The sequence below is a fragment of the Hippopotamus amphibius genome, chromosome 7 (genome assembly GCF_030028045.1).
Source record: "Hippopotamus amphibius kiboko isolate mHipAmp2 chromosome 7, mHipAmp2.hap2, whole genome shotgun sequence".
Taxonomy (NCBI): domain Eukaryota; kingdom Metazoa; phylum Chordata; class Mammalia; order Artiodactyla; family Hippopotamidae; genus Hippopotamus; species Hippopotamus amphibius.
This window is the reverse complement of record NC_080192.1, coordinates 108,971,232-109,038,937: the sequence shown is the minus strand read 5'-3', so window position 1 is coordinate 109,038,937 and position 67,706 is coordinate 108,971,232. Positions and strand designations below refer to the sequence as shown.

The 67,706-nt window shown below is 42.5% G+C and overlaps 1 protein-coding gene across 1 annotated transcript; it reads right to left on the bottom strand.

Annotated features, from left to right (window-relative positions):
• Positions 1-7,741: 7,741 nt before the first annotated feature.
• On the bottom strand, positions 7,742-64,975 carry LOC130856852 (lutropin-choriogonadotropic hormone receptor-like). The gene is made up of 11 exons (XM_057741792.1): positions 64,746-64,975; positions 46,209-46,280; positions 43,842-43,916; positions 40,772-40,846; positions 37,851-37,925; positions 37,685-37,762; positions 26,024-26,092; positions 20,945-21,019; positions 17,052-17,237; positions 13,690-13,770; positions 7,742-8,656 (listed from the first exon to the last, which is right to left on the bottom strand). The coding sequence occupies exons 1-11, from the start codon at positions 64,913-64,915 to the stop codon at positions 8,614-8,616; spliced, it is 999 nt and encodes a 332-aa protein (XP_057597775.1). The 5' UTR covers positions 64,916-64,975; the 3' UTR covers positions 7,742-8,613.
• Between the last annotated feature and the right edge of the window lie 2,731 nt (positions 64,976-67,706).

Below are 67,706 nucleotides of genomic sequence, written 5' to 3'. Positions count from 1 at the left end.
TCCTGTTCACAGTGAAGTCAGTATCAATTATTAGATTGGGGCTGTTGTTCCTCCCACCTTTCACTAAACCATGTTACAAAAGGTCCTGGAGAGTTTTGTAAGTAGCAGGATATTCAAGGAGGCTTCTCTGGATTTGCAACCTACATTTATCACTAGCAGTATACTGATTGTGCAAGCCCAGATGGTTCCTTGGAGGCAGATGCCTCAGTTGAGCCTATACTGTACTTGAACATGAAAATCTTTGCTGAGGTCAGGATTCCTGGAGCCAAGGGTCAGGCTCTCTGGGTTTATCATGTGGCCAGGCCATTCTTCTTTGTACCTGCTATTTCCCTAGAGAATTATAGGAAGTGGGTTAGTTTCCCATTCTTGAAACTTCATAATTTTGTCTTCTTCCCTCTTTGTCTAATTTTTTTTTTCTATTTTTCTTACAGTGGAAGACCCCTTTGCAGAGCCCTTACCCCTCAAAGATACTGTCTCTTCCCTTTTCCTAACAGGGAATTCCCTCATTGAGTTTGGGCTTTCTAAAACAAAAGTCAAAAAGGGATGTTCTCTTCAGGAACCTTCTACTTTGGTGAGACGATCTCATTTGAAAACAGAAGACCCAGATAACTCTTAATCAGGGAGAGAAAACAAAATGTAAAACACAAGTAGCTCTCATTTTCCTACACTAATGAAAACAAAGCAAATTAATATCTCAATAAACTATTCTGTAATATTCTCTTTCTTAGTAGATTCAAGTTCCTCAAAGGAATCTTTCCCTCATCATTCTGCTTCTTTTAATGGGTGGAGTATACATGGTCTCTAAGTCTAGGATTGCTGGTTTTGGCCCTGAATGGTGTTCTCAAGGACAGTAATTCTGTCAAGAAAAGCAGTACTGGGATTGAGTGGGTTATGGTCTGCGAAAGCTTCTTAAGGATTAGTTACCAGGATCTGGCTGGTCACAGGGTGAATTCCGCATTTCTTTTTTAGAGGCAACCCCACTTGGAGAGTTTAATTTATTCTAGTACCTGTTCTGTTCTACCCAAGGGACTCAGCTACTGTTAGATCTTTTCAAAATCTGGGTAAATCTCATCTGGGCCATGGACAACATGAGTGGGGCACTGTCTTTGGCCTAAAGTTGGCAGCTGCATGAAGATTCAGTTAGTACTAATGAGTGGGCTGGTCCCCTGTTCAGATTCTCCAGCTATGCCTTCTTCATCCTCAGAGTGATTGTCCTTCTCACCACTACCGCTGCTATTTCAAATCTTTCTCTGGCTCTTGAGAACTTCCAGGAGCTATGGGTTCTCTTCATGGATGTTGTCTACCATGAAATGTTCATCTTTTCTACATGGAAAGCAAAAAGAGAACATTCATTCTTTGTGTCATTGCTGAAATGTATCCCCTCCAATGTTGAGAAGAACACTTTCTAGTCTGCTTCCTGCTTTGTTTTTCCCAGGCTCACCCAGTCACCCTGTATTAAGTGCTGAATTTATCGACAAGGTGCATTCACTTGGAAATTGGGGTTTAATGTGTTGGTTTAAGTTTTTGGGGGAGACAATAATAGTTGTTTATAAAATTCCTTTCCTCTTTTCCACTGTGAGTTTTAAATTCTTACTTTGCTTCAGTGATTTTTTTAAAAAAAATTATATTACAAATACTACTATATTGCCCTCTTTATGTGGTACATTTTATCAGAGAAAAAAAGTCACTGTCCCATTTGTGTCTCTAAATGTAAAAACATCCATTTAAAATATGTTTATCACAAAATAAAAGCTCAGTAATAATCTTTGCATGATAATATAAATGATGATGGTTTGGGTGGTGACTGCATGGAGAATTAAGAGATTCCCCAAACTATTTTGGACCTCGTTCCCTTTTATTAGTTTCATATAGTGCTAGAAAAGAATCCTAGTTCTTGAAAAGTTGTGTAAACTAATGGTTTAAAATTTTTTTTGGCCAAGTGCCACACTAAGAAATATACTTTAACAACCAGTATATGTTTGCATGTACATAGATACACATAGCACAAATAAAAGTATCAGAAAATCCTGCTTGCTTTTAGCACATGATGGCCTCCTATCTTTGATTCTATTCTGTTGCATTAGAAAGAAGTTTTTGCTGGCATTGGCCCATTTAGTTGATTTCACTACCTACTGATGGGTCATGACTTGTAGTTAAAAAAGTATTTTTAACCCATGTGCTAAAGATAAAGTAAGACAATTTTTTTTTTTTTTTTTTTTTTTTTGCTGTGCACGGGCTTTCTTTAGTTGCAATGAGTGGGGGCTACTCTTCGTTGTGGTGCGCGGGCTCCTCATTGCCATGGCTTCTCTTGTTGGGCAGCACGGGCTCTAGGTGCATGGGCTTCAGTAGTTGCAGCACATGGGCTCAGCAGTTGTGGCTCACAGGCTCTAAAGCGCAGGCTCAGTAGCTGTGGTGCATGGGCTTAGGTGCTCTGCGACATGTGGGATTCTCCTGGAGCAGGGATCGAACCCGTGTCCCCTGTATTGGCAGGTGGATTCCCAACCACTGCACCACCCAGGAAGCCCAGTAAGACAAATTTTAATCCATTTTGAAAGAGTGAATTATCTTTAAGCTCTGTAAATTAGTGGAGTTTATGACACTTGGCTTTAATATAATATTACTTTTACTTTCAGGAACCTCTTTATCAAGTCTAAACTTAACATTTCATGTTGCATTTTTTTAAACAAAATATAAAGTAAGTTATATGTTCTTATCCATACAATACCTTGGCAAATGTTATCCTACACCCTTTTATAGGTAGCGAATGTGTCTCTATTAAAGAGGTTAGTTTGTTGTGTTACCTGAAATTTATGTAAGTATCATGTATAGTAATTCCTAACTCAAACTTTTTCTCATGCATGCATCCTACAGTGCCTTTTTTTAAACATACTTTCCACCTCTCCCTGTAGGCTAAGAAGATCTTGAGTTTGCACAGTTAGTCTCTTAGGTACTCACCAACTGACCTGGCCTGGATTACCTTCTTTACCTATTTTATTCAGTGTGCTCTAATATGTGTAAAAAATCATCTGTACAGCTCAGATTTCATAGGGCAATGAGACTCCAGTTCTGGCTGAGGCACTCAGTTGAAGTCATTTAAGTTGTGTAGCAAAACTAGTAACTTTAGAATGAATAGCAACAATTAATTGGGTGGTGAGCAGGGGAATTTAGTGGGGGAATTTCTTTTGACTCTGTGAGTAGGTTAATGCTGTTTCTCATGTAAATATACTGTGAGCTAGGTGGAAATTTTATAATTTGCAACTGGAAAGCTAAATTGTAAATAGGAAGCTCATGGTAATAACTCTTAGGAAGTAACTTGATATTAATAAAAATATTGCACATTTTGAAGAAAAGATTCTTTCCAATTGTGAACACATTTATTGAAATATTAGTGACAGATTCTTAATTTACGCGTGGACTTAATACACTTTTTTAAGCTCTTTATTGGAATATATTTTTGAGGAAACTAAAACCAGGCCCTTTATAGCAAATGTTATAACATTTGGACTAAAGGCCTTTTAAAAATATCTTATAAGTTGGGCTTCCTAGGTGGCGCAGTAGTTGGGAATCCGCCTGCCAATGCAGAGGACATGAGTTCAATCCCTGCTCCAGGAAGATCCCACATGCCGCGGAGCAACTAAGCCCGTGTGCCCAAAAAAAAAAATATTTTGTAAGTTTAGATGAGTTATTCCAAATTGATTAACTCTTTTTAGTCATTTTGCAGCCTACCCGTGATAACATCAAACATGGTAAACAAAAAAAAAACAAACCACAAGATAGAAATATAAATTTCTTGAGCATTTGATGTTTTTAAGATTTATATGACATTATATAGATTAGGAACACATACGCTTTCTTTTTTTTTTTATTATTATTTTTTGGGGGGTACACCAAGTTCAATCATCTGTTTTTACACATACGCTTTCTATGAGACCATCACATAAGGAAAATGCTTCTTTTTTTAAAAAAAAAAAATTTATTTATTTACTTATTCTTGGCTGCATTGGGTCTTCGTTGCTATGCATGGACTTCCTCTAGTTGTGGCGAGCAAGGGCTACTTTTCATTGTGGTGTGCAGGTTTCTCATTGTGATGGCTTCTCTTGTTGCGGAGCATGGGCTCTAGGCACGTGGGCTTCAGTTGTTGCAGCACACGGACTCAGTAGTTGTGGCTCACGGGCTCTAGAGTGCAGGCTCAGTAGTTGTGGCACACAGGCTTAGTTGTTCCACAGCATGTGGGATCTTCCTGGCCCAGGAATCAAACCCGTGTCGCCTGCGTTGGCAGGTGGATTTTTAACCAATGCACCACCAGGGAAGCCTGGAAAATGCTTCTTAACAAGGATTGTTTTATATTTGTTATAAAAGTGAATCAGCTAAAAATATTAATCACCTCGTGCAAGACTAGGATAGGTATGGGGGAGAAACAAAGAAGTAGGAGATGAGTATATCACTAAAGGAATTTATAATGTAGGTGAAATAAGATATACATGTAAAGATAAAATAATACCAGCAGTGTAGAACAAAAAACAAGTGATACAGATGACAGGTGCTAAAGAAGTCTAAAGAAATAAACCATTGTGGGTTACGTATTTATTATTTATGGCCTGTTTTATTTGAAGTAAGGGTAGTGTCTTGACTAAAGTGGATTAGGAGGGAGTGGATTAAGAAGAGTTTGATAAGATAAACCTGTAGATGGGGTCTTAAAGGATGTAGGAGGAGGACATGTAAGGAAGAAGGTGCTCCAGATGGTAAGAGTGGCACAGGCACCAGCATGGAGATGCATAGGGCATAGCTAGGGAAAACAGTTGAAACAGTTTGTTTCATGTAGAAAAATAGGAGATGAAAGTGAGCAAAGTTGAGGATGGATTCTGGAGCTCTTTGAATATTAGGCTAGGAACTAAAACTTAAATTGATAGGTATTGATGAGCTGCTCAGAGTTTTTGGCAGGTATGTAATAAGATGAGATAAGATTTTAGGAAGATAAATCGGTGGTGGGTGTGAGAGTGTGGGCATGGGAAAGGTTGGCTATGAATAAAAGTGAGGGAGGTATAATAATACCCAGAGATAAGGGAAAATGGCCTGAGATGTGGGTGTGGCGGTAGGAATGCAAAATAGCCTACACGGAAGCAATCAAAAGGAATAACTAGTGGATGTGAGAATAGGGAAGACAGTACACTATGACTGTATGTTAAAACTTAGTGTAGAAGATAAAGATCGACATTTGTGGAAAAGGCTGTAAGAGTTGTTTTCAGAGTATGGGTACAAGTACCTTAGGCTCAAACAATAATTAAGAGTACATAATTTAAGGTTTCTCCACAAGGATATATTTTATTTTTTCTTTTGTTTTACTTTCTGCTGTTTTGCTTGCTTAGTTGTTTTGGTTCTGTGATTTATTATGAATCAAGAAGTTTATTGTGTGTGTATGTAGCAGCACGACTAATAAGCATTCCCTCATATCATTGAGACACATTCTGGAACACTTGCTTACAAGAGAGAGGACTGCATCTGAGTAAAGAGGAGTAACTAATTATGGAGTAGAAAAGTCAGAAATATGAAAAACACATTATAGAGAAGAGATTTTATAAAAATTTATACATTTTATAGTCTATTTTGTATTACTTAGCAAAATGACATAAAGATTGAAAGCAGACTAAATGTGTAGTGAGTCTAGTTATGACCATGCATTTATTTAATAAATGCCGAAAGAGAGCTAATAACTGGAAATAGCCTAGATATCCATTGATAAGAAAATGGAAAACAGTGTTGTATTCATACAATGGGATACTATTCAGCGATGAAAAGGAATGAACTACTGACTCAAGCAGCAGCAGTGATGAATAGCAAAAACATTGTGTTGAGTCAAAGAGCCTTACACAAAAGAGTATAAATTGTATGATTCTGTTTACATGAAGTTCTAGAGCAGACAGAAACTAATCCATAGATTAGTTTCTGAAAGAAAATCATAACCATTATTACCCCTGTAGGATAGGGGTGAGGGGTTAATTAGGAAGGGGCAAGAGGAAACTTTCTGAGGGTGAGTGTTCTATATCTTCATGGAGGTTTGGGGTTACATGGGTGTGTATGTTTCTCAAAATGCATTAAGTGATATGCTTAGGATTTGTCCATTTCACCATATACAAATTTTACCTTAAAAATGTAAACAAATATTAAACTCTGGTTAATGATAAGCATGCTGAAGGGTTTAAGGGTTGATAAGTACTGATGTCTGCAACTTAAAGTGCATCAGAAATGATGGATGAATACTGGATACATAGTTATATAGGTATGCTGTGAAACCAATATAGTAAAATGTTGAATCTAAGTATATGGGTGTACACTATACAGTTATTTCAACTTTTCATGTGTTAGAAAATGTTCCCAATAAAATGTTTGGGGAAACTGAAAGCACTTTGAACACATATTAAACCTCTGGAGGACTATGGTTTACCAATATGCGAGGCAGAAAAACACAGTGGTTAAGAGGCGAGGGTCCTGAATCAGAACTTTTGAGTTTGAATGCTATTAGTTGAATCTTTTATTTTGTGAACTTGGGCAAATTGTAATAGGTTTTATGAAGATTAGAGTTTTATGAAGATTAGATGGGTTAAATTATATAAAATACTTATCAAGATCAAGATGTTTGGCATACAATAAACTTTCAATAAGTTATTTTAGAGTCAAAGGAACTTACAAAAAACACTGCAACTAAAACCATAATTTCATTGTCCTATAAGAGTCAATTATGATAAACAGAAATACCTTCTAGCAAATATTGGATGTATTTTTCCAAACCCTCAAAGATATAAATGATGAAATTAAATATTTTTAAATATTTAAATAGTTTCTTTTACTTACATAAAAGATAGGACCCTAGAAAGAGAAGAAAACATTTTTTTTCCTTATAGATTTCATAACTTCAGTGTAATTCAGCACAGTTGTTGCATAGTGTCGTTGAGTTCCTGAGCTAGGAAACAGGGAAACAAAGTTGAGACAGGGTTCCTACCCACAAGGAGTTTACAATCTACTATTTAATGCTTCATTGCTTTTTTAGAGACTAAACACCAAACCAACAGGCTGAAATATGCCTTTAGATGCTTACTTTACATTGAATTTTAAATAGTAGAACCCAGATGGGATAAACGTCTTTAGCACAGCACTATCCAATAGAACTTTTTGTGGTGATGAAACTATTCTGTATATGTGCTGTCCAGTGTGGTAACCACTGGTCATGTGTGGCTACTGAGTACTTGAAATGTGGCTACTGCAACTGAGAAACTACATTTTTAATTTGGTTTAATTTTAACTTAGCTACATGTGTCTGGGTGGGTACCAGATTGGACAGTGCATCCCTAGGGTGTATTTCTCAAACTATCTGAGGAAGAAGACAAATTATTTTAAATTTCAAATCTGTTATGGGCTAATAATTTTGTAAAATGAAATAAAAACTACTGCAAGGATGAAATGAGAAAAAAAAGACATGGAAAATACCACCTCACTTTTGAAATATGAGATTCAACAGACATGTAACTGCTGTGTCAAATTTGCTGTAAAAGCTTCAAAACACAACTTCTGTATTGTTATCATGTGCCAGTGACAAATAGTTTTTAGGCTGGCAATGGTTGTGGACCAAACTTTGAGCTAAGTAGAGGTCTTTTTTTGCCTGCTGTGTCTAAAACATAGTTTCCTGAAACTGACTCTTTGTAAAATTACTGGTACAGATAATTTTTTTCTACATATTTAAGTATAATTCAGTAATGTGGTTATTGATATAACAGTTAATACTCCTTACAGCAAGTCTTGTCCAGGACAGCTGAATATTGGCGTTGTAATGTGGTCACCTTCAAGGTAGACCGGGGAGACTTATTTGATCCAGTGAAGCCATTTTTGCAGTTGGAGGTATAAGCTGAAAAGTTCTTTCTTCTGTAAAGTTCAGCTCAATATTTACAGCAGCCAAATTTGCTCAGCAACAGAAAGAAATCCCTTCGGAATGCCTTTGTGAAAATTGCATACAGGAATGGATTGGCACAAGAGTTGACAGGATAAAAAAGAACCAGTAAAACCTTAGAGTTGGTTACTGTAATAAGGGGCACTTTGAAGGCAGCTGAGATGGCAAAGAAAGAGATTGGTGCCATGCAGGTGAAATCGGTGAAGATGAGGACTGCCATCTTCTTAGCAATCTTTGTGTCTTTGTTGGTAGCCATCAGCTCTGGATTTTGAACTGCAAAATAAATTTTAATGTAGCAAGCACAGATGATGATGAAGGCCACCACATTGAGAATCAGGATGGTTAATATGTAGACCTGTGAGAGAGTGGTTTCCACATCCATGGGGAGGCAAATGCTGACCTTCATGTAATTGCTGACACCCACAAGAGGCAACATAGCAATTAGAGTAGAAAAGAGCCATCCTCCAAGCATAATCGGAATGGCATGTCTTAATCGCAGCTTTTGGTCCAGCTGAATAGCATAGGTGATGGTGTGCCATCTTTCTAGTGTGATGACTGTGAGGGTGTAAACAGAAAGTTCACTTGCAAATACAGTGAAAAAGCCAGCAGCACTACACCCACTCCCTGTCTGCCAGTCTATGGCATGGTTATAATACTGGCCTTTGGTTTGGGCATCAACTGAGGCAATGAATAGGAGGTAGAGCCCCATGCAAAAGTCTGCAAAGGAGAGGTTGCACATGAGGAAGCGGGGCACTGTCAGTTTATAACGACTGGTCAGGAGAACAAAGAGGACAGTCACATTGCCTGTGATGGCTAGAATATTAATCAGCCAAATCAGGACTCTAAGGAAGTCATAGCCCATTATATCTTCACAGGGATTAAAAGCATCTGGTTCAGGAGCACATTGGAGTATCTTGGGTAAGCAGAAACCATAGTCATAATCCCAGCCACTCAGTTCACTCTCAGCAAAGATGGCAGAATAACTGTAAGAAGAATAGTTTGGCTCAGTGTCAACTTAAGAGATTTTCTATGATTCTGGGTTTTGAAAAAAATTCAGAAATCATCCGTAGTACTTTTTTAAGGAAAACAAACTAGAGGAAACAAAGTCACAATAGCCTTAGTCTTACATTTATTTATTATCTGAGAACTCTGAATTGATGTAGAATTTCCTTAAGGGAATGAAAAGCCATTTAGACTTTTTTTTAAATATGTAGATTCACAATGATGCAAAGGCTTAATGAAACCGTTTTCTTTGGAAAGCAAATTTAGAGACATAATCTATGCTTGCTCAATCTAAAAGAACCCTTTCTTGACATTTTCTTAGTTATTTATCTCCTTTGGTTGCCAAGCAAACTGCTGTCGAGCTGTTTGTCTGTAGTAGAACACAAATGGGATTGGAAAGATCCCATGGTTGAAGATCATCAGCTACGGAAGGACATGCTTGCACTTAAGTCCCTGGCTAATCAAATAGCCCAGCTGAGAAATAGAAACCAAGGACAGGTGACTCAACAGAAATTTAGGAGCAGAGGAAGAACAGAGCCATGAACAACAGGATGAAATAGTGACAATGGGTATTTCTTAGGGTATGAGGCAAATTCAGAGAGTGGACTGAAGAGGGGCTCTGTCCCTGGTGAAGGAATAGTCCCACCTCTGCCACTCCCTTTCTCCCAACCCTACTGCTACTGCCTGAGTTCAGATTTTCATTCTCTCTTATGGACAATTACATTAGTTTTCTTCCTGGCATCCTTCCTCCAGTTTTAGCCCTCTCTTAGTCCATCTGTATATTCCTTCTAGAATGGCCGTTCTTAAGCACAAATTCAGACATTTCCTAGTTTCTTATTGGCTATATGATAAACTCCAGACGCCTTGTGATGACCTCTTAGTCTCTCCTCCATCTGCGTTCTGTCTCATCTCTGAGAAGCAGTAGTGCTGTACAGTTCAGAACATGGGCTCTGGAGCAAGACTGCCTGGGTTCCAGCTTTTACTGGCTGTGTAAACGTGGGAGAGTTATTTAACATCTCTGCACCTCAGATTCTTCATTTGCCAAATAGGGATAATAATCATTCCTCCCTCTTTAGGGTTGTGCTAAGGATTAAAAGCATTAGCACATGTAGAATGTTTAGGATAGTGCCTGACACCTATTAAGTGCTCAGTGAATGTTAGAGATTCTCATAATTATCTCTTGCAAATCCCCTGTGCAGTCAACCTTTTGGTCATATGAAATGACATGTGGCACTCAGAATAAGTTCTACTGTTTCATCCCTATGTGTTTGTGCTATTTCTTCTTCCCTTTCTTCCTCATTTCTCTGGAGAATTCCTCCTCATCTTTTTTTTTTCCCCTCCTCATCTTTAAAGAGAAGCATCTCTATGAAGCCTTTCTTGATTCTGCACATCTAAGGAGTTTATCACCCCTTCTCTCAGCCATGGCCGCACTTAAGTGCTATTGTAATTCTCAAACTATATTGCCATTATGTGATGATGCATGTCTTCTTTCAGAGTCTATGAGGCTATTCTTAAAAGCTTTGCAGTCAGGGGACTAGGTCTTATTTATGTCTAAAATCTCAGTGCCTCAGTTTTAGCTCAGAGTATCCATTCGATAAATGTTTGTGACATGAATACACCAGGGTGATGCTGGATTGGAAGGGAATTGAAAGGATACAGGGACAATGAATGATACAGGATGATACATGTAGGCTTAATGCATTTTCTCTTCGCCCACAGTCAGCTAATACAATTTTGCGAGGTGGAGAAATGGGCATACTTTTTCTGTCAGGGCCATTACAAATATGTATTTCATCTTAGAGTTCCTCACACATTAAAAGAACATTCTTCTCTAGTCTCAAAACTTAGCTTCTCATTTTCTGTAGAAGGAAGTGTGTACCTAATACAGTGAGTGGATAAAATGATATATTTGAGCATTACAATTACCTACTGGAAAGAACACAGATTTTTAAAAAAAAGAAGAAATCTATAAGCTGGGTCTCCAAAAATGTGCTGGAATATCATAGAAACCAAACTGGAACTGGAGAAGTCCTGCTGCCACACACAGGAGACTGCATAGGAACCTCACTTGTTTTATTAAATATAAGTAGCACATTTGTTTGTCCTCATCTCATGCACTTCAGTATAATTACCTAATTTTAAAATATTTAAAGAGATATGGTGGTTATAAGAACGATGAAAGAAAGTAGGTTTTTTCTTACGATTGGCAAGGTCCTTAAAGACCAGCTCATTGAACCCTTCACTTTATTGGTAAGGAGACCAAGATTAAAGGAGGTAAGTGACTTACCTAGGCACTAGTGGCAATGCCAGGTCTTCATATTTATAGGCCAGGGGCCTCTCTCCTACTTCACTCTCTCTCAGTCAATGTTTTTCAAGGTGTGGTCCTTAGACCACTTCCATCAGAATCACCAGAGTGTTTGTTACAATACAGATTCCTGGCTTTACTTTAGATCCTGAATCAAACTCTCTAGGGACAGAGCCCAGGAGTCTGCATTTTGAGCAAGTTCCCTAGATGATTCATACAAAATATAGCCTTTATTAAATCAGATGAAAACTTTCCAATTATTGCTGCCTTAGTTTCTCTTATTACTTTCCCCTTATCAAAACTAGTTCAGTTGCTATTAGAAGCACTAATTCAAAGCCACTAAAAATTCTGCCATGATTTCTGAATAAACTTATATCACTAAGAAGTCAAACATGTTCCCTTTCCCACTCCCCTGGTCCCTTGCTTGCTCTTTTTTTTTTGCCCTCCTGGGCATATGTCTAGCAATTTTTCTCCTTGGTGATTTGCCTTCAGACCAAATACCTACCTGCTGCTACTTACATTTGTGTCCTGGGATGGCTTCTGAGGGCAGCAACGTGCCTATTGACAAAACCCAGCATGGAGCTGTCTTTAGTACTGAAAGCTGTGCAGGGCGTGTGAACACGCGTGGGTGGGCTTAGCAATATTGAGTCAGAGGAAGGAGAAGCTGTAGCACCACTGCTCCAGTAAGAATCAACAGACAGGAGGAAAGACAGGGATTTTAGGAGGACAGTGGGGCCAACCATAGCAGTAAGGACACCATAATAACTTGGGGAGAGCAGATAAGACTTAGTGGCTGGCTCTAGAATTTCTAAACTCTAGGGACTCAGGAACAGCAGTCTGGTGGGAAGGGAAGGAAGGAGATTTATCACAAAAAATGTTTTCACAGGGAGCACACTCTTGTTACTTATATTATGTGTTAATTGCAGGTAGTTTTGGGGATCCTGATGATTAGAGGGCTGCTTTTTTTTTTTTTTTTTTTTTGGCACACGGGCTTAGTTGCTCCGCGGCATGTGGGATCTTCCTGGAGCTGGGATCGAACCCATGACCTCTGCATTGGCAGGTGGATTCTTAACCACTGCGCCACCTAGGAAGCCCTAGAGGGCTGTTTTAAAACAGTGTTAGCATAGCAAACTCAAGATTGGATGCGCATTGTGAAAGGTGTGGAGTGGTAGGGGCTGATGATTACTGAGGCTGAGCCAAGGTCTCCCCTCCACCCAAAACACCCCTTGATGGTACCATTGACCGTACTGAGAAGTGGTTTCCTGTTGATGAGAAAAAAACCTACATGGTTGCAAAAGAGTTACGTGAAAGGTGATGATAGGGTATTGAGAGAGAAGAGTGGGAAGGGTGAGGAAAAGGAACGCTGGAGGATAGATGGTGTCAGACCTAAATGAAAGAAAGAAGAAGAATATGGACTATAATACAAGGTACCCTAGATGCTGTCACAATTTTTAAAAACTCCCTTCACTCTCATGGTTCTGAAAGTCAAATGATATTTCTGCTGTCCCTTACAGTTGAGGAAAAAAGTCTCAAAAAAGATAAGTATTGTCCAGGGATACCTAGTGTTAAATTAGTTCCAAGAATTCATGTCCAACTCTGAGGAGTTCCAAAGCCCAGGATCCTTCTGTCATACCACCCTGCTGCCTCTATATATCTTGCACATTGATAGGAAAAAAAGAGAAAAGAAAAAAAAAGATGTAGAAGAGGGAATGGAGATTGGCAAGGGATCTTAGAAGGGCATCTGGTTTTGTGGCCTGAAGGACATGGGGGAGGGGATGGGAATGGAAGAGAAATAATAAAACTTCTAGATGTGGGATAGGGACCCTGGGATTATCTTTTGAGGCATGCTCTTTTACATTTGAAGGTATGTGAAATGCCAAGGCAGCTGAAAAATGTTAAAAAAAAATCAGCCAGTAGAATAGAAATGGAACTCCCATCCAATGTGTGTCAATGATAGCATTAAGTCTGAATAATTTTAAGCTCCAGAGCATAATAGAAAAAGTGGCCTAAGTCTCTTTAAAGGGAAAAGGCTACTTCTAGAAGCCGTGTCTGCAGTCAGTTAATCTTTGCAATCAGTTGATCAGTTAATGCTGAACACGTGACCAGTGAAAATCCTTACAAATGAGTCTATCGTTAAACAAGCCCTTAGTGACATCAAAATCCTGCAAATAAAATTTTAATTTCCAAAGAGAATATAACTGTAGAATGAATGTGTAGGTATGTTTTTTTAAAAGTATTTTTTTAACCAGTTGAAAGAGACAATTGATCAACTGAATAGCACTTGCAAAAAAAAAAAATCCCATTTTAAAACTATTAAAAAATGCTTTGCAAACATGCCCCCAACCAAGATTTTTATCAAAGGAAAATCGTTGGCACTGATAATAATAAGGTGCATGCAGGATGAAACATGACTCCCTGAGTTTCTTTGCATGCAAATACTTACAGTGTTTCATTATTTGGTCTCCTTGCTGTGCTTTCACATTGTTTGGAAAAGTTTTTAAAAATGGAAAATGAAAAATTCTGCCTGAAAAAGGTAAAAAAAAAAGTGACAGTTCAGCTTTTGGTCTTTAAACTAAACCTGATCGTGTCTATTTATGCTTTGTTCATCCAAATTCTTTACCTATTACACCAGCTTCATGTTCTGCACCGTTGTCCTAACTGAAATGCTTCCTGGGGAGAGAGTAAAGGCTTCTGAATTGTCATTAGAGTGCTTCCAGCTTAGATAAAAATGCTTCTGAATGCTAAGTGTTTTGTGTGGGCTCTAGACCTAAATTTGTCGCATTGAATCATGGATTTTTCAGTGCTCATTAAAAGCTCCCTTTGTGGTGTATTAAGGTTTGCTCCTCACCACAGCAGCCTTGATGAACAAATAACCATTCAGAGTTCATGGCTTTGAATTATAACTGGGAATCTCTTTTGTATAGATTTGAAGATTCTGAACCTGACATTATGATGTCAGTTTTCTGCTTTTTTGGCTTATGTGCAGAAATATAATGTGGTTGCTTGCTCTTCCTCCATGTTTCCCTCTAAGAAATTGAGCCTGTGGAAAGGGGGAAATACCAAGACATTAAAAGAAGGCTGCAATTATATTCCTAAGATGAAACCAAAGGAAGGCACAAAAGGAAAACTGGATGAAGAAATAGAGGAAAGGAGAGCAGGCTGTGAGAACCTCAGCCTTTCCTGAGGAGGAAGGAGAAATTGTATTATACACAGAATGGCTATAAAACACAGAATGGATATTTCTGTGTATTATTCTTCTCCAGTATTAACAAGACAATTCCTTGTAGGAATGACTTTGTATACAAGCAGGAAGGTGGAGAATATATAAGAACTATTTGACCTACTGGACTCACGTTCAAAAATTAATCAGCGTGTATTTTGCATGAGAGAGAGAGAGAAGGGGTGAGGGAGAGAGATTGTATGTGTGTTTGATGCTGGCTCTGTATCTGATACTTGGAGATACTGTGTGAGAACCAATCTACAGTTAACAGGAAATGTGGTTGTTCTTGGCCTTCAGATAATAGCACTGGGTTCTGTCTACTCTATCTTTTTTGAAATTTTAATCCTAGATACCAAGGAGAGTTTGGGGGCCATCTGCCTGGGCAGCTGTGTGCGTTATCCAGGCTCAGCAGCTGCAGGGCAGAGGGGTGACCCAGAGTTTGCACAAACAGCCCACTGGCCCAGCTTCAGGCCCTCCATCCTCACTAGCATCCAAGGTTTCTAGCTTCAGAGAGAGAGAGGGAATCCGTTGAAACTTGTCATTCCAATCAAGAGAACCTCTGTGTGACCGCACTCCCATCTCACTTTGGTGATACGGACCCACAATTGTGTAACTTCTTTCTTTTTTTTTCACCCGGAGGTTGTAGTGTTTTTCATCTACTGGAATCAAAAGCCCTGAACTAAAGTTTTCACATGCCAGTAATTTCAGAAGGGATGTGACCTCTTTGCCACAAGAGTGGAGGTGTCCAAAATCACCTTTATCGTAAACCAGCATCTGTATCATCTGTTCTAGTTGTTCTCTCGCCAGCTTTGCTCCCTTCCCCACATCCTTCACCTTGCTGCCAGAGTGATACTTCACACAAGCAAATCTGAGAAATTCCGTTTTGAATTCTTCAGGAGGTAGTTCCCCATCCTCTAAACAGCCTGGCCTGGTACGCAGAGCCCATCATAGCCCACCTCTCCCTGGTCTCCTCTCCTCACTCACCCCCTCCAAGTAACCACAAGTCTTCTTGTTTTAGTTTTTCTGAATGACTTTTGCCCCACTGTATCTTGCCTTTGTGCCTTCACACAAGCTATTCCATCTTCTTGGCGTGCTTTTCCCCACACCTGTCTAGCTAACTCCTATCTGTTGTTCAAGGCTCAGCAGAACTCACTTCCTCAGGAAGCCTTCCATAAGCCTTACTGCCATTTAGAAATTGTCCCTTTTCTCCCAGAGTACTCTGTTCTGTTCTTAGCTCTCTCATAACATGTGCTGTATTGTACCTAAATATTGGCTCTCTTGTGTGTTGTCCCCAAACAGCTGCCTGTGACTCTGATGGTTGGGATGAGTTCTTACTCATCTTTGTATCTTCAGACTTTTGCACAGCGTTTGGAACACACTGAGTTCCAAACTCAGTTAATGATCTTTGAAGCTCATTTAACGGTGCATAGCTCTCTGAGTACAGCGAGTGGTCTGTCTTCTTGGTTACCTCAAAAGCTTCAGGTAGAACTGCACCTACTTATGCAAGGCACAAAGTAGGTGTACGATGATAACACGTGCTGGTTGATTAATTATAAATTGGTTGATTCCAAACAAAGACAAAGGCATCCTAGTGTCACTCTCTTAGTGCGCATCTAATTAATTAATTAAGAATATCTTCTTAGGCTGTATAATATTCTTTTAGGGCAGTGTTTTTCCAGCTGTGAGTTGTAACCCATCAGTGGGTCATGAAAACAATAGAATGAATCAAGATTAGCATTAAGAGCAAACAAATATGAAATAAAGTAGATGAGAGTATCTCAGTGTATCACATGTGAAAAAACAGTTAAGTAGTGCTTTATTTCAGTTACATGTGTCATGTTTACTGGGTTGCAGTGTAATAAAAGTCTTTCTTGCATTTCAGTGAAAAAAAAAATCTGGAAAACAGTGCTTTAAGGAAAGAATGAAATTCTCCGCACCTTGCCATTACATTCTGGATTGAAATGAATTAGTTGAATCTGTAAGATGCCCCCCACTGGTCAAAGAGCAGCCAGGAGCTTGTGCCTTTTCTGTTCCCACACTAAGCTAACCCTTAGGGAGCTAGGAATCTGTTCTGTGATAGAAGATAGTCTTATGTTGGGAGAGAAATAGCTTGAAAAAAAAAAAAAAACAATGAAAACCTTTTGTAGTGTTTTGTATCCTTTTTCTTTTTTTTTAACTAAGGATTAAGACATTAGGTAAAATTTACCCTATTGAGCCTACTTCTCCCAATTCTTTAGAAATGATGCTCTCTGATAAGGATGAGAGCTAGCTGATCTTTGAGATATTAGTTTTGTACTCCATTTTGCAACTGCAATTATAGCCTGACTTAAGGCTATAATTGAATTAGCTCAGAATAAGCTACAAAGGTCTTTTAGCTGCAGGGTGAATCGACTGTTTGGAGTCAGTTTTTAGGAGGACATAGGATAGTTCATTTTCTTCTTGTGTATCTGAAAGTGACCCCATGACTACAGAGTTGGTCTAGAAGGCAGAGAGAGAAGGGGCTGGGAGCTCTCGACCAGTTGACTATTTTCAAATATGAGTTTCTGCCGCAGCTTGGCAAGCTTTACCTTTTGTTTTTTACTTACTCTTTTGTTGGCAAGTTTCTAAAAGCACAGCAGTGGCTGGGGTAAGTCAGTGTGGCATCCAGGAGGTTGGTAAATTTCTCTCTCGATGGCAGTTTTCTCAGAGAATAGGATGATGTGGCAATTAGTGTCTGAATGGACTCCAGCCCATAGCTAGGCAGGGCCTGCAGTTTAGTGGAAGAAATATCCCTGAAAAATAAGAGGAAGAAAGGCTTATTTACTGATTTGTTTAATATGTTTGATTCATAAAATGAAACTTCCTCTCAACAATAGTATCATTCAGGTTCTGAGGAATCTTTTCTCCATCTTGCTTTCTCCCTAATTCTCTGTTTCAGTTATTCTCATTAAGATCTGAATTCAAAAAAGCTGTGTTGTGTTTCTTTCTGATATGTACCCCATCATTCTTTTCAAGGCTGAGTATAGCTCCCTGTACCTGTCATATACTCATTAGCACTCTCTCTCTCCCCCCTCTCCTGCTTCCTTTCTCTCTCTCTCTCCCACCCTCTACCTCTCTCCACGTAGCAGAAGTGAAATAACGACTCGCTTTATGAGAGAGCAGGCACGTACAGTGACATCAGCTTTTGTGCTCTACCCCAGGGCGAAATATTTAGGGCTTTAGATGCCTTAGTCTTTGATTGATCCAGCTCTGCAGGGTAGGTTTGCATGAAGCACAAGCTGGTGACGCTATGAAGAGCCACCGTGTGGCATGAGCCATCGTCTACCTTCTCTAAAGGCACACGGGATTCATCCGTCCAAAGCAAGCAAACACGTGGCCGTGCAAGCAGAACTGTGTGGAAAACTCAGGTGTTTCACACAGGATCCGGAATGCCTCAGCTTTGCTAGATTTGAGGAAATGTCCAAGAAAACGCCAAATTAAATGTGAGGAGGAAGAGTCCGTAGGAATTGAGCAATTCTGCCCATCTTCTCCATGGCTGCTGCTGGGACACCATGGACATTTTCCAGCAGCACAGCCCCCTTCAGCAAACTAACTCAGTACTTAGTGCCCAGCACACAGGTGATTGATGGACAGGTGAACTTGACAACATGGCATGATGACTAGTGTAGGCCCTTGGTGGAATAATCAAGGTGGCAGAATTTGCCTCGGAGGCTGTAGACTCTTATTGCTTTTGTGTCCTTATTGATGTAGGTAACCAGTGTTCTCATTCTGCTTTACAGAGTTATTATCGTAGATGTATTAGGGATTAAGCACATGATTCTTTGCAGGCCTGGTGATTTTTTTGTTTTTATTTTTTTGGAGGGGTAATATATTTTAAATTAAGTTTCTAGAAATGTCAAGGTCTCATTACAAAGGAGTGAATCTCTGATAGATTTTCAGTCTCAGAGACTCGTGGGGGAAATATTTTTTGGGTGTGGATGGAAGGACCACTTATAGATATCACTTAAACCATAAGGGTGTATTGAGAGTAGTTATTTGGGAAGTAAGAGACCTAGGTCTGGTCCCACTGTTCTGGAAAAGTCAGTATAGATGCCTGCAGGGCTCCTAGTCATTTCTAAGCAGGCAGACTAGGCAGCTTTTCAAGCAAAAATTGTCATGCAGGGTGTCTTATGGCTGCACTAACTCATTCTTGTGCCTGACCAAAGGCAACTCTCCTTAGCTGCTCAGTGCCCACGCAGGTGGCCAGTTTGCTGTAAGAACTCTGCCTGTAGGGTGTGCTAGACTGGAGAATATTCAAGCAATGTGTAAGATTCTGAGTATGGTGTACTTTGAACATGAGGCATATAGACAGGGACTCCTAGGGTAAGATGGCAGAAGCTGAGAGACAGCAGAGAAAGCCACGGGCAGGAGCCATGAGGAAGCGGAAGCCATGAGTAAGTAGACATCATGAGGTCGAGTGGAGAGTAGAGAAGAGTTAGGATTGATGGTGGCAGAAGTTAGGAAGTAGGGAAGGTCAGGAGTTTTAGTGGCGGGAGTTAGCATGTAGAGGGAATCAAGGGTGGACGGCAGCAGGAAATAAGTAGACAGGGTCAGAATGGGTAGTAACGGGAGCTGATAGCGGTGGAAGCTCGATGAAGCCAGGAGTTGATAGTGGCGGAGGCAGGAGGCAGAGAAGAGTCGAGAGTTGATAGAAGAGAGGTGTTAGGAAGTAGGTAGTCAGGAGTTGAGAGGGGCAGGATCTAAGAAGTAGAGTTTGGGGTTTATAATGATGGGATATAGAAAGTAGACAGAATCGTGAGTGGATGCTGGCAGGAGCTGGGATATAAAGAATAGCTGGGTCAGTTCACTCCTTCCCCTGATCAGAACCCTGAAGGCTCCTCACCGCGCTCAGAGAACAGGCAACGTCCTTATAATAGCCCCAGGCCTCCTGATCTGGGCATCGCCACCTCTCGGTCCTCCTGTTCTGGGCCCCTCGTCTCGGCTCATCTGCCACGCTGGCGTCCTGCTCAGCTCCCTCTACCTGGAGTGCACTTCCTGCCGATACCCACACAACGTGCTCCCTCACTTCTTTCAGGTATTTGCTTAAATAACACTTTTTCAGGACAGTCTTCCCTAACCATCCTCCTTAAAATGCTCACTCCCCCTCCCTAGAACTCCTTTTGCCCAGCCACCTGAGTTTCTCTCCTCCGCAACCGTCTGGAATACTACATATTTTCCTTACTCATTTGATCCTGTCTGTCCTCCCCCCTCTATGAAGGCAGAGAGACATTTGTCTTTTCTTATGCTCTGCTGTTTCCCTGATGCCTAATCCAATGCCTGGCACGTAGTATGGACTTACGGTTAGAGGATAAATCAATGAATGAATGAATAAACCAACAAACAAATGAACTGGGTTACACAGCTCACTATCTTTCTAGTACTTTTCTCATTTTAGAATCACGTGCCTGTTCATCACTTTGCCAGTTTATTGTTCTTTCCCCTCCATGACTGTAATCTCTTTATGGGGCAGGGACCAGAGCTTGCCACTCTCTCTGCAGCACGGTGCCTGGTAAACGGGACGTGTTCGGTCCATGCTTGCTGAAGGCATTAGTGATGGTGTGCCAGAGGAGGGACGAATGGGCCGGCATCTCTGTGGAGAAGGTGAGGCGGCCACTGCCGTTAGAGCTGCGGAGTGTCTGGAGCCCTGTTGCCTTGCTCCCTGAAGCCTGACTGCAGCTGCAGTTGTTTCCTGTAGGATGTTTCCCGCTTCCCAAGGTGTCGTCAGGAGACTGCTGGTTCAATTTCCTTTTGCTCTTAATTTTCCCATGTGTCCTTATGCTCAACTCCCATTAACTGAGGGAGCTTGGCCCTGCTCCTTGCATCATCAGAGAGCCTGACACGTAGCAGCTCACACAGCCTCCGTTCCCATGAGGTGATGCCAGGGGACAGCCACCGCCTCTGCCAGCACGTGAGGAGGCCCTCCATATTTGATGTGGGCTGAACTGTGTCTCCCCCGAATTCGTATGTTGAAGTCCTAACCCTCCAGTACAGCAAAATGTGACCTTAATTGGAAATAGGGTCTTAACAGAGGTGATCAAGTTAAAAGGAGATCGTTAGGATGGACCCTCATCCAGTATGACTGGTATCCTTATAAAAAAGGGGGGGAATTTAGAGACAGACACACACATGTAGAATGCCCTGTGAAGATTGGAGTTCTGCTGCCAAACCAGAAGGAACTACCAGGAGCCAGGAGAGAGGCCTGGAACAGATCCTTGCCTCGCAGCCCTCAGGAGGAACCGGCCATGCCAATACCCTCACTTCAGGCTTCTAGCCTCTAGAACTGCAAGACAGTACATTCCTGTGGTTTCAGTTCCCCGGTTGGTGGTGCTTCATCATGGTAGCCCTTTCTCATGCAGAGACTGATTCCCCACAAACCCGGCTGGAGACCAAGTGGCTGGACACCCTGAGCAGGCCTGCTGGGGTACAGCGGGTGGGGAGGGGAGGCAGCACCACTACTCACAAGATGCTAGGCCCCGTGGCCCCCCGGAAGGCGTCATTGTGCATCTTCTCCAGGTGTGCGTTTTCCTTTAGCTCCCTGTGGGGAAGGACAGTGTCCTTAGTGGAGTTTGCAGCTCATGTGTAAACAGTCACAGCTGTGTGCGTGCGTGTTTGGAGCAGCCTGTGTGTGTGGTGCTCGGGGATCAAGGGACGAGGGGGGTCTGTAAGTAAAATGCAAAAATGACACTCTTTCCATGGCGAACTTGTGAAATCGCTGGTGTGTTTGGCTCTGCCTTTTCCCTAAGATTTCCCCCTCACTCAGTGGAACCCTTTGTCTTACAACGTAAAATACTCCCTACGTCTGTCCTGGAGTTGTGCATGTTTACTACCAGGCAGCTGAGCAGGGAAGAAAATGCTGCTCTGGTGTTCAAGGCTGAAGGGTGGAGGTGCAGCCCACTCTGTATCAGGCTCTCAACCATCATGACCTTGGAGGGCTCCGTGTTTGTTCACAGTAATACACTGACGTTTGCAAATTCTTTCCTTAAAAGAAAAGTAGGGCCCATTCAAAGCTACCCCCTTTCATCGTGTTAATTGGACTCTTTCTTTTAGGTGTGCATTTCTCAATGGGTGAGAAAGGAGAGGAAGGACAGCCTGTGTAGAAAATTGCCCCTTACCCCGGGTGCCCCACGGGTCTGTGCTGTATGCCGGATCATCGCCAGGTGTGCGTGTTGTAGAACCGAAAGGGTTGAAGACCACTGCTCTTAAGGAAGCCAAAAGCTGCAGTGGGAGCAGCTACCTGAGGGCTTCTGTTTCCTTTAGCTCAAGACAGCTCAGGGAGAACTGCTCAGGACTAGCTCAGCCTGGCCCCACTGAGCAGCTCCCGTCTGGGCCCTGGCGCTGATGTCTCCAGGCACAGGCCCCTCTCTGGGTGGACAAGGGAGCTGGGAGTAGAATCCCTGGGCTCAGATTTGCCAGCTTACTTTTGATTGCTTTCTCCCTACAAGAGAAGGGTGGCATCTCAAAGAGCATTCTGGAAAACCCTGGACAGTGGGCACATGTATATCCATTGTTAGCATGATGATTTTGAGAGTGGGACATGATTTTTCTGCACCACTGTTATAGTGGCAAAACAAATACACCAACACCCACTGCCCCCTCCCTTGCAGGAGCCTCAGTAATTACCTGGCTCATCTCATAGCTTTATATCTTCTTCATCCTCTTTCTGCGTGTTTCCACATCACCCCTGCCATTTAAAAACTGCAAAAGTCCCAGCATCTCACTCCCTTGGTGGCTGTTTTCCACATGCCTCTACTAAGCATTTTCCTTGGAAAGCCTCAGCCCTTTCATCACAATGCACCCATCAGTCTCACATCATCCCATCCTCTGAGTGTATTTCCACTTTCAAAGAGATGAGGTTGTCAGAGTCAGGTGCTGTTTAAAATCTAAATCAAAAGAAAATTTCTTGCCCAGACCTCCGTGGCTCTTCCTGATTTGGTTTGTTTTAATTACGTTCAGTTGTGGTCATAAATCATTGAAACTAGGTTCTGTGAGCAAATAATCCTTGTGTCAGCCAGGTCAAATTAATTGTTCAAATTTCATGACAGCATTTTGCATGTTTTATTAAAACTCGGATCTTTCTGTATAATGATAACTCTGCATTATGTAACTTGGTCAAAAATAAATTGAATTCATCTACCACATTTTCCTGGGGGTCACTTTTGGGAACTCTCCCAAGTGGCATGGCCTTCTAGGTGTAAGAAGCACAGGCAGGATGAACTTTTGAAGTACAGTGGGGAAAAAAAAAAAAAAAAGTACAGTGGGAGAATCCTCAAACTGCAGCCAAGGCTGCCCTAACGAGGGTGCTCTGGGAGTGTTAGGGGCAGACTCTCAGACCCCTGGAGATGTCTGAGGGTAACCTTCTGAGGCTGCTCCTCTCCACCCTGTCTGCCTTAGTAAGTAGCATATTTGAGAACTTTGTAGGACTCTGGTGTCACTGTTTTGAACAACATTGGACAGGCTTTTATATGAGGAAGGTGTCAGAAATGGGGCTGGACTGTATAGTTTGAAAATTTTGCTTGATGGTTTTGAAAACTACTCCCTCTGCCCTGCTGAAACCCTTCAAGGGGTCTTCTTGCCCTTAGAAGAGAATTCAGACTCCTTCCCATGGCCCCTCAGTTCCGATAACTTGCTCCTGCCACATCTCCAGGTTTATCTCATCCAGTGTTCTCCTTGCTGGTGGCCTTCTAGCCACACTGGCCTCCTCTCAATTCCTGGAGCTTATCAACTTCTTTTCTTGCCTAACTCAGGACCTTTGCACATGCTGCTCCCTCTTTCTGTAATGTGCTTCCTCTCATGATTGCCAGGGTGGACTCCTTGTCATCCTTTAGGCTCAATCTAAATGTCGTATCGCTGTCCCTGCGCACCTAACCTAGAGTCAGTCTCCTCTGGTACTTTCTCAGATCTCAGTGATGGGTATTTCCTTCACAGTATGTATCATTAGCGGCAGTAATTTCCTTTATTTACTTGCCTTTTTGTCTGTCTCTTCTGCTAGAACAGAAACTTCATTAGGGCAGGGACCGTTTCCTCTGTACCACTGCAGACCCAGCACGTAACACAGTGCCTAATATATTGGTGATGTTAATAAATGTGTATTGAATAAATAAATGAATGAAATTGATTTGTGTTCTTGGCAAACTGATTTGTGTTCTTGGTTTCTTCTTTCTTGCAACTATGAGGTATGGGGAAAACATACTAACGGGACTTTGGGACTTTCTAAGTCCACACCCATTTTGGCATCTCTGAAGCAGTTGAGACACTGCGGACCAAGGGCCTCCCTCCTTATGCTCTGCTTTCCCTGACCTCCCAAAGATGTACTCTGCTGATTATCCTCTCACCTTTGCTTTTGCTCTGGCTTCTTTTCCTCATCTCTTGTTTTCTCCCAATTTTATATTCAGCCCTCTTATATTCCCTCCTTGTGTAGGTCACCTGAGCCACAAAGGATTTCACCCATCCCTTATCCTCAGGTAATTCTCATTTCTGTGTCTCTAGTCCCGGCTTGCCCCCTTGCACCCTCTGTCCTCCCTGCTAACCCATCCACCAACCTTCTTTAAGCACCTCTCTCTCACTTCCTATCCCAGAACTTTCAATGGCTTATTTTCTACAGAAGAGCGTCCAAATTGTTTGCTCTGGCATCTAAGGCCCTTCCTGCTTTGTCCCTAATCCACATCTAGGACTTTCTAAAAGGTACCATTTACTGGTCTGTGAGCACATCCCATGCATCCTCCTCTGGGCTCTTCTTGTTGTCCTCTGACTGGAGTGCATTTTCCTTCCATCTTTGCCTGTTTAGTTAGGCCCAGCTCAAAGGCTACCTCTCTCATGAGGCTTTCTCTAATTTCCTTCTCTTCTGCCTTTGACATTCCAGAGGACTTTATCTCTCTCAGGCCATGTTTCTTCCTACACTATAAGTTCCTGCAGGGCAGACACCAGGGCTTATTCATCTTCATTTCCCCTCAAAATATAGTATATTCCTTCAAACACAGGTGATGCTTGGCAGACATTTGTTGAATGAATAACAAAATGAGGCATCTGAGAGTACTGTTTCAGGAGAGGCTAAGCCTCTGATTTAATTTGGCACAGATTCGACTGGCCAGAGTGAATTGAATTGAAGTCAGCAAGAAAATGAGGGAAAATCCACTCCATGGCAGGAAGGACAACTTTTTAAAAAGCTACCATTTCTTGAGTACTTAGTATGTGCCAGACCTGTGCTAAGTGCATAAAAATATAATCTTATTTGATTATCATTCATTCATAATTAATTAACTATATAATGGGACAAATGGTAAATGAGTGCCTACTCTGTGCCAGGCACTGTGCTAAGTACTGAGGATACAAAACAGCCCTTTTCATTTTGGTGTGCTAATCCTCAAAGCAAGCCTATTAGCAGCTCCATTTCATGGCTGAAAACTCTGTGGTATAGTTTGGTTAAGTAGCTTACTCAGGATCAAGTGATACATAATGGAAATGGAGTTTGCATCCCAGTTAGTGACTGTTAGATCTGTTCTCTTAGCCATCAAGCTATGTAACAGGGTCTTTGCTTAATATTTAAAGTTAAAATAAATAATATACTGTATAGACTTAATGCTACTCAACTTCAGACTGGTGCATCAGCATCTCCTGGGAGCGTGTTAAAATTTCAAATTCTCAGGCCCTAGCCTAGACCCACTGAATTAAAATGTCTGGGGGTGGGGCCTGGGAATCTGTGTTTTAACAGTCTCCACGTGTTTGTTATGTGTATTGAAGTTTGAGAGGCACTGGTGCAGATCACGGTTTATACGTATGACTTATTTATCACAAAAGCCTTTTCATTTGTGTGTGTTCCTTAACTTTGGCTTTAGTTGAGCCTTTCACGTGCTATTAGTTTTCGCTATACACAGCGTCACCTTACCAGGTACCTGTTGAGATTCAAGCAGCCCCCACCCTGCGAGCTTTGTGAATGAGCCGCTTTTTTACGAAAAGGAGCCGTGGAAAGAAAGACAGGTTGAGAACAATGAAGGAAGCAGCAGGGATGCTTCTCTAAAGCTGAACGCTATTAACGCTGGGGACGGTGGTAGGGTGTGGTGAAAATGCAGGGCTCCCTCACCTTGTGGACAATGAGCTCCTTACTCTCCCCAGCCCCCAGCGGTAGGGAGATGGGATTCTGTGTGGGCCTGTTGTGGCTGATTCGGCTGGGAAATGGCGTTTCTCTGCAGTGGGGCCAGGAGGAAGAATTTCTACACTGAAATCACGCTGCCTCTAACACACCATCAACCTGAGCAAGGGGACTAGCGAGAGAGGCTGTGAGATGGAGGAGCCTAAAGTAGGGTGTTGAATATTTCAGCAAGCTGTCAACTTCAGTGTATCCAGGCTGCATCTATCTTTGATATCAGGGTGCTCTGGGGTTTCCAGCCAGCCAGTTGCCTAGTAACATGTGTGCAACACAGAGGACCAGTCACTTGAAAGTTTATTTTTGTCCTGAGTTAGTTGCTGAAGATTGAATGTGATCTGGTAGCCAGAGTAATATTTCATTTTTATTCATGAGCTGGGGAAATAAGTACATACTTACAGGGAAATCAGCGTCGTCCCATTGAACGCGTGACTTTGTATTTCTTCAAATCCATTTCCATATAGTTTTCTGAAGAGGGAGGAGAGAGGGTTTAGAAACAAAAGAAACACAGCTTGGAATCACACATTCTTCCTTCTGTGACATTTATTACTAAGATAATTACTGGCATTTACAATATCTAGCTCTGTTTCTCTAACATTTTAGATCCTCAGGTAAACTGAGATGCTGTTTTCTTGCTCTAGTTTCCTTCCGCCTCCACCACCAGCATCACCACTAATTTGTTAGGTGTTTATTAAGTGCCAGATATTAACCACCCATTCTACGTATGTTTTATGATTTAATCCTCATTATCATGTCCGTTTTTCTGGCCAGAAACCTAAGCCTTCGTGCTGTTGTGTAGCTTGCTTAATTTAAGGTCAAAGGAAACAGTGGCAGAACTGGAATTTTAAGCTAGAGCTGTCTAACACTCAAGTCTTGTCTCTGGTTTTATAGGCCTGTGTGGACGTATGGGCTTTGCAGTTTCTGAAAGCTGAGGGCAGAAGTACAGAGTTAGTGTTTCTTTTTCTTGGATGAGTCTGTGATTTTGCTGATGCCATATTTTGTTTCACATCCAAAATTTCAGTGTCTATAAACAGTTGTTTAAGACGCATTAGTGGATGGTGAAATCAATTTAGTTGGGTACAATCAGCATTTAAAAAAAAAATGAAACAGAACAGAATGGAAAAAAATGGAAAATATTAAACTATGTTGCATGTAATCAGGGTAGTACTACTTATGGAGTTTTGTTCCACCATTTTTGTGTGTTATGTACATGTAAGTACATACATACATATAAGTCTGCCCAGAACAAGACATAAGAGACTCTTTAGAACACAGATGTTGGGAAACATTAGAGGCAGAAAAGAGATTGGAGAGGAGCAAGCAGCACCCCTTTATTTTACAAAGAAAGAAAAAGGCTCAGAGAAGAAAGTGACTTGTCTAAAGTCCACAACAGGCAGAAATGAGACCAGAACGTACTTTGACTGGGGCTACTTCTAGCACATCAGTTTTGCTGGTTGCTTTGACTTTTCTTCCCTGAGATATCCACACGGTCCCTCTTCCTCCCATGAGAACATGATGCTGTGTTCTCAGTGTGGCCTTTCCTGGGCACCCTGTTTAAGCTACCACCCTTCCCTCCCCCAGCATTGCAGCATTTTCTGTCTCTCTTCTCTGATTTGCTTTGTTGCATCTGACCCATGATTATATTATTGTCTACCTCCTCCCAGCAGAATGTAACCTTTATGAGAGCAAGTATTCAAACTGTTCTGTTCATTGCAGAATCTCCTGCATGTAGAGCAGTGCCTGGCACCTGGGAGGATTACAATAAATATATTGAAAGAACAAATGGTTATACATAAGATGGATTTCTTACTATAAATCATAGCCAAGCAAGTTTGAAAGCTGCAGTCTCAAATGGAAATATTTGTATACGTTCGTCATGAACAATGATGCAAGACAAGTGAGAAAGGGCTGTGGTATGATATAAAATTAAGCTTCTGCATGTGGCAAGATGCTAGCCTCCCTTTACAGGGTTGCTGGCAGCTGCATGACCATGTCAGGGACAGGCTCAGGGGGTGACATGAGAAACAGTTTAGACACAGTCTCCCCTACTCCCCCAGGTGGCTGCTGTGCACAGATTTTCTCTAGCTTTTGTTACATAAAACAAGTATGGGATTTTATTCCTTGTGTATGTATGTGTGTAGTGTGGATGTGTGTAATATATAGGTATATAGTGTGTGTTTCTGTGTGTGTGGAGGGGGGGTGGTCCCTTTTCCATCCACACACCTGAGACAAACCAGCATATAAATAAGTATAGTTGGGACTTAATGTGGAAGCATGATATTTGAACACTGAAATTCAGAAAATATAGAGGTTACAAAATAATTGAGTTCAAAGAGATCAGGGGAGCATATGTAATTCATTTTGTTAAACCCCCAGATCTCTCATGTGGCTTGTACCTAGCAGGAACTCAGTCAGCAGGCTGGGTAGAGTGGTAGCCTTGTCCTTCCACGGGAGGAGGAGCCTTGTCTGGCTTCCCCTGCTCTCGTGGGCTTTCTTCTGGGATTTTTCTGAGTTTACAGCTTCACACACGAGTTCTCAAGTATATTCTGTAATGAATTATTGGGTGCCGGTTTTCAATAGTCTTCTGTCCCCATTTATACTGTAGAGTCTGAGGGGCTTGGTAGTTGGTCTATCTCTGCTGTCATGTGGAATTACACACAGCCTTCACACAATCCCACTAGAATTCCCTTTTTATTTTACACTTAGAATATTGTTCTTTGGCAGTCTCTTGTCATTTTGGGGGTTGAATTCCTTTATAGTAATCTCTTTTAGATGAAGAAATCATACCTGTCTTTTCTCTGAACGTCTTTGAAATTGGATTTCTTAGAGTCTAGGCCAGTGTTTGTCAAATCATTCTCCTCCATCCTCTGAATCAGAATCATCTGGAGCTGCTGGCCAAAAATGCAGACTCAGACCTACTGACCAGGTGCACCGCAGACCTACGGAATCAGAATCTGGCTGTGGTATCCAGGAAAATGCACTTTTATAACAAGCTCTTCTGCTGAGCTTTGGGCATGCCACTTTGCCACCCCCTGCCCTAGGGTATATCATAGGATGGTGCCGCTCTCATTATTTCCATAGTGCAAATCAGATGGGCTGTTGGACATAACTGAGTCCAGAGTCTGGTCCCTTTGCTGCTTTCCCTGCCTTCTTGGTGGTGGAGCTACATGTGTAGAAAAAGTAGCGTCTACCCTGCTTTTTGCAGAGCAAAGCTACCAGCACTTGTGTGGATGCCCATTCCTCATCACTGGTATACGATACCCTGATCCTAATTTGATACATATTAGGATTTTATACTTGGCTTTTTCTGTGGGACTTACAATGCCACTGCTCTGTGTGCAGCCTCACGGTTAACCCTGTAAGCCCTGCACCCAGCTGCCTGGGCTTTAATCCCAGCTCTGCTACTCATGAACTGAGTGACTCAGTTTCCCTAACCTCTGTGTGTCTCAATTTCCTCATCTGAAAACAGGGATGGTAGTAATAGTCTTGACCTCAGAAGGCTGCTGTAAGGATGAAAGCAATCAAGATACATTGCGTAGAGACGTAGAGAAGTAGCTTCTGGAACGAAGGAAATGCTTACGTGTTGCTCCTCTGCTGGTGCTGATGATACTTACCAGTGTCTTCCAGCTCTCTGGCCGGAACAGAGGGAAAGAGCTCCCCTCCCCTGCTCTGGACAGCATGTCATGAAATGCAGCGGCCTATTTAACTCAAGTGTCGTTCTCCTCTGCGGAGGTGGGGGCCTATCTGTTCCTGGGTGGAGCAGGTCAGTTCAGTGGCCTGGGCGGCCCCGAATGTCCTCATTCTCTGGGGGCCCTCAACCACCTTTGGTCTGTGCTGGCACCGTTGACATTTTTGTATTTGGACATGTTTTTAAGTCTTAAAAAATTTTTTTTTTTTTTTTTTTTTTTTTTTTTTTATAGCTTGGGTTCCGCTTCTTCCGACTTTCCGAGGAAAATGGCTCACCGTTTCCTTTTCAGCTGCTGCTCTTCGCCTACGTTCTTGATGTTTGCAGACAACAGAATGTGCTGCCTTGTTGTGATTAAAAGAGGGGCTTCCTTACGTTGGAGAAATTACAGATGTGAGTGGGAAACCTCGTGCTGTCAGGCCTGCACAATGCTTTAAATGCCCTTTAAAACATCTGGAGAGCCACTTCAGAGAGCTTTTTTCCAAAACATCGTGGTGTCAGAATTAAATGAGGGGGGCTTCCTTTACCTTGAGGATGCTGTCACAGGCATAGAAATGAATTCTCTCTCCTCTGTTACAGTAGCTGCACCTTACTTTAAAGCATTGTCTAGATTCTCTATTCAAATGTCAGAAATTGTGACTCAGAGAGAATGGCACCTTTTTATTCAAAATAAGATTCAGGCTTTAGAACTTAATCACAGATGACACTCTAATTCTGAATGCTGCCTTATAGCAAACTCCAAATATTCCTGGGGCTTTAAAAGCATTTTTGGGGTTATATTAGCAGTCTTAGACATTCTCCCATAGTTCCCACTAGATCATGTAGTCACCTAGTTTTTGGATGATTTCAAAGAAGAAGGCCTAATTTAGGTTTACAGATTCTTGGGGTCTCAAAAAGTGACCCCACTGAATGGGGAGGTACTGCACGCCTTAGGATCAGGGGTCTTCCCATGTCTTTATTGAGGACGCAGAAAACATAAGATCTACGTCCTTGAGAGGCTCATAATCTCAATGGGTAAAAACATGAAGTAGTGAAAGAATAAGAGAAGCCAGTAAACCTTCCTTGTGAGTGGGTGTGGTACACAGAGATGAGAAGTCTTAGAGAAGTCCTCTTGGGTTGGAGAAGTCAAGAGGCTGCATGGTGGAGCTGAAACTTGAGACAGACCTTGTAGAATTAGGAATATTTGTTACTGAAGGGGAAAATATACTATTTTAGAAAATATGCCGTGTGGTAGTATATCTATAAGCAAATTTTTATCAAGTGACTATACAAACACCATCCTAAAGGAAAGGGGCCCTAGCCTATCCTTCACCACTTTCTTCATGCAGTACTTTGCTGAAGTCCTTTTATATCTGAATAATTCCTCATGTATGAAGACACTTCTTTAGTGGATGCCCTGGCAGTGGTTGTGTGGATAACTGTCTCTGGTCACTACTATATGCTGCCATGACCCTACTTTTAGATATTCATCAGAATTCCCCCATTTCTGTGGGGCTCACAGTCTCTACAGCAAAGGATTCCGCTCTCTGATGTGAGCATGCCTCTTGCTTTTCAGCAGTACTGAGTTTTTATGTTTCCCTCCACCACAGCCAAGTTCATGTCAGCTTACAACATGCAGCAATAAAAAGATGACAGGCATCCAAAATAATGATGACAGCAATGGAGTATAATATATTGAATTAAATTTTTGAAAAATCCATGTTTCATGATGATACTTAAAAAGAGAGCAAGAGAGAAACAGAGGAAAAGGAAAAAAAAAGAAACCTTTTTATACAGAAGAGTGCTGGCTAATAAATGTAGAGGAGTTATAAGTTTAAAACCATCCTTTTGTTGCTGTCTATATAATGACTGAATAATGAACAGATGCTGAAACCATTGGGTGAAAGGTTGTTGGCCAACTGGATAGTCACAGGACTTCAGAGTATCCGACAATGGTTTACTTATTCATGACAAAGGGAAAAATGTGCCCTTACAATGAAGAGGTCTGGCAGTCACTATCTTAACCAAATGGCCAAGGAGTGGCACAACATGACACAGTGGGCCTTCTGGTTTGATGCAGTGGGAGACATACAGCATCCCCTTTGCAGTGTTCTTGCAGAAATGTTGACCTGAATCTAATCAGGACAGTACAGTCAGATGAATCCAGACAACTGGCCAGGGCTCTCAAAGGAATTGTGTCCTACAGAACAGAGGAAGGCAGGGAGACAGTTCTCAGGGGGTGGGAATGGGAGGTAATGTTGGGAGGACTAAGGGAGGTGGCAGCAAAAATGCAATGTGTTAACTTTGAATTCTGACTTTAAAAAAATCTATAAAAGACATTTTCATTTGAATACAGACTGTAGGTTGGATGATGTCATTAAATCCATGTTGATTTTCTTAGGTATAATGGTGTTGTAGTAATGTAGAATGTTTCTGTTTAGGGAGATACGTGCCGAAGTATTTAGGTAGGAAGTATCATGATGTCTAGAAACTTCTTTTGGATGGTTTGGCAAGAGGGAAATGTGTTGTATATACAGATGGAGTGGGTGTGGTAAGCCGTTAGTAGGTGAAACTAGGTAAGGTGTATAGGGGTGTTCATAGTGCTATTCGTTCATTTGTCAGTGGAAAGACAAATGAGAAGTGATTCCATTTGTCAGTTAAAAATTTCAAAATATTTAAAAAGAGATGATGAGAGGAGGTGTTTTCGTGATGATCTAAAATAACTGGCTTGCTGAATATGAGCTTTTAAATGATGGTACAGTATAGTTGACAAAATGTAATCGAATTCAGTTTGCACAAGGAGGTATTAATAATCCCACTGGGTGGACAGAGATAGAGGTATGTTACAGGGGTGTGACTTGACTAAGGCCGGCTAGACTCAGAGCCAGGTCTAGAACCCAGGCTTCCTACTTCAGCGCCCAACAGTCTCTCTACTGCAGCTTATCACGGGTGTAGCTTGGAATCTTGTCATCCTCTTCCAGGCCACCCTTCTCTGAAGGGTCTTAGAGAATTATTTGCCATCACCTTTCCTTCTCTGTGTGGAGTTCAGATGTGAATCAAGGTTGGCTCCTTTTTGAGATTGGTATGACAAGTCATCTAGAATATTTTAAAAGTGGTACAGCCAAATCCTGCTCATGCAGGGGGGAGCATTTCAAGGTAGCCTCTTGAGAAGATTTAACGAAAAGCCAAAGTGGCTATGAAAGGACATAAGAGCATAATGCATAGTTTTAGCATTAGTCCCACTGAGCTTCTCCAGCATCAAGTGAAGTGTTTTGTTGTCATTAAATGAGCTCACAGTTGGTAAAGATCTGGGTGGGGGGAGGGCAGGAAAGGTTCCATAAAAAAGCAAAATCTCAAATACTACTAATAATGAAAAGAGAAGGCTTGCTTTCATTATTTTCTAATTAGAGAGTTGAACTTTATGGCTGAGGAAATAAGGCTTTCCTCTTTGAATGTAATACCCTTTTCCAGCGGGGTGCTCCACATGATCCTTCACTTACAGAAGGGCCCATTCAGCTGAGAACAAGTGCCAAGCAAATGACTAACCACTCCCTTCCAGATGGAGGGCCGAGGGTGAGGAGGGGGATGGGAGCACAGTGCTCGCACGGGCTCTCTGGGAGAGATGGAGCTGCAATCCTCATTAACTTCAGAGGTGGGGCAGTAACGCCCTGCTGGCAGGCACTATTCTTCTTAAAATCATAACTGAGATAAGTTAATGGCCCCTAATAAAAACATGGTGCAGCTCTTGTGTACAGAGGCTGAAATGTAATGAGTGAGAAGAAATCTTTGGTCGCCCCTTGGGTTTGGTAGGGGTGGCCCCATGAATGTTGAGATAACCTACAGGATGGACCCCTACGGGTTATCTCAACATGAATTTTCTTATTGACCTTCTTCCACATCTTCTGCTCTTTCATTCTTATTCTACTCCACCCCAGGTGCTGTACATGTATCTGGGAGGAGTATCTGTTGGTTCCTGATTATTTTTAGATTTAGGTCAAAATCTAAGGGAGACTTGGATATTTCCAATCTTGGAATAAAGCCTACTCTACTAAGTGGTTTCTTCTTTTTTTAAAAAATAATTTTCTTTTTTTTAAATTAATTTATTTTTGGCTGCTTTGGGTCTTTGTTGCTGCATGCGTGCATCCTCTAGTTGCTGCTAGTGGGGGGTTCTATTCGTTGCGGTTCACGGGCTTCTCAGTGTGGTGGCTTCTCTTGTTGTGGAGCACTGGCTCTAGGTGCGTGGGCTTCAGTAGTTGTGACTCGAGGGCTCTAGAGCGTAGGCTTAGTAGTTGTGGCATACGGGCTTAGTTGCTTCGAGGCATGTGGGATCTTCCTGGCCCAGGGGTCGAAATGGCATCCCCTGCATTGGCAGGCAGATTCTTAACCACTGCATCATCAGGGAAGTGCCGGTTTCTTCTTAATACTTTTTTCAGGGTTACTTCTAAGCCTTTAGCTCTTTATCCCTGCATTTAAAACCCTCTGCAATCCAGTGTCTTCTCCACCCCTGCCATTTATCTAAATGTATTTTCCATTTCTTTTTTCTTTTAATAATTGGACTTTTATAAATAAATTAATTAATTGGCTGCATTGGGTCTTTGTTGCTGAGCACAGGCTTCCTCTGGTTGTGACAAGGGAGCTCTACTCTTCATTCAAGTGTGCAGGCTTCTCATTGTGGTGGCTCCTCTTGTTGTGGAGCACGGGCTCTAGGTGCTTGGACTTCAGTAGTTGCCACACATGGGCTCAGTAGTTGTGGCTTATGGGCTTAGTTGCTCCACGGCATATGGCATCTTCCTGGACCAGGGCTTGAACCCATGTCCCCTGCATTGGCAGGTGGATTCTTAACCACTGCGTCACCAGGGAGGTCCCTATTTTCCATTTCTTAAGCAGGATGTGTTTACTCCCAATAAGTATGCCTCATCTTGTTTTCCTCCTTCCTACAGCCATGCTTTTGCTTATGATCACTTGGAATATTCACTCCCCTTTCCTCAGTATATGGTACCACATAATGGTTGAGACCATGACTCTAGAGCCAAGACTGGTCTGAGTCCAAAGCTTGACCCTGGCCAAGTTACTTAACTTCTCAGTGCCTTGGTTTCCTCATCTAAAAATGGGGCTGATCGTTCCTACCTCATAGGGTTGCTGCAAGATTTAAATGAGTTTAAAAAAGTACTTTAAAACACTGTAGGCATTTAATAAGTGTTGTATAAATATTAGCTGCTTTTATCACATTTACTCATACAAATGTTACTGATTCTACAAGGTCTAACTCAAGTCTGCAGCTTGACTTCTCCAGCCCAAGAGGACCTCTCCAAGACTTTTCATTTCTGTGTACCACACACTCACAGACAGTGAGTATCTACTGGCTTGTATTATTCTTTCATTCTTTCATGTTTTCCCCCACTGAGATTATGAGCTTCTCAAAGACATGGATCTTATATGTCTTTTATGTCCTCAATAAAGACATAGAAAGATCTCAAATCCTAAGGCGTGCAGTACCTCCCCACTCAGTGTTTGCTCTGTAAATGCCCTGTTTCTGACAGGAAATGATGAATGAGTGGTTCCTAGATGCATATGCAGTGGTGAGTCAGAAACACTTTATAAACAGCTGGAAGAGCTACAGTACATGAGGGAAGTGGAGGGGCAGAAAGACTGTAGAGTTTTTCTAGGATCTAGTCTCCTTTCTGGTATTCAAGAGTTGCAAGTTAAGAATTTGAGTTATTACTATACACAAAAATAAACTCAAAATGGATTAAAGACCTACATGTAAGGCCAGACACTATAAAACTCCTAGAGGAAAACATAGGCAGAACACTGTATGACATCCATCAAAGCAAGATCCTTTTTGACCCACCTCCTAGAATCATGGAAATAAAATCAAGAATAAACAAATGGGACCTCATGAAACTTAAAAGCTTTTGCACAGTGAAAGAAACCATAAACAAGACAAGAAGGCAACCCTCAGAATGGGAGAAAATACTTGCCAACAAAGCAACAGACAAAGGATTAATCTCCAAAATGTACGAGCAGCTCATGCAGCTTAATATCAAAAAAGCAAATAACCCAATTCACAAATGGTCGGAAGTCCTAAATAGACATTTCTCCAAAGAAGACATACAGATGGCCAACAAACACTTGAAAAGATGCTCAACATAACTAATCATTAGAGAAATGCAAGTCAAAGCCACAATGAGGTATCACCTCACACCAGTCAGAATGGCCGTCATCAAACAATCTGGAAACAACAAATGTTGGAGAGGGTGTGGAGAAAAGGGAACTCTCCTGCACTGTTGGTGGGAATGTAAGCTGGTACAGCCACTATGGAAAACAGTTTGAAGGTTCCTTAAAAAACTACAAATAGAACTACCATATGATCCAGTCATCCCACTACTGGGCATATACCCAGAGAAAACCATAATCCAAAAAGACACATGTACCATAATGTTTATTGCAACACTATTTACAATAGCCAGGACATGGAAGCAACCTAAATGTCCATCAACAAATGAATGGATAAAGAAGATGTGGCACATATATACAATGGAATATTACTCAGCCATAAAAAGGAATGAGATGGAGCTGTATGTAATGAGGTGGATAGACCTAGAGTCTGTCATACAGAGTGAAGTAAGCCAGAAAGAGAAAAACAAATATTGTATGCTAACTCATATATACGGAACCTAAAAAAAAAAATGGTACTGATGAACCCAGTGACAGGGCAAGAATAAGGATGCAGATTCAGAGAATGGACTGGAGGACATGGGGGGGGGGGTGGGGGCCAAAGGGGAAGCTGGAAGGAAATGAGAGAGTAGCATAGACATATATACACTACCAACTGTAAAATAGATAGCCAGTGGGAAGTTGTTGTATAACAAAGGGAGATCAACTCAATGATGGGTGATGCCTTAGAGGGCCAGGACGGGGAGGGTTGGGGGGGAGTCGCGGGAGGGAGGGGATATGGGGATATGTGTATAAATACAGCTGATTCACTTTGATGTACCTCATAAGCTGGTACCAGAGTGTAAAGTAATTATATTCCAATAAAGAGCTTAAAAAAAAAAGAATTTGAGTTATTTTGAAACGATTTTTGGTTGCTGCTCTGTATTCTTTTGATTGCAACACACTGAGTCAAGGCTGTATTGGCCACAGTTTTGTAAAATGACAATTGTATGTGCTGAATTATACCTACACAAAGTAAAAGTCCTATTCAAGTGCAGTGTACTGTTGATACCAATTTCTAGAATCCGTTATATGAAAGAGTCCTCTGAGATGGTCTCTTCTCTTGTTTCACAGCTATCTCCTCATTTCAGGGTCATCCCATGTATTCTCTCTCTTTCTTTCTTTAAGGACATTTAAGCTCATTTATTGCCTCATCACAGTCCTGCCATGGACTATAACCAAAGCAGAATGAGTGAGAGTATGTGGATGTGGGAAGCAGAATTGAGTGTAGGACACTGGGCTTTGGATATAAATGAGACATGGTGCCCAGGATGCTGCCTCCGATTGGTGGAGCAAAGGAAGGTGCCCCATGTGAAGATGGCAGGGATCCCAGGGGGAAGGAAGTCAGGCAGGTGTACAGTGAAGAGAATGAGTTGGGTTATCTTAGTATGATGCCCCTCAAACTTTAACATGCATGTGAATCACTTGAAATCTTATGAAAATGCAGATTCTGAGTCAGTAGGTCTGGGATGGGCCTAAGAGTCTGTATTTCTAATCAGCTCTCAGAAGATGCTGTAGATGCTTGTCCATGGAACATACTTTTAGTAGCAAGGCCTCAGGAAAGAGCATGAAAGGGATAGGCCTGTGAGTCTAGTAACCTGATGAGTGACTGCCAGATAAAAAGACATTATTTTCAAGTATTGAAGGATATAGGGAATGGGCATAGATGGTGTCCTTCAGAAACAAAGTGAGCAGGTTCCAAGGGGAAGGTGAAAAATGAAAGAGAGGGAGAGAGAGAGCGAGCTAGAGAGCGAGAGCAGGTCCCTTGGTCAGTTACTCTAGCTACTTGGAGAATATCCTTCCAAACTCTTCTCAGTTGAAACTTGGAATTTCTGTGCTGTCTTTTAACCAGGGCAGCCACTCCCCTCCAGGCTGTCTCTTCTTAGCTTCAGAGCAGTCCACTGACGTCGTGAACAATTTCATCAGTTAGAAATTTGGTCACTGTAAATCCTCAGGGCCCATTTGATTAATTTTGAACTTAATGGGTTGCTTGGTTGTCATGTGAACATATGAGATAGCTGCCATCCCACACAGCTCCCCTCATCCTTGGCATTTTAGGTCAAAAACAACGTCAGCAGTGAGTTAGGAACACGGTAAAAGACGAGAAAGAGCCCACCTCAAGCCAGAAGTGAGACCGGCAGGAGCTGTATGGAAGAGCGTGAATCTGCGCGTTTACTCACAGTGTTATGGATTCGTTATTCATCCCTTGAAAAGCATTTCCTGGTACGGTGGTTATGTGTAAGTTATCACAAATTTCCCTTGAGGAATGAAATGAGAAATATTTACTTTCCAAATCTCAGCTGCAAATAGGAAACTGTTATGCATAGCAATCAGCCTGGTACTTACAGAATGAAATTAAATTCAGAGGAGAAAATCTTCGTAACATCTGGAAGCTTTCGGATGCCTGTGTTACAGATGCTCCTGTGATTTGGGGCAGGGTGGGAATGTGGGCAGAGTGAGTAAAAGTGATTGTTATGAAGGCTTAAAGATATAAACAGTAGAAAGGCACTTTGCAGGTACTATTTTCACATTGAATTTAAAAATATGGAGTTTGGTTTTATCAGTAACGCTTTTAGATGTTGAAGATCATCAGAATTGAAAAGCCCCTAACACTGTGGGAGAAGTTTTCCTAAAGATTCCTATTTAGATTGGTGCAGCCACTATGGAAAACAGTATGGAGGTTCCTTAAAAAACTAAAAATAGAACTACCATATGACCCAGCAATCCCACTCCTGGTCATATACCCTCAGAAAACCATAATCCAAAAAGACACATGTACCACAATGTTCATTGCAGCACTATTTACAATAGCCAGGACATGGAAGCAACCTAAATGCCCATCAACAGATGAATGGATAAAGAAGATGTAGCATGTATATACAATGGAATATTACTCAGCCAGAAAAAGGAATGAAATTGAGTTATTTGTAGTGAGGTGGATGGACCTAGAGGCTGTCATACAGAGCGAAGTAAGCCAGAAAGAGAAAAACAAATAGTGTATGCTAACTCATATATATGGAATCTAAAAAAATGGTACTGATGAACCCAGTGTCAGGCCAAGAATAAAGATGAAGATATAGAGAACAGACTTGAGGATTGGGGCAGGGGCGGGTAGCGAAGGGGAAGCTGGGACGAAGTGAGAAAGGAGAGACTAGCATTGACATATATATACTACCAAATGTAAAATAGATAGCTAGTGGGAAGCTGCTGCATAACACAGGGAGATCAACTTAATTGGTGATGACTTAGAGGGCTGGAATAGGGAGGGTGGGAGGGAGTCTCAGGAGGGAGGGGATATGGGGATATATGTATAAATATAGCTGATTCACTTTGTTGTGCAGCAAAAACTGGCACAACAGTGTGAAGCAATTATATTCCAATAAAGAGCTTAAAAAAAATAAAGAATGATAAAAGATTCCTATATAGAGCTCTAGGGGATGGGACTAAACTTTTAGGTCTTTTTCATTTACGTTTGTATTTCCAGCCTGTCTTTTTCATATTGCATCAACTGCATGTTCCTATTGTATTGCGTTCCATTTCCTTTTGCTAATTAGTTTATTCCATGCTCTCGGTGGTTCTAGAGAGCATCTCTCTACTTTAGAACAGGTTTTAACTCAAACACTTCAGGAAGATTAATCGCCGTGTGGGAAATCCATATCCCTTATTATTAAAAGTCTCCCTTTATTTAGCTACCTTGAAATTCAGGGAGTTCTTCCCTGTATTTCACTGAGATCATTAAACATTCTTTTGGTTATTGGAGCTACTCAAGGCTCCTCTTCTTTTCCTTGGACCTTTTACTTAGCCTTCAAAGAGGAGAGAGGCTTCAGCGATAGGTTAAATTAAAGAGTATTTTATATGTAATATACAGAATGGGACGCCTTGAGAGGAGCCCAGACACCTGGATCTCCCCCAACAGAGTTTAAAATTCACCAGTCATGGACTCTGGACGACTGAGATGAACTGCCTGGCACGCTGGTGACAATGAAAGGAAGCCAGGTTTCTCTTTTGGCTCTCTCTCATTCTCCTCCTTACCCTGTACCCCAGATCCCACAGAATCCTTGCCCTGTCTGTGGCTGGTGAAGGCTTGGACTACACTGTGTACCAGGGTTGGGGGAATATTGCTTTTTAGGGGTGAAATGCTATTTAATAAAGACAATGATTCTTAGGTAACAAGGGCTGCAGTGGTCAAATTTGGTTTTGGGATTTTCTTGTGTTTTTCCAAAGTAGTTGATGTTGCAGATACTTGTGTGTCCCGCAGACCCCTTGGAGGTCTGGAAAAGCAGGAATCATCAACCAGCATTAGAACTGCCAAAGGAGCTACGCTAGTGCCCCAGGGCAGGACTGCTTGGATGGTGTGGAACACTAGAGAAGTCTGCCCCTCTATTCATTCACTCATTCATTCATTCATTCATTCATTTATTTATTTTTGGATGTGGTAGGGGTTGTGGACTTTGCATCCTCTGGAGATTTTATGAAATTTAATTCATCAGGAAGAAGAGAGAAAGGACATCTATGTTAGAGGGTTAAATGTTCATTTTTTTCTCTGTGAATAAGTGATTAATTGATATGTGAGCAGATCCATGGTAATTAAATTTATAGATTTGCATCAGGTTTCAGGAATTCTAGTTTTGCTGGCAAGGCAATGAATCTGCTGGGCTGCAGTTGTACTCAACTTATAATTCTAACTCGTGGACTTACTAAGGTTTAATGGGAAATAGAAAATAATGATTTTGTGTATATGGCACAGTGCTTACCTCAAAGCAGTACTTTAAAAGTTTTCACTTAATGAATGAATGAACGAACAGTTGAGAGAAAGGAGATCAGTAATTTTCAACCGGGGTGGGGGTCAAATCAGACTTGCCTCTCCTGCTTTCACCTATGCTCTGTCTACATCACCACCTCATCTTCGAGATTTTGATCTACTCTTTTAAAAGTGTTCTGACCTCCCTGCCGCATGCCCACCATCATTTTGAAAATCATTGCAAAGGGGTAATATTCTTCTTGGACGTTTGGGATGCAGAAAATGTTGGGAACCACTTACGTGTATTTGAAAGCACCAAGCATGGTGGCTAATAAGAAATCCTACCAACTGTAAAGTAGTCAGTGGGAAGAAATCCTGATTAAATTTTAATCAGAAGGCTCAAGACCGACATGCAAATAATACTAAGTATGTGGTTTAAAAATTCTTCCCAACCTTTTAATTGTTTAGGTCTTCATCAGATGCCCATGTTCCCCGCCCCAATTGCTTAAAAAGGAAAATTCCTCACAGATATTTTAACCGGGGGAGATTTGTAAATGCTCCAGGCTCAATGTACACCAGGTTTTTAGTGTTCTGGATCAGTCTGTAAAGAGAAATGGAAAAACAGGAAGCAGTTTAATAGACGTGTTTTGTTTGGAATACACAAGGCCATGGTCACCAGAGGATGCTGGCTGAAAATGGCATCAGCAAAATCAAGTGAACTTCCTGTGCTTGAGGGGCGCTCCTGAGACCCTGGGGATAGAAATGGATGGTGAGAGCCATTTGGCTGTTGCCAGGAAGTTCTGCTTTCAACCTCTCGCTGAGATAGGTGGAAGCATCATAGCTGGGAGTCTGTGCCATTCTCCTTTGCACCCCCTGAGGAAGCACCAACATCCAGGGCTCCTGACCAGCTAGGTCCTGCCCCAACATGGAGCCGCCACACTGCGAGTGATGGGGAATTCCACTCCCAGGAGAAACGAACGAATTGGCTGCTTGCCCTTGTAGGCACACTGGTCTTCTTCGTAGTGGGCGGGCAGTCACACTGACCAGTTATCCAGATGGGCACTCAGTCTTCGGAACAGCCCAGGGCAGAGGCCAGGGGCTTGGATTTGGGGGATTGTATGTCCATTCTATAGATAATTGTTTGTGTGATGATGCCCAGCCTCCTAACTTCCCTGATCTAGTGCTCCCTTCTGTAGAATTAGAATAATAATAGCACTGTTCCTGCCTCACAGGGTGATAGGTGGTGAGTGACAGAATAGGTAGAGAAAATGTACAAGGCAGGGCTTTGCAAAATATAAAAGTACAGCCATAATACCGCAGTGGCATTATTGGCTTTCTCCCTAGTTCCCCAGTAATTTTGACCCTTTGAGAAGCAGCCACATTTGCTGAGTTCTGTCTACTTTGCGTTCAGTAAAAGCTCAGTAATGCCTTTGGCTTTTTTAACCCATGCAACAATCAAGGAAGGAAATGATAATAACTCTTGTTCTGTAGAGAAAATACAGTGTATCGGTTAGGTGGATGGACCCTGGAGTCAGCTTGGTTTTAGATGCTGGTTTATTAATTGTATGACCTTGGATACATCACTTAAAGCTTGGTTTCCTCATAGGGGATGTTTTGAGCAATAAATGTGTGTGTCTGGTTCATACTAAGGCCTCCACCAGTGTTAACAATGATTATTCTAGTTGATGAAATCAGGAAGTTGAATGATTTGTCTCTAGTCACAGAGCTGAAAAGTAGCAGAACTTGGAGGTGAACTCAGTTTTTCTGACTCTTGAGTCCAGTGCGCATTCTGCCTTACTAGAATTACCCACCATTGGTGCCTATTTTCATCCTTAATGTCCCTTTGATTCTTTAGAGGTGAGCGACATTTTGTTGTAATTATTTTTACGACAACTGAGTCAAGCAGTCATGGGCCATATAAGACATTATGTGGGTAGGATGGAAAGAACTTTTATTTCTTAAGAATCTTTTGGGGTCTGACCACTCATGCATACATTCATTCATTCAACAAACATTTATTGAGCACCTACATGTGCCAGGCATTGTTCTCGTTGCTGGAACAAGGCAAAGAGAGCTTGGGGAGCTAACATTCTAGTCTTAGGGCCTTCATTGGGAAAAGTCCATCAACTTTCCCTTAGAGCACTTTATTTTTCTTTCTGTATCGATAAATTGATACTGTATTAATAAATGTTGCTTTGCATCATGAGCAGCTTTATCTCAAGCTTCTCTGCTGCAGCATCGCTTGGGAAGTCTGTTAAAACTGCAGATTTTCAAATTTCCAGATCTGGGATAGGACTGTCATCTGTCATGGAAATGACCTTCCCCCGTCCCTTTCCCCCCATGAAATTCTACTTCACAGCAAAGCCCAGACTATACCTTTTTTGCACTTAAACACCCATTGTTTCAGATTTCCCCATAATTGTTTGGTGAGTGAGTCTTACCTCCCTGGCTACACTGTCATCTCCTGGGGGAGATTTATATTTTACCTCGCCTGCATTCCAGTAGCATTGGACTCTTGGTTGGTTGCGTGTACCCACATACTTGTCAATTAGCTTTTCTCTTTAGATAATTCTACTTGGACCATTCATAGGGAGGCATGGTGATATCGTGGGCAGTGCACAAGCTTTGCAGCTAGGCAGGCTGGGGTTGAGTTCCAGCCCTGCCATTCTCTACGGTGCCACATTGGTGACATTGCTGAGCCTCCATTCCTTCCCATGAACAGAAGAGACAATTATCCCGCTCTGCAGGGCAGCTGTGAGAATTAAATGACACAGCCGAGAGGAAATAAAGGCCAAGCGCAAGTGCTCACAATATGTTCACTGCTAACATCCTTCTCTCTTTCTTTACTGTCGAGACTTTTCTATAGATGCAGTTTGTAGAAGCACAGGTTTGGGCCAAACAAGGCAGCAGTAAGAGGCCTGGTTTAGGAGTCACATGACCTGATTTCTAGTCCCAGTTCTGGCACTAACTTGCTGTGTGACATCAGGCAAGTCAGTTAACTTCTTTGGGACCACAGGTTTATCACCTGAAAACTGAATAGAGCTGGTCTTCTCCCATCCCCCCTTTGTTTGTAAATTGGAGGGAAATGATAATTTGGAAAGGATTATTTTTAAGAATTGGTTCAAAAACATCGTAATAATAACAATAAATCCAGCGTATACGTGCTGAACACTTTTACGTGGTAGGTGTCCAAGAACCATTTACTAAATAAATGAATATGCCCAAACCGTCCCCAGTGAACTAATTCATGATCTCTAAGCTCCTTTCCAAGTTTTCCCACCACCCCAAGGACTCCATACCCTCCCTTCCATAAGGTAAGAGCTACTTGGCAGGACTCCACAATGTCAATTTTAATTTCCAACTTTGTGTTGTGATGTTTCAGAGTTTATACAGCTCCTAGGGAGAAGCAGTTGTCACCATGGCAACCTTCAGGCCACTGCAGTGAGAGAAATTAGTGCCTGCCCAGACCTAGTAATTGCTGTAGTCTTTTCCTCTTGGATTCCTAGCAGTGGAAGCTTGAATACAAATACTGAGTGGGCTCCAGCCAGCAAGGGTAATAGTGTACAGCAATAAACTATCTGTTAGCTGATGCTTACATTTCAGACAAATTGAAGAGGTTGTCAAAGGCATTAGCTTCTATCTTTTCCAAGGAATCACTCTGAGAGATTTCGCTAGAGGAGAGAGGGGAAAAAAAAAAAAAAGGAAGAAGAAGAAACATGAAAGAAATGACTGTGTCTGCATGATAATAAGTTGTGTGCATGACACAACAACTAGGGGCTCCAGGGTGTCCTTTTGAAAAAGAACAGGGCCGCCTTAAGTTGTCCTCACATCATAAAATGCTAACACCCCTCCCACCCCTTTAGGAGCACTCATGGGGACCTGCAACCCAGGTGCAGTTGAAATGCAAGTTTCAGTATTCCCTGTTGATGCCACAAGGTTTTTTCTTATTTATCTATGACTCAGAGTCACAGATTGTTAGAAGTGGGCATGTCCTTTGGGAAAATGCCAGCAGATTCTCTTGTTTTACAGCTTTGGGAATTAAAAGCTCTGAAAGGAGAGGCAAATCGTGCTTATAAGATTCAGGACCAGAATCAGAATGTCGGGTTCCCAATGCCATCGCTCTAGTGAGGTTTTTTTCATTTGGGTTAGGATTCATTGTTTCTTAACTCTTTACTCCTTTCCCCAAATCCTGTTCTGAGGCAGTTGCAAAGTAGTCACCTCCTGCAAAAAGTGTCCTTCTTGGGTTGTAACTGTCTGTTTATTTGACCGTTTTCCTCACTTTGTTAGCAAACTGAGGACAAGGAGTATGTCCTATTCACTTCTGAATCCCTGGTGGCTTCATATAGCCTGGCATATAGATAAGTGAATGAATTGATTTTTTTAAAAAAGACACAAAAGTAGAGGAACCAGCTTTGCCATATACCGTCCGCAAGCATGTGGGTAATGTCAGTGTTACCCTAAAATCCCAACATAAGCTACCATTTGCTGCCAGCTGAGAAAAAGTCTCAACATCTAATGTTAACATTCACTGAAGGCTTCAGACTTGATGAGAGCTTTTAGGCCACAGGAAGGCTGAGCCTAAGGCAGTTCAGGTCTTTTATGAACTACACAGTAATGGATAGTTCCTAGGCTGATTCATCTTATTCCTGCCTAATGGTTTGCTTATTTAACTGTGGCTGCTTTTCTCACTAGGTGGTCTTAATGCATTAAAAGTTATCAAAACTCAGTGTTTAACCTTGAGAGCGGAAGAGTAAGAATGTCAGTTTGCTCACTGACATTTCTGTAACCTGCAGTTAATTTCCTATAACATGCACTAATTCTTAACGAATTATTTTTAATATCCTCATTGCTTGCTAATACCAATACCCTAAAGAGCAATCTTCTTTAGAGATGCAAATCTGCTTCCAAAGGCCAGAGGATTGCTAAGATGCTCTCTGGGAACTAAATGCCCTCTGAGGTCCTTTGACTCAGACTAACATTAAGGAGGATGCTGGAATACTGGACTCCTTTGAAAGTTCTCTTTCCATGTATGGGATCTTGTGTCCTAGAAGCTGACCCAGGGACATAGGATTGAAGCTACATCAGACACAAATATGAGATCACATTGCGTTATCAGGCTGCTTTACACTTTTGATAAATGCCTTTTATCAACATGACTATAAATACTGTGTTTTTGTCAAACACTTACTATATTTTAGATACAAAGATAGTCTTCCAATGCACAATAAACTTTCAACACATTTTCTTCTATGTGGGTGTCATCTAAAAACGTGACATGGACTTCCTAGGTGGCGCAGTGGTAAAGAATCTGCCTGCCAATGCAGGGGACACGGGTTCGAGCCCTGCCCTGGGAAGATTCCACATGCCACGGAGCAACTAAACTAGTGCACCACAACTACTGAGCCTGTGCTCTAGAGCCCGTGAGCCACAACTACTGAGCCCATGTGCCGCAACTGTTGAAGCCCATGCACCTGGAGCCCGTGCTCCACAACAAGAGAAGCCACTACAATGAGGAGCCTGGGCACCACAATGAAGAGTAGCCCCTGCTCTCAGCAACTAGAGAAAGCCCGTGTGAAGCAACGAAGACCCAACACAGCCAATAAATAAATAAAATAAATTAATTAATTAAAAAAAAAAAGTGACACGAGGGAAAAGCTGCTCTAGCAGAGCAAGAGTTTTTTTGATTGGAATCTATCTTCTTTTCTACTTGAGTAGTTTATCATCACTTATCAAAATGCATTCAGTTCATTGAAGCAAGGTTAATTATCTAGATTTTAATGACTCTTGAAAATCATACCTTTTCTTCAAAGGTACCTGGGTATTATTTGTACTTTAAAGATAAAAATACTTGGGTTTCCTAAACACAGTTTCTCTCTTAGAAAAATTATCCCCTTTCAACTGTGTTCTGTGAGAAAAATTTATTCCAATTTTAAATGTCTTTTGATATGCAGTATCTTACTTACATTTTTACGACCTCATTAAGTCCTCTGAAAGCTTGAGATGGGATTACTTTGATAGGGAGATAGGTGAGTGATCTAGAAAAGAAAAAAGGAAAGCCAAGAGTTTAAGATTTAAGATTGGATGCCTTTTAAGTTCATGAATAAAATGTTTGTGTGTGACCACAGAGTTCCCAACAGCTAGATTCAGGTTGAAAATTCTAACATATCAATAAAGGGATGTATGACTCATTCTTGGTCTTTATCAAAGAGTGTGCAATTTTGTGGTTAAGATACTGAACTCTGGGATCAGACATACCCAAGTTCAAATCCCCACTCTCCTACGACCTGGCTGTAGGACCCTGAGCATGTTATTTAAGTCCTCTGTTTCAGTTTCTTCATCTATGAAATTGAATAATTTCTGTTTCACAGGGTTGTTATGATGATTAATCAAGATAACCTGTATAAAGGATAGGGCCTGGCACCAAGTAAATAGTTAACATATAGTTTTATAGTGGACTTATAGGCTTGTTGCGAGGATGGAAAAGAAGCTATCTTGGGTAGAGTGGAGATATGGATGGTGAAAATACAACTGAAAACCACGCGGGCAGGAGAAGAGAAGAGTCGCTAAGGACATGCTCCTATTTTGATCTATACCATCTTCCCCAGGTAGCCTATTTTAATATTATCCCAACCGGACCACTTTGCTCCTATGGTTAAATCAAATGGGCATCTAATGACATTTGGGGGGAACTCTACAGAGATTCCTTCAGGCACTTATATCCAGAAGAACAATCTGAGTGTTCTTGAATTAAGATAAAAGTTATGCATTACATACAAGTTGAGAAAAGAGCGACTACTCAGCAAGAGCAAAACCAGAATAGAATGATGTATGAGTGATAAAGGAACCTGGGATTAAGATAACTCAGGAGAAAGCATCTTTGAGGCAGAAAGGAATGTTAACCAGTGTTTATCAAGCATCTACAGTGATTCAAGGATTTGGCCCAAGAGGGGAGGGTGGGAAGTGAATATCAAGAATATGGAGAACAGAAGTGGGAGATGCTGCCTTGCTTTTCATTTGTCTGTACGGCAGAGATGGGCTTAGCTGCTGGGAGAGAGCACCTCCTCCATGATGAGCAGATTCGAATCAGTGAGATGTCTTACAGTCCCAGAAGGGACTTGCTACTGTGACTTGTAATGTGCTGTGTGAACTGGGTACACTCACCTATAAGCTTATTTTATCCACTCAACAATGGTGTGAGGTGGGTATTTCCCTTTGATAGCAGAAAAAACTTGATCACAAGCGATTAAGTAACCTGGACAAAGTAAACATGACCAAGCAGACAGAGTCCAACTGTTCTTTCCACTATGCAATATTGGGCTGAAGTATATGATTCCTAACCCACTCTCTCTCTCTCTCTTTTTCTTTTTTTTTCCCATCATGTACATGATGATTAGATTTTTACATACATTGTGGAATGATTACCACTATCAAGATAATTAACACATCTGTTACCTCAAGTAGTTAACTTTTTTGTGTGTATGGTAAGAGTGCTTGAGATCTGCTCTGCAACTGTCAAATATACAATACCATATTCTTAACTACAGCCACCATGCTGTACAGTAGAACCTCAGAACCTATTCTTCTTATAACTGAAGGTTTGTACCCTTTGATCTGTATCTCTTCATTTCCCCTTACCTCCAGCCACTGGTAACCACCATTCTATTCTCTATTTCTAAGAAGTTGGCTTTTTTCCCCTAGATTCCACAGAGAAATGATACCATATAGTATTTGTCTTTCTCTGGCTTATTTCATTTAGCATAATGCCCTCCACTTTCATCCATGTTGTTGCAAATGGCAAATTTCCTTCTTTTTATGTCTGAAAAACATTCTGTTGTATACCACATTTTCTCTATCCATTCATCTGGCAAATGACTTTAGGTTGTTTCCATTTCTTGGTTATTATGAATAATGCTGCAGAGAACATGGGATGCAGATGTCTTTTCTAGATAGTGATTTCATTTCCTTTGGATATTTACCAGGTCACTCACTCTCTCTTAGTGGGCAAGGTGAAGGAACAGGCATTGGAGCCTTGCTTCTCTTGGGAAGAGGCATGTCACACTCTTGCTATTCCTCCTGCAAAGCACCTTACCAGCAGTTCCTCTCTAGGGGCTAATGCAAAGAAATCTCATTGCAGAAAAATGCCTTCACTCAGCAGTCTCTTAGAGATAGTACAACCGAGAGCAAGTTATCCTGACTTGGTCCTCTGATTTTATTCCTGAAGACAGTCCCACCAAGCACATCCTTCAGTACCCAAACTTATTTAACAGGGCATCCAAGAAGGACAGGGACAGTAGGGGGAGAAATCTCATGATGGCATGTTTGCTTCCTATATTTCTTCTGGAATCATGTCTGCTTGGCTTCCTGATTAAAAACACAGTTTTATTGCTCTCTGCACTGCCAAGTCAATAAATTTCCGGAAGAGAAAGCTGTATTCTGCTGTACCCCATGCAACATCAATAAACCTGACAGCCAAATTCTGATTCCAGAATCTTTATTGCTGGGGATAATGCGGTGCAGAACATATTTTGGAGAGTGTTTACATAAAAGCTTCAACTGAACCCTTAAGAGCTGTTTATTCATGCAAATGGAGCCCAGAAGCTGGAGCCCCTCAGCAGGCAGCCTCCTCCTCCAAAAGGGAGCACAGTGTTGGCTCTCAGTAGAGCAGTTTGGTTCAGATTTGACCAGGGAGGGTGCCTGAGTTTTTGATTGATGTAGTGATGAGGGATGAGGAGCAAAGGCTGGACAGCAGTGAGAGAAGCGGTAGATCATGCACTGGCTGTCCCCGCTGACTACCGAACGGCCCTGGTGCAAGATGGAATTTTGCAGAGTTGATGTTGATGCTGCAGAGCAGGAAAGGCAGCGGTGGTGAGAGTGGAAGTAGAGTTCCTATCATAAAAGAGCCACTGAGTGAACAGCAGGTAGCTGTATGGATGTGGCTGGGCCAAGAAAGAGGCCTGGGGGTCAGAGAATGGGGAGAGAGGCGGGGTAAGACAGGTGTACCAAGCTTTTCACAACAGAAGTATTCTCAAGAAGTGATGTGGAGAAGGTGGTTCTATGAATCCCAAACTGTTTTTCCCACTGACTTATATTTTTATTTTAGAGATGTTATGTCTTCCTTTCTGATTCGTCTTCAGTGGGCTGCAGTTCCTAACTAAGCATTCAAGTGTCTGTGTCCTGTATTTAAATATTTGTTCACATGGCCCGTGATTTGTTAATAACCATTTAAAAGTATTCCCTTTGAAGGTGATCCTTTCTCTGATGGATGCTTCTGTGATTCTTTTCATGAAGCAGAAACTCTTCGCAGTGTGAACAATTGTCTCAAACCCTGCAGTTCTACTCCTGTACACATCCCAGAGACATCCTCACACTGATACCTAAGGAAACTTGCGCAAAGCTTTTCTTCACAGCATTGTGGCATCAAGGGGTGTGGAGGGCAACCTGAGTGTCCACTGCTGAGTGAGGGCGTGCTAAAATGTACATACCTACCTTATGGGTTAGCTGTTAGGAGCAAAAGTGTAAAGATACACAGAGCAGCGTGTGTGGATCTTAGAACTGTGGTGTTAAGAGAAACAACTAAGAAACTAATGATGTATATACACAATACTACTTGCAGAATTAAAATACATGCACACCAAACATTAGACATTAGAAAACATATGAACATACATTAGGATGATTGCCTATGGTGAGCTGAGAGGAAGTAGGAGAAGGGCATAAAATGAATAACTAAAACAAGAGGGGACTTTGAATGGCCCAGTGATAATGTTACTTAAAGGAAAAAGTGTGATCAGCTTAACTCTCTGTACCTGAGAGACAAATGGAGAAGAAAAAGTTTCATTTTGATGTATTGTGTTCCCTCCTCCTTCCCTTCCCTTCCTCTTTTCTTTCTTCCTTCCTTTCTCCCTCCCTCCCTCTCTCCCTCTCTCCCTCTCTCTCCCTTTCTTTCTTTCTCTTTCTCTCTTTCCTTCCTTCCTTCCTTCTGAAAGTTAGGTCTACATGTATTCCAAGAATTTTGTGAACTTCAGGAACTCTTATGGAAAGGTCTAGTTAGCATCCTTTGATAAAGAGCAGAAGCCAAGGAGAACTGGGGAAAGGGGGGCCAAAAGCAAGGACAGTCCAGCAGCTCTCCTGTCCAGTGTCACCAAAGAGAATGAAAGCTATGCATGGAGCGAAGAAAAATCAGAGTGACCCTCCCAAACTATGCATCTCAAATGGTTGGTAGAGAACCAAAGTTACTGGGCAAATGTGAGGTTGAACTTGCAGGGTGAGAGTTCTCTCTGTCTCTTGAATAGTGAGTGAGATGGCTGTGGAAGTATATGACGTGGAACCATGCAGCTACTTATATTACATTTCACAGTTCTTTTTACAGTTTTAAACTTTTATTTTTAAATTAATGGATGATACCAAACAGGTGATACCTGAATTATAGCCAAATCCCACCTTGCCCAAGTGCCTTTCCCAGAGATGTTGAAACAAATACTTAGATTGGATGACAAGGCTGCCTTAGTTTCATCAGTTCTGGAAACTCCATTGACACATGAATCCCATCTGCAAGTCCCCCAAACCATCCAGTTATGCATTAAAGTTGATGTAGAAGCAGTCTCTATTCCTTAGGATTGGAAGTAAGGACTCGCCCTAGTTCTGGGATCTTGTGATTGGTCATGGCCCTGGTGAAGTCCTGTGTCTTTCTGCATTGTTTACACTAAACCCAACACTATTTGGAGGGCAGGAGTGCACCTGCAGTACCTGGAATGACAACTCCCCCCCCCGCCCCCATCTGGGTACTTGTGTTTGTCTTGATTGCTTACCGTGTAGCCTGCCTGGTCTCCCCAGAGTCCACCCAGGAGTAGAGCCCCTACCCTTCGCCCTTCCTTCTTGTGAATCACCAGATCCTGATCCCTGTATTTTTGCCTCTTAGAAGACACTGCTGACCCGAACAGTTCCTAGTTGCTATCTGGTTAGGATCAATGGAACATCTCTCACTGCTGAGTTCTGACTTTCAAACTGGGCCCCCTGGCGCAGATGGGAACCCTGTGCTGGGGCTGCCCAGTGCAGTGGGTTAGTTCCTCTGGTGGATGCTGTGGTGGGCTGCCAAAATTACCTTTTAGGACCGAGGTACTCATTCTCCCAGCTGTCGGCAGATTGAGCAACTGAAGGTCTCAGTGGACTTGCTCTCCTGGAATTACCTTCGGCTTAAGATTGCCTCCTCACCCAATATCAGGTCTTCTCTCCTGGGCAGCCTGCACCCACTGACTGGCCAATACATAGAATCAAGGCCCAGCCCATTTGTTTTGCTTCACGGTGGGACTACTCAGGAGGGCCATCCCCCTTTCAGAGCTGTCACCTGGGCCCCTGACTCAGTCCCCTTCCTAGCCAGCCCCAGTTGTCAAGGCACCAGCTCACCTTCTGTCCGAGCCCAGCAACAGATAAACAGCATTTAGATAAACCTGATCTCCTTGAAGAAGATGATGCCACATCATCAGGTCCTCCTTAATTGTTCCCAATGTCTCTTGAGTACTCAAGGGTGGGGCTTGGGCCCCTCTTAGTTTTTTTTCTTCCAATAACATAGATGACCTTGGAAGAAGGCAGTTTGTCCAGCTCACTGGTTTGTTAATGAACCCTCAAAATAATGTTAGCTGGAGAGTTTCAGGGTCAGGAGTTTCTTTGTCCCCCTTCAAGGAAACCCAGGATTTAGAAATCTTTGCTTATAAAAACCTATCCATTGGGAGGCATTTGCGTTATCAAAGAGTTCTTTGTTCTATACGAGGATTCGATGAAAGGTTCCTTTAAATAGCAAACTTCCTAGGTGAATGGAAAATATGGTTCAATTGACACACTCTCCTTTTAAAGACAGATATTGCCTCAAGCCAATTACAACTGTAGGTTTCCCCATCTCACCTTGGTTTTTAAGAACTTGGAATGCACAGATGATTTCCAGGGCAGGACCACCTTCTGAAGCCCACCGGCTGGGCAAGACCAGAGGCAGACAGGAGCCAGGGAAGAAATCCAGCACTAATCTGGAGTCCTCAAAACCTGGGTGGGGTCTTTGCTCACCTTGCTGGAGCCTTTACCTCTTCTGCCCAGAATGGCAGAAATGAAATATTTTTATTCACTTCCCTCTAATTGTTTAGAAAAGCCATTTATATTATCGATTTAAGAAAGCTACAAACATCCATCCATCTTTCACAGACAATTAGTTTATTGCTAGAGCTACACACCCTGAATTTTAAAACACTACAAAATTGGAGAGAAAAAGACAGAAACCAGGGATGGTCAAAGGGTTTTTGCCTAATGAACTCATAGAAATGGGAGGGAAAACATTATGTTATTTAGATTTAAAAGAATCTTTTTTTTTTAAATAAATTTATTTACTTATTGGGTGCGTTGGGTCTTTATTGCTACATATGGGCTTTCTCTAGTTGCAGTGAGCGGGGGCTATTCTTAGTTGTGGTGCGTGGGCTCCTCATTGCCATGGCTTCTCTTGTTGTGGAACACGGGCTCTAGGCACACGGGCTTCAGTAGTTGCAGCACACGGGCTCAATAGTTGTGGCTCACGGGCTCTAGAGCACAGGCTCAATAGTTGTGGTGCACAGGCTTAGTTGCTCCGCGGCATGTGGGATCTTCCTGGGGCAGGGATGGAATCTGTGTCCCCTGCATTGGCAGGTGGATTCTTAATCACTGCGCCACCTAGGAAGTCCCTAGATTTGAAAGAATCTTAGTGTTTTTGTATTTATTACGTAAGACCTTGTTCTATATTGAACAGAAACTTCAGAATTCCTGTGTTCTTTTCAAAGGCACTCAGTAATTATAATAAACTTGCCTTCATTTTGGAATGAAATAAAAATGGCTTTCCCCTTTATAAACAATTTTAAATCTTTGAGCTCTCAAATACATTGATCTATTTGGTAACTTCATTATTGGGTTTGTCTTCCTTTTTTTTGTTGTTGTTGTTTTGGTTTTTTGGGTAGGTCTTCCTTTATTGGCCTCTTGTCTTTAGCATTTACCTAGAGGGAGCTGAGTTGTCAGTGTTAACCGAAATATAAAGCCAGTATAGGTAGACAGCCAATATGTTAAGTTTTACATCAGAAAATTTTGAAACACTCCTTTACGTGCTTCCTGTATTAGACTCAGGGAATCAGACTAAAAGGGCTGCTTGCAACTGATTTAGTCTAAACCCTCACTTTTGATGAAGAATCTGAAGTGAGGAAAAGTGAAATGACTTCCCTAAAACCACATGGCAATTCAGCAGCAGCTCTGGGCTGGAACATAGGTCACTTCATTCCTGGTCCAGTGCTGTGTCCTACATTAGTCAAATCGTATCAGTACTGTTCCTTTGGGGGTTGTTGAAACACCCCGCTGCACGATCCTCGGGTTCTCTTGCGAAAACCTCGCCTTCTGTTGGAGCCACCAGCTTCCTGAGGGCGTGTGCCCACAGTCTTTAACTTCAAAGGTGCAGCTCAAATGCCTGTTCTCCCGTGAAGCTTCAGAGCCTACCAGAGTGCTTTTTCTTCCTTTCCTCTGTCCTCCTCAGCACTAATGACTGCCCAGTATTTTTTTTCCTGCACTATTTTTGGAGAATTTACCAGGTGCCTTGTGTGAACGTTTCCCTTGTTCTGCCATTGAACTCCCAGTCTCCGCTGGATTCTGCCTTCACACTGTCTCTGGCTTCTGGCCCCTTTATTTCTTTTCCACCATCACTCTTCTTGGCCATTCTTTTCTTCATCTCGACTGCTCTCCAGTCCCCAAATTTGTTTCCCTTTACTCCATGCTGGGTTTCCTCTGCTCAGTCTAGATTAATCTTCCTGATAACTCTCACCCTGTCACTCTTATACTCAGATTCTTCTGTGCCTCCCCTTGGCCTATCTACTTATTCACAAATGTCTCAGCTTTGCATTCAAGGCCCCTGAAATAAAGGCTTAAACTTCATTTGCCAGTCCTGTCACCCACTTTTCCCCTCATATACATTCCCAGTACACTAAACTTGTGCTGTCCAAAAAGGCAGCCTAGTCTAGCCACATACGGGCATGGAGCACTTGAAATATGTCCAGCCCAAACTGAGATGCACTGTAAGTTTAAAATGCACACCGGATGTCAAAGACTTGGCAAAAAAAAATAATGTATCTCATTAACAATTTTTATATTGATTACATGTTGAGATGTGTGTGGCTGAACCACACTGACTCTGTTTTTTTCAGCTCTGTGTTAGGCCCTCAGTCCTACCCCCTCCCCTTTCTGCATGACTGAGTTTTAGTCTACTCACAAGGAAGGCACCCAAACCAGATGAGTTCCCTATCCACTTTTATCCTTGTCTTCATCCGAAACGAAAACTGGGAGAATGCCTTTTGCTGATGCAGATGGTTAACGGTCACGAGATGCCCAGAGGAAGGAAAAACCCCGGTTCCCATCTGGCGTGGACATGCTTCTCCCTAGCAGTCAGGTTCCATTTTTAGCTCTGGCCCCTTTAAAGCCCGCATACCCTATTCCATACCCCGTGGTATGGAGTACAGTTGCAAACATCATCTACCTGATCTCACCTGTATGTAAGTTACCCTCCACTAGCTTCATAATTGCACTTTATGGAGTTGCCTGCTTTGTTTTCCGGCTTCAAAGTTTCCTCTCAGTTCGGAAGATATTATTCAGTATCTCTGCCTTCGAACAAAATAATATTTTGTACATTGGGGTTAAATAAAATATTTTATTAAACTTAATGTCACCTTTCAAAACCTTTCAAAATGTGGCTCTTAAAAAGTAAAGTTACAACCGTGATTAACATTACATTGCTACTGGACGGTGCCTGCCTGGACAAATCAGACTATTGTATTTCCTGAATTTGCTCACATTTTCCTGCCTTCTTTCACACTGTTTCTGCCGTCTGGCACATCCACCCTTCCCTGCTGGTCAACTTCTACCCTTGGTTAAAGGTCTGTCTCCGGCGCTGTATCCTTTATGGAATGTGTCTTCATCACCAATTGCATGTGCTTTCTCCCTGGAAGCAGCAGAGTGGGAGAGTGAAGAGGGTAGACTCGAGCCAGATTGCCTGGGTTCATTTCACGTGTGTGAAGTGAGGATGTTGCTAACTACTGCAGAAATGCTTGAGATTAAATAAGAAAATGTTTATGTAATCTTCATAAGCATCTAGCACAAGATTAGCACTCAGTAAGTACTTTAAAAATTCACAGCTGCTTACTGCAAAGGATTCACGCTACCCCAGCTATGCCTAATGACAGCTCTGCTTCCTTGTTGGGGATGAGGTAGGGTGGCTTCAGCACTTTGGAATGGACTCTTCTACTTGTCAGACCCTTACATCTGCAACGTGCCTGTGACTTGTCTCTAACTCTTTACTCTCTGCTGATTAAACACAGGACGACTGAGATAGAGAGTAGACATTCCCACTTGGTACCTTTCTGTTGGGCTCAGGTATCCCTTATAGACCTTGTCCAATAGCCTTTTAAAGAAATAATAAGGAAATCATAAAGAACAACCTTTCATTAAATATTTTAACTCTAGGGAGGCACTCTGCAGAGTTCTCATTTGCTTATTGATTTTAAAAAGTTTGGTCAGTTGGAACTCTCCCACTGGAAAATGCAGTTTCAGTGACCCTTCTCCAGCACAGCCTTTCCAGAGCACCCAAGAAGCTTGAAGAGTTTACGAATTATAACGTGAACTAAGATTTTCAAGAAGATTCCCTGGATAATGGATTTTCCAAGTCATTTGTGCAACAACTAAATTAAAAATATAAAGCCTCAGAAGAAAATGGTAAACACATCTAAGCCCTTACTCAAAACCCATTTAAAGTTTTCTAAAGACACAAAGCAAAGTAACCCAATCTTTACCTCCAAACTACAATTCTAGCGATAATATAACATGACAGGAATAACTCTGGTAAGTAAAACTACATGTTGAATTCTCCCCAGGGAAGGTCTGCATTTTCTGTAATGATTTCTCAAAAATATTTTTAAGAAGCAGAGAATATTATGTTGTCAGGGCAGTGACATTGCAGATATGCTTCAGGAATCTCTTTCATTACTAGTTTCTGTTTCCAGATACCTTTTTTTGGGGGGAGGGGGGTGAGCCGGTAAAAGCTGGTTGCAACTGATATACTATATACTTTTAATTAATTTGATGGAATGGGTTTGAATTGCCTGAAATTACTGGCATGTGTACCTTCGCTTTTCACTAACTCCTCAGCTCTGGTAGACACTAATTTGTGTGGTTGCCTGGTTCAAAAATGCCCCTTCTCTGAAAGCATCTCATTGCTGGTTGCAACAAAGTGGAATCACCTCATTGACTGTGCTCCTGTCTCAGGAGTGGGATGTGGAGCCATCAGATTCTCTCTCTCAGGAATTTAAAACTTGTAATAGGAGGAAACTTTGGAGCTGATTCATTATAAAGGTGGAATCTAGAGAAAAGTTCCCTGACCTTCTGCTGCTGAAATGCCACATTCTCTCTGGATCTTGCTCACATACTCTTCCTCCTTATTCTTCTATTAAGTTAATGTCTTATGATTAAATTTGTCAGATTTGATTTCTGGCGCTTGCAAATGAGAAAGGCCTTAATCAGAGCCCCACACACTGTGGCCAGGGGGAAGTCATCCACTCTTCCATTGACAATCCGTAACAGACAGGGCACGTGCCTGGTGGTCGATGAGAGGAGAAGGCTTTGAATAGTGATTCCCTAGTGGCCTCTCTAAACTGGTGTCAAAGGCCAGGATGGAGCTTATGGGATAACTGTGTTAGCCCAGCTGTCCCTGCAGAGAGTGAGGCTTAAAGAACTACAGCTCAAATAATACCTCCACCAAGGTATCTTTGTTACTCTGGCCAGAAGGGACGGCTCCCTTCTCTAAACTCTCACCAGACTTTGTTTATAACCTACATCTGGCTTTTATCGCCTTCTGCATTTCCCTGCAGTCATCTGAGGGCTAGTCCTCTCTCTCCCATGGCTGGATGACTGGAAGCTCTTGGAGGGCAGGGGCGGTGTCTGTGGACCCTGCTCATTGTCCTGTACATTTCAGTACGTAGTTCCTGAATGGTCAACAAGTCTGACCTGAAGGTTTTCTATGTGTCCAGCCTGAGGCTTAGGGATGGGGAATGGGGCAAGGACCCAGAATACACTTGGATGCTCTAGCTGCACAGATAGGACTGACTCAATTGCATGATAGAAAACAGAGAATAATCAGGTATTAGAAGGCATATTTGAGAGGCAGCTCAAAAAGACCAGCATATCAGACTCTAGGCAATAATGAACTGTGCTACTTTGGGATTCTAACTTATTCACCTTCCAGGTTGAGAAGACCTGGTGGGTCATTTTCTCTAATTAACACCTCACAGGAACAAAACTGTTCCATCAGGCTTGCCCCTTGGATGATAAATACTTGCTGTTCAACCTCATATATGGGCTGTGGGCTTTTCAGGTCTTCTCTGCATCATCAGATTGTTACAATAATACTTTGTAGTTATGCGAACCTTTTATTTCTGAGTACTTCTGGCCCTCCTGTCTCGTCTGTCTTCACCACAGTCAGCCCCACTCAGGGTCAAGAATCATCACGCCTCTTTTACAGGCAGCACAGAGGTTTTATGACTGTCCTGAGCCCACAGTGCAAATTAGGGAAAGGGAGACCTGGTGCTAGAACTCACATCTGCCTGGGCTGTGTCTTGTTGATCAATTCAGATAATTTGGGGGATGGGTTGGGCCCTACCCTGTCATTTCAGGGCATCCCCACCCCCGTGGGCTCCGAGATGCTGTCTGCTGCTGCTCATGAGGTAGAATTATGAACCTAGGAGTCACCTCATTTTATCAGCATCAAGGACACATTTAACAACAGCAGGGGATAAAGCCTTCATTCTGAAAGTTGTTTTGCTTGTAAATTGGACTTTTCTGAATTTGGCTCAGGTGGCATTAAAGAGCTGTGGTTCAGGGCCACACAGAGAGCAGCTGTGAGTGGTTGGCCAGCTGGGAGGGGGTGGCATCTCCCAGTGAGGCAGAAGCTGAGAGTAAATGAAGACCATGTGGAGAAGCTGCTAGAAGCTGCCCACTAACTCAGGGATCCCACCTGCCTGGTGGGTGGGATTATTTTAATTTCCTTCTTTAAAAAAGAGCTGGTGCAAAATTTGCTAAAATCTGCATTAAATATGATTTTTTGCACACCAAGGGGAGCTGCCAGAACAGAACACATATGCTCCCATGGAGTCAGCCCTCTTGGGTCTGGAAGTGAGCAGCTGGGCCTCTCTCTCCACCACCATGACACAACTGGCTTTAAAATCCCATGTGTAAGATCAAAGTTACACACGGCCAAGGCACTGTCTGGTACAGCCAACCTGGGAGATTGTATTTTGGAAAGAAAGCTTTCATGCCTCATTTCAAGGCATGAAAAGAAGCCAAATTGAGGGGCTGGGGAAGAAGACAGAGGTGAGTAAAGGAGCAGAACTGGAATCCTGAATTAATCTGACATACTGTTTTTGAAATGAAAAAAAAGAATAAAGCAGAAAAAAATCCAAGGAATTATTGTTCTCCAAAGGGAGAGCTGGGTCCAATGCCAAAGGGATCTGTGTGTGAAGCTTTTTGGCTCTACACGTCCACTGAGATTTTGGGAACTCTGTTGCTTGCTTTTTAGTGTCCTGCTAGGGGCCATCATTCACTTTCCCCTAAAGGATGATTTTTAAACTAATAAAATCTGGCCCTTGCAAAGCTTCCCCCAGGGAGTCTGTTTATAGGCACAGTCAGGTTTAAGAATTGCCTTGAAGGTAATAGGTGGGAAAGCTGAGTCAGAACTGAGGTTCAAGATAAACCTCTACCTTGAGTCTTTGTTTTTTTTGTTTGTTTTGTGGGAGTAGGGTAGGAAGGTGGGACATGAGCTTTCAGAATTCTGAGGTTGTCCCCCCCCCTTTTCTTTTGTCTGGTTCAGCTGCAGGGAAGCTGAAGGTAGGGACAAGCTGTCCTACTTGTAAGAGTTTGGTAGGCTTCCCCCTGACCTGTGGACTCTTACCTGGTGTCCTGGCTGGGAACCAAGAGCTCTCAATTCAGACTGCCTTGGTGGTGGTTTTGTTTTATTTTAATGGATCCTGGGCTGAGGATTGTTTTTTCTCTAATAAGTGAGTTAAAACAAATTAACAACAAAAATTAGAACTATCTATGGGATTGTTGGGATATACTAATATATTATAGGGAAGCGTCTGGTCTTGCTTCTCTGGATGGCCCTTTCAAGGGACAGATTGGGAGGTCTGCAAAATCTGGGACCTGGATGTTGACATAACACAAAGAACTCCCTCCGCTACCCGTAGCACCTGCTCACCCCCCCCCCCCCCCCATTTTCTAGGATAGAGATTTTTAAGTAACATTTAGGTGTGGTACATGCTAACTAACATACGTGCTTCCTTTTTGCACTGGTTCATAGTTCCTATTCAGCTCTCTACTCAGTTTGATCATCGTTTGGTTAAGTAGACACTTTAATCATACTACCTGTGAAATTTTGGGAACCCTGAGTTGAATAAGACCTCTTCAAGTGCTTCTCACTTCAGCACAATGATTCAAAACCATGGTGTGGCAAAGTGGGGACTCCTCCACGCCCTGCCCCCCAACACACACACCCCCCAGGAGCATCTGGCAAATGTCTAGAGACATTTTTGGTTGTTATCATGTGGGAGGGCAGAGCTGCTGGCATATAGTGGGTGGAGGCCAGGATGCTGCTAAACACCCTCCAGTATAGGAAACAGCCCCCCACAGCAAATGATTATCTGGCCCCAAATGACAGCTGTGCTGCGGTTGAGAAACCTGCTGTTGCAGAGGAGGTACACATGGAGTCAACAGTTACGTCATGTGGGGTATATGCGAAAGTAGATGTAAGTACAAGGTATCAAACAAGTATGTGTGTATGGGAGAGACGGGACATTGGGGAAAGCTTGTTGGGAAGTGACTCCAGATCAGTATTTTAACTTTGTTATCAACTGTCCAAGAATGACTTTGAAAGTTTATTAGTTGAGAACTACCTATTGTGATTTTTTTCTTTCTGCACAACTCTCTGGGTAATTTAATCAAATATTTCTGATGACTTTATATTTTCCCTTACAAAAAAATTTCTCCAAAGAACCAGGGAGAGGTATAAAAAGGGAAGGATCCATTCAACCTTATTCTTTGCTTCTCAGCAAGGAAATCTCTAGTCTACTCTCACCTGTGTTTTTCTTCCACCTGGACTCTCCTTCCCTTTTCTCTTTCAAGGTTGAGCCTCATAACCCTTAGTCCATGACACCTACCCTTGGAGGTTTCAGTCCATAGTGACTGATCTATTCCCTGAATTCCTTAGAGCCTCGTGGCCTCTCTCTTCCTACCTACAGGTCTCTTGGGTGTGGGTGTATTTCCACCTAGATTGTGGGCTCCTCAAGGACAGGGACCATGCCCTCCATTGGTACATCCCTCTATGGTACAGCATAGAACATTGTTCTGGATCCTGATTTACACTCAAGGTAGTTGAAGGAGAAAGACATTCAGGAAAGATGTCAGAAAATTAACATCTTTCTGTGACACTGGACTGATGTATACAGCACATTTTATCCTTCCAAAATCTCTGGTTTGTGTCTTATAATAAAGTCTAAAAGTTTAATCTCTGTTTAGTAGGCACAACATGCAAAAAATAAATTGCCATTATTATTATTAGCATTTTCTTACTAACAGATTTTTCAGAAGCTGTTTCCATATCAAGCAGATCAACCTTTCTGTTGTCATAGAGACAAAGATCTTTATATAACCATGGGCAAGGTGAGATTTTTTTTCCCCTCTTTTCCTCCTTCCACTTGTCTGCAACTAATAAGAAAAGGGAAAGGAAATTTTTAAAATTAATTATTTTCTTTTACATTTTTTTTTCCAATTAAAAATGAGTGAACACATGGGAGGCTTTTTTTTTTTTTTGGTATTACATTTTAGATTTTAAATACCTAAGTTTTTAATAAAATTATTGGGCTGGAAAGATCTGAACAATTGAACGATGCCGTTTTCAAAATTTGCAAGCATTGGGCTTATCAATGATAAGCAATTATTAACCACGTTCCTTTTTTTTTGTTTGTTTTCAACCAAATTGTGGACTTTAGATGGAAGTCTCATAAGGCTTATAAGGCAGGACTAGCAAGGCCTGAAGTAATTGAAACATAAACTAACATCTACTGAGGGGCCAGTGATGAATTCTGAGGTGGTCTGTAGTACTTGCCTTCTCCAACCCCCAGAACTGAGAGAGCTCCCTTTCTCTCTGCAGAGTCAAACCCTGTGGATAACTTAGTGCAAGACCACATCCCTCTTCTTCTGGAAACCTTATCTCATAATTTCAGCTCTCTTCTTTTTATGAACTCCCAATAACTTGTTATGCTTGGCATTTTCTGTCTTGTAATTACTGTCTACCACTTCATTCATTCATCGTCAAGAAAAGAGGATTTCAGCACGAACCCATTCACTTTTTCTTTCTGTTGCCTCTATGTTAAGTTACAACTTTATCCATCTCTCTTCTTCCCCCAGGGCTCAGAAGTATCCCTCTTTTATAAGATTAACCCTTCGCCTCTGATCTGATGCTGATGCCTTTCTCCCACTCCCACTGACATCTTACACCATCATCCCTTGTGTCTTCAATCTGTCCTTCGCCATGGATTCCTTCCTCTACTCCTTTATGAAGACAAAAAAACAAAACAAACAAATCAAAAAATACTTTCTTAATCTTTATTTTTCCATGTCTCAGACTTTGAGGTTTTAATTGGATTACAGCTGCCTTTTGCAATAAATAGATATTGTCTATGTGTGTGTGTGTGTATCTGGGGGGGGGGGGTTGTTGGAGGGGATGGAGGAGAGAAGTGTATGGCACAATGGCACAAAGAAGTTTAAAACATGCTTCTTGCTTTCCAGAAAATTATATCCTCCATGGAGAGCAATACCTTGATTCTCAAACTTTAACATGCATCAGAATCACCCGGGGAGCTTGTTAAACTATAGATTGCTGGACAACCCCTCAGAATTTCTAATGCAGAAACTGGGGCCTGAGAGTGTGCATTTCTAACATTTCCCAGGTGATGCTTATGCTGCTGGTATGAGGAACACCGTCTTAAAGAAGCTATCCTCCTATTTGTTCTTACGCATCTCTCTTGTCATATTGGATGTTCCCTTATCATGCTGAAAAACGTATCCCCTTTTGGCCTTTATAGCCTCCACCTCCAGAAGCATGTTTTAAACTTCCTTGTGCCATACACGTCTCTTCTCCAACCCCTCCATCCCCTTCTTCCCTGAAGGATGAGGTCATCTCTCACTTATCTGATCCTTGAGAAGCCTGACCTTGTGAGGGTCAGAGTGCGTGCTGACCTAAGAGGTTTAAATGTCTAGGAGAAGATGCTGCGGGTGTGCATGCCAAGAGAGTGCATGTGAAGGGAGGAAGTCAAGGATTCTCTAGAATCCCACGGGGATAGCAAAGGGCTTCAGAGCCTGGACAACTGGCTCCTTTTGGGGAGCGGGACTAGCCAGCCTCAGCATGCCAGCAGTCCTTATATTGTGCCTGCTTCCCACCCCATCCCCACACCTAGTCAACCCTATAACATCTTTCTGAGGGGTTCAGGGCTTCTCTACACTGTGCTGTGGGGGCAGTGAGACAATGTGTTCAGTTTTAGTCTTTTCAACTTCAGCCTACTCCAAGGAAGAGGTACTTCTCTCCTGAGGCTGGTGGGGGTGTGGCAGCAGGAATTGTTGAGAGATCTTAGAGAAAAGCTGAATCAGAAAGGAGCTGGGACTTAACTCACCCATGCCGCCTTCTACCAGGAGGTTTCCTGCTCAGTGCCAATTTGGAGAAGCTGAGATTTTTTTTCTTTTTTTAAGGAAGGGGTAACTTTCTTACAAAAACTAGCAAATATTAAAAGATAGCAGGTGAAGTCCTGTGTTTGCTACTCAATAGCTGTGGGAGCTTGGGCAGGGTTTTCCATCTCTTTGGATCTCAGTTTCTTAAAAACCTGTACACTAAGTACCAGGTGTGTGAGAAATGCACAGTGTTGGTGGCACAGGCATGTATAAGAGCAAGATGGGAGGCTTGTCAGGGGAGAACATGGGCTAGGACTTGGAAGCAGCTTCCATGGATTTATTTATTGATTGAGGCAAATTCTATCTGCATGGTCCTCATCTTCAGGGAATTGAGCTGACCAGATAATTAATGGAAACCAATTAATATAAACCCCTCAACCTTTAAACTGTATCTCTCAACTGCAAATACTCCCCAGAGGCCACTGACCCTTCCAGAGGAGAAGCTCAGCCCCTTAGGAGGGTGGAGGAATCCCCTTATGAAGTGGGCTCCTCACAGACTGCTGGGAGTCCAAGGAAATTGGGGAGGGGGGCAGAGCTCTTTCCTCCCCCAGCATGGAATTTCATCACCTCTAATGGTTAGAAGATAACCAAGACCTCGACCAACCTGGTGCCTTTTGGATACTTTTATAGTTCTTTCTTTTTCTTCCCTTTTCTCTTTTAACAACTTTATTAAGATGTAATTTATATACCATAAAATTCACCCATTTAAATTGTAAAGTGCAGTGGTTTTTAGTATGTTCACAGAATTGTGCAACCATCACCACCATATAATTTTAGGTAATTTTCATCACCACCAAAAGCAACACCCATTAGGGGTCATGGGCCCTTCACTCAACCCAATGGCTACTAATCTCCTTTCTGTCTATCTGGACATTTCATATAAACAGAACCATATAACGTGTGGTACCTTTTCCTGAATCAAAGAAAGGAGACTGGGTGACACTCTGATACACTAGTACTAAAGGCCCCCCTCGCCTCTTCACCCCATCACTGCAGCAGCCAGCTTCCTCCACGTGTCTCCTGATGTGTGCAGTTCCCTTAGCACCTCCTGAGTGTGGAGGTGTGGTGGTGCCCCAGAGCGGGGACTCAAGACCGCTCATTGATTAGGCAACCAGATTGAAATGCAGGTACATCTGGGGCTGGGCTGGAGCAGTGGCTTGTATGCTCACTAAGGTGTAGGTGGGCACTGGTTGGCCAGTAGTCCCCAGTGAGTTGACCCAGTCATCTCTGGCCACTGGCCTGAGCACTCCATTCCTAGAGGACCACAGTGTGCCAGAACTCACAGAAACCTTTGCCAGCCTGGCTGGCCCAAAGCTCAAAGACCACGCGAGACATCTCTGGGCGGACAGCTGCTGACTGAGGAGCGTGACTCCTCGTCCCCTTCCAGCAGCTGAAAGGAGCGAGGCCTTCTGCGTGGCTTCTGGGCAGTACCGCGCCCCTGGCCATGGCCTCAAGGAGGGGGAAAGCGCGGGCCTGGGGCTGCAGGGTGCGCGGGGCGCCAACCCCAGGCGTGGCAGCGGGTGGCAAAGACAGCTCCCAAGCTTGGGCTTCTCGTCCCCCTGAGAGGTGGTGGATTTCGACAGGGCGAAGCGTCTTTCTCCAAGCATCCAGGTAAAGGGGACCAAAGAGCAGGGAGGCAAGGCGGCCGGAGCCAGGAGGGTGCCGGGGCGGGGGCGCCGCGTACTCACAGTCGGCGGAGGCCGGGCCGCGGGCCGGGGCAGCGCAGGGCGCCGTCGGGCGGGCAGCTGCAGGGCTCCGGGCAGGGCGCCCCGCGCAGCGCCCGGGGCAGCGGCGGCGGCGGCAGCAGCAGCAGCACCAGCACCAGCAGCGGCCGCCGCGCGAGGGCCCGCCGCCCCATGGCCGGAAGCCTGAGCGCGGGCTCCCGCGGCTGGGCCGGTGCCCCGGACAGCCCCGGCGTGCGGCCCGCGCCCCTCTCCCCGCCCCCTGGCCTGCCCCCCGGCTCCTCCCGCGCCGGCCCGCCCCCGCCCCCGCCCCCACCCCATCCCCGACGGCGCCCCCGCCGCGGAGTCTCCGCTCCGCCTCGAACCAGGACACTGGCCAGAGGGACCCCATCAACTCGTTTCTGCTGCGTTCCCCGGCCTGTCCTCCACATCTCCAAAGGACCCTAGTTACAAGAGGTAGCGCGTGGTAATGGGGAATGCTTTGGATGAGGGCAGGGGTGGAGAGTTCTGAATTCTCGGTCCTGGCTCTGCTGTAACTATGAGTGTGAAGTTGAGTGAGTTGTGTCCTTTCCGGAAACCTCTCTTCCTTCATCTGTGAGAGGGGCAGACTGATACTCAATACCAGCCCTGTCCGCTTCAGAAGGGGTGAACGTGCCCAGCTCAGACGCTCCTCCTTCTCGCTTTCATTCTTCAGCCCCCAAATCCTTTCCGCTTCTCTCCTACCAGCTCCCTCACGCTATGGGTAATCTCTGTCCTTCCAACATCCCCAGTAATGTCTCTGTATCTCTTGGTAGTAACCACTTTCCTCCTTAGAGTATAGGGATTTCAGTGTTTTCTCTACCTTCACTATAGGTCGTGAAGTCCCGTTCAGGTTTATTTTTATATTTCTGGCTTCTACATGGTAATTCCTCAATAAAGATTTGTTGACTGAATGAAACTGCTATAATAATGTACAGCAGCTACTGCAGTGGGAGGCGCGGTATAGGCTAGACCCTGTGACAGGTTCTTTCCCTTACATCGTGTCTAAGTTTTACCATAAACTAGAAGGGTGTATGCAATAAGAAAAATGACATCCTGAGAGGTTATGTGACTTTTTTGCAGTCACACAGCTCTGAAGTAGTGGAAACCTGTTTGAACCCGTATCTATCACCCACTTTGTCTTACCAATGAAAAAAATTAATGTGTGATTTGCATACCAAGGACTTGGAAAGGACACAAATTTTATGGCTAACCATAGGGATCCCAAATTTCCCCTATTTAATTTCGTCATTGAAACACTTTTCCTTTCCTCTTTCCAAGGACTGTGTTTTGACTCTGGAAAGAGGTGGACTTTGAGAGCTAGGAAGGTATCTAAGACTCTACAGTCAGAAAGTAAATGAGTAGATTTCTTTCTTTCCAGTTTGAAGCTAACTCTTAAGGTCAGACTGGCTCAGTTACCAGTCTGTAGTCTCTTGTGAGTCTCTTGGCTGAGGCTTTGCCCACATTGCATTATTGGGTTGGCGAAAAAGTTCCATTGTGGAAAAACCCGAATGGACTTTTTGGCCAACCCAGCAGATGACGTGAAAAATATAGCTTATGTCTATAATATTGTCTTTCTTCTCTGGATCCCTCCCTTCTACTGCATACTTCATCTCCTCACCCTTTCATACCTTTGTATATGCTATTCACTTACCTGGAATGATTTTCTCCTCCTTTCCTATATTCTATTAGGTAAACTCCCGGGTGTCCTTCAAAACTCAGCCCAAAGTCATTTCCACTGTAATGCCTTCTTGGACCCAACTAAGCTGAGTAGTTGTGCCCATAGCACTTGATTTTATAGCTTGTACTATAACACTCTGTAATTATTGCTTTAGTTTTGCTTCTGCCTGGCTATTTGTCTTAGTATTGCTAGGACATGTCATAGTTTCTAGCCCCGAGTAGATGCTCAATATGTATCTGCTGAATAACAGAATGAATAAATGAAACCCAAGCACAGACCTATAGTAGATGCTTAGTAAATCATCTGAGAAGAGCTTAACAGACTTGCTTGATTAATTCTCAACTGCTATGGATCTATCTGGGTAAGTATCAAGTAATTACTCAACTACTTTGAGGTCACATTCTCTTTGCCCTTTTAATTTGTCGGATTTTGGTAAGAGAGTTGGGATAGTACTGGCTTTTCAAACGCTTCTGACATGTAGCCTGAAGTGTAGGAGAGAAGGAATGAATTAACTCAAGGAGGTCGAGTGGCATTTATTTCAAGTCTTATGTTTTATGTGGCTTTTTCTTTTTCTTTTGTAGCATTTCTGTTATGTAAAATGAATGGTTGTTCTCACTCACCCTTGAAGAACCATTTGATTCTTTGCTTGGATATCCTTGGGAGCTACTTACATTCCAGTAGGAGAAGTTTTGGGCAGTCAGGATATCTTGACCGTCATCAACAGTGTGACTTGGTCTTCGGTTTCCTCATCTGTAGGAGGAGTGGTTGGAGCTCACAGTCTGTAAGGCTCTTCTAGCCCTAAAGTGCGAGGACTTTGTGGCCAGCACTTATTGTATTGGAAGTGGAAGGAGTTGGATTGTGTACATTGATTTCTTATTGCTTGTCTTGGATTAGCAATCAGATCCTGTTTATGAAGAGGCAAAGTTGTTCATTTGGAAGATAACTCACAACTGTAATGAGTTTTCATAAAGTGTTTCTATGATTAATTTCAGTTGGATCTTAACTCATTATTGACCAGGGGATTTTTGTAAAAACTAACGCCTGTGTCTGGTGATTTTTATTTTGGCTGGTCAAAAATTAATTCTGCTATTTCATTAACACTTTGTGGGTTATTGCATTCAATAGTTACACCTGAACACCTGTAAAGTCTTCTAATTTTCAGGAAATGTTGTCTTCAGTCTGCTCTTCTGTAGAAGCAAAGGAGCATTCTCCAGCACTGTGAGTTTCATTTTCACTTTCCATATTGGAATCAATCATTAAGGTGCTTT

Excerpts from the sequence above, each read along its gene's own strand:
- LOC130856852 (XM_057741792.1), bottom strand. The coding sequence starts at position 64,915 with ATGGGGCGGCGGGCCCTCGCGCGGCGGCCGCTGCTGGTGCTGGTGCTG. Across the intron at positions 43,917-46,208 it reads CTTAATGAGGTCGTAAAAAT|CGAAATCTCTCAGAGTGATT; the intron begins GTAAGTAAGATA and ends TCTCTCCTCTAG. Across the intron at positions 13,771-17,051 it reads AGAAACTTGCCAACAAAAGA|GCAGAATTTTTCATTTTCCA; the intron begins GTAAGTAAAAAA and ends TACCTTTTTCAG.